This window comes from Dipodomys spectabilis, unplaced genomic scaffold (assembly GCF_019054845.1).
Source record: "Dipodomys spectabilis isolate Male_0828 unplaced genomic scaffold, ASM1905484v1 ptg000378l, whole genome shotgun sequence".
NCBI lineage: Eukaryota > Metazoa > Chordata > Mammalia > Rodentia > Heteromyidae > Dipodomys > Dipodomys spectabilis.
The window spans coordinates 1,750,075-1,822,163 of NW_024871055.1; the positions used below are offsets into that span (position 1 = coordinate 1,750,075).

The 72,089-nt window shown below is 37.8% G+C and overlaps 1 pseudogene; it reads right to left on the bottom strand.

The window, feature by feature from the left end:
• Positions 1–24,806: 24,806 nt before the first annotated feature.
• On the bottom strand, positions 24,807–24,903 carry LOC122096578 (annotated as a pseudogene).
• Positions 24,904–72,089: the final 47,186 nt, after the last annotated feature.

The following is a 72,089-nucleotide window of genomic DNA, read 5'->3' on the forward strand; positions in this document are numbered from 1 at the left end:
CAAGTTGATGACACTCTGATAAAGAAAGGGGGAATAGAATGGTATTTACTGTACCAATACAGTGAAATTATATTTTATGTAAGTTATTTTTTAATTTAATTTTATTGTCATGGTGATATATAGAAGAGGTTGCCAAAATTGTAAGATGGTGAATACATAACATGTAGGACTTTTTATCCACTACCTCACTTTTCTAACAGTTTTCCTTCACCCCAATACCCTTCACAAGTTGTAATGTAAATTTCCATTATGTTGTCTTGTGAGCATTGCTATTACATTGGTTTATACTTTGTCCTTTGTCACGCCATGTTGTTGTTCCTCTTCCCTTCCCTAATTAAGATAAATATATATACAATAACACATGATACTGAAATCAAATACAGCAGGGGACAAACCATAGGGGAAAACACAAAAGAAAAAAGAATCACAGAGTACATTAAAAACAACAACCACGAAGAAAACCTTTGTTTCCATATGTAGGAGTTCATTTTGTTCATCATCATCTTATACATAACTACTGAGCCATTCTCCTCATCTGCTAGGATTATCCTAGATATTTCCTACTTGGTGTAAATTAGGGAAACCATGGAATCTCTTTCTTTGTGTCTTGTTTATTTTACTTAGTAGGATTTTTCCATTTCCATATGATATATTTACCACATTTTGTCAATTCGTTCATCTCCTGAGAGGCATATTGATTTAAAACATGATTGCATGTAAGTATCACTTAGGGTCATTCAAAAATGACTGATGCCACCTCCCCAGATATTCTAAAATCATGATTTTTATGAAGATAGGATTTCATGGTGGTACAAGTGTTGAGATATCTGGATGAGTCTAATGTATATCTTGCACTGAATTAGGCAGGAAGATATCCAATATCATATGGGTTAAAATGGTAGTGACAAAATATTCCCTTGAGAAAGATAGAGGAGGCTTCCAGAAGTATGAACTAGTTCAGATAATTTTGAAGGATTTAGAAATGCAAGCTCAAGTATGTCTCTTTAAATAAAAATTATGTAATTGTTAGGGCAAAAGATGGGGAGGGGAAAGAAAACGACTGCGAGTAGATCATTTTCCCAAGTTAGAGTATAAAAAGACGTAATCTACAACTTCCCATTTAAAAAGAGAGTAATATACTAAGTCCCACTTAATTTAGGTACATGCAAAAAATTTACTTGGGTTTTTCCTACTTTAACCCACCAAAATAAGTGAAGTCTTATAAGAAAAATTGTTATTTCCATTACTTCAACCTGAACACTAACTGTGATGAGCCCTCTTTTTCTCACTTTGCACTTGGAAAATAGTCCCTAAGTTGATGATGATGTGGCTGATTAGAGTCAGAGTTAGGGGCTTCTACTTGTACAATTATCCCCGAAGATTTTAAAGCAGTTTTTCCCCAAGATACCCAACTACATTTTCTTAAGCTGTACTTTGAACACACCCTCACACCTGATCACATAATTTGAAATTATAATTCAGCATTTCCTTGGCACATTCTACTTTGTGCCTTTCGCTTTTTTGTACATTCCTTTTGAGTTCATAGTTGCTCTCTTTCCATTTCATCTATACAAACTGCTAAGAACATTGTTCAACTACCACTTCTTGTTTGCACAAGACCAGTCTATGTATGAAAGTACTTTGTCCATATTAAGCAATAGGGTAGTACTCACTCTTTGAGGAGAAAAGTTCCACAGTGTAACCCTATGCCCACATTAGAGAATGTAGAATTTAAAGCATTTTGAGAAAAACTGATATTAGAATTGGAAATCTCCTTAGGTCAATTTCCATGGGGCTCATTATGTTTCCCATGAGAAATATAAATAGCCACAAAATCTAAAGCTAATTAGTAAGTATCCGAATTAACACTAGATCCAAGATGTTGTGTTAGTACAAGTCAGCATTGTAGGTGAATCCTTCCCTACTTGCCAATGGGTATGAGAAAATGAAAGGAAGGCATTTCTTCTTACCCTTCTACTCCCTCCCATTAGATAAGATGAATGATACAGATTTTCTAAGTTTCTGTCACTGAAATGATTTCTATTTTTTCGGTGGGTGCATTCGTGGGGCCTGACCTCTGGGCCTGGGCGCTGTCCCTAAGTTCTTCAGCTCAAGACTAGCACTCTTACCACTTGAGCCACAGCACCACTTCTGGCTTTTTTCTCTGCTTATGTGGTGCTGAGAAATCGAATCCAGGGCCTCATGCATGCAAGGCAAGCGCTTTACTACTGAGCCACCTTCCCAGCCCCCACTCAAATGATTTCTATATACTACTTTTTATGCCCCTGACACCAGCCTGTTTCATTTACTCAACACTGTCACCTAGTCCTAAAACAACCATATCCAAAGTATGCTTTTTCCCCATAGTCTTTTCATATTGGTCCCCTCCATCACCAAATTACTCTCTCTGTAAGCACACAGAGTGAAGAACTCAGACACAAATTCTAGTATCATTATTTACTCACTACATTGACTGTTGGCTTTACATTTCTCATCTATAAATGGATGTAATCTACCAGAAATAATGAAGAATATATGGGTTGACTTCTAGAGCAGGAAAAAAGAAAAGTGAAGAGTCCTTACATTTTCCACCTTACCTTACAAATAAGGAAAGACTCAAATTCAGTTTGTTGGTATAAAGTCACAAATTGTTTCCTGCAGAAATAAAAATAAATTTTACCTCCTGGCTCTAAGGTCTATGTCATTTTAAGGTAACTACAGATATGTAAGTGGTACTATGTAAAAATAAATAGTGTCATGTTTTTTCAGATGTATTGAAGAACATACCCTTAATATATCATTGGAAACATTGGTTATTGAATAGTATCTATAGAAGAATGTTTTTGAACTAATCACACTAAGCAGAAAACTATACCTTAGTCCATCAAAATGTGGAAATAAATAATTTTATTTATAAGAAAATAATACCACCAAGAAAAGCGTGTATACATTAGAGAGACTTCAGGAATAACATTAGGGTTTTTACTGTCTCTACCCATTTATGTGATAGTATTTCTTGATATTGAAACTCTCTTCTTGTTATTCTTATTGTATGTAATCCAACGCTATTTTTTACTGTATATTTAATATGGGAAATATAGCTTCAAAAATGTGTAAAGTTTTTTCCTTTTCAATCACAATATTGTCATTATCAGGGTACTCTGTAATCATCATTATCCTCATCAAAATTATTATTAGAATCATAAGTGGTAACTATTGAAACTCTGATATGCATCTATGATTTTGCGATTATTCATTTTGTCTTTTGATTAATAATTTTAATGTTACCACTGTGCATGCATCCATATTAAAATTTTGAACAAAGAAACAAAAAAACTAAACTATAACAGGTAGCTTGGCTATGTGCTTATAACATATTATAGAATAGATTTTTGAGGTATTGCAATTTCCTAACAAGTATGAATTAACTTCCTCTCTCCTCCCCACTACACACAAATATTTAAGAGTTTGAACAGAATTATTTCAAGTAATATACTACAATATCATGTGTATATCTAAAATTCCCTTAAAAGTAATAAACGCTACATTCTATTGAAATATTAGATATTTTATTCTAGGAAACTTTTGGAAAAACATACTGTATATCTTTGAAATAAAAAGGTAAAAAAATAGTAACATAAGAAGTTTTAGAAAGAGTCTGTCTTCAGAAATGTATTTGTATATATATATATATTATGTGTAGAAAGACATACATTTTTAGAGATTGTCATCAGAAATATATACATATATCTAAATTTATGTGTAGAACGATATACATTATAATGAAACAAAAATCTTGAAACATAATTAAAATTAAAAAATACATTAAACCAAGTGCCAGTGACTCACACCTATAATTCGAGCTATTCTGGGTAATGAGGTCTTAGAATTGTTTTTGAAACTAGCCCAGACAGAAAAGTACTTGTTAGATTCTCCAATTAACCACTAAAACCAGGAATTAGCTCTATATCTCAAGTTGTAGAGTGCTGGCTTTGAACACAAAATGGCTTAGGGACAATGCATAACCTTGCAAACAACATCTAGAAAAACAACAAAATATATCACATTAATTTCACAGAAGCATATTTTACCTGCTGTAAACATTTCTTAGAAACATGAATACATGTCCATGGAAAATGTTAGGTAAAAAGTATAGAATATTTACGTCTATGTTAAAGACATGACTATTTAGATTGTTTAAGATATTTAGGAAATGATTTAAAATTAAGAATAATGATAATATATTGGGACTGTCTTTTATTCTATTTTACAATAGTAATAAAATATTTGTAATTATTCTGTAAAATTACTCTTGCGTGGTATTTGAATTATAATAAGTGATAAACATTTTTAAATGATTTCCATAGGGAAGGATAATTTTAATGGTATTAATTCTTTTGTAATTTCAAAACAATTAAGAAAATTATTCCAAGGCTGGTTTTCTCTAAAACTATATTTGTTTTCTTATTCTAATTTTCATATGTTCGTAGAAATTAAAATTTCAAAAATTCAATGGATGTTGGCATTCAGGATCATCTTCATAGATACTAATAATGGAGTCGCTTAAGTGGAATTGTTTTATCTCATTTGTTTTTGTCACAAATAAATCAAGATGATTGCATGTTTTATTTCTTTTCACGTTATTGGCTCTTATCCTGAGAATACTTGTTTTCTAGCAAAGTAGAGAAAAGCAATTGGATTGAGCAAGTAACTTATGGCTATCAAAAAATGCAGATGCATAGATTTGTGTTTTCTATCATTTGCTAAAAGTTTCTTCCAGAAAAGGTTATCAATTACGTATAAGTGATGTATAATTCCTAGATATTCCAGTTATCACATACATTTTTTGATTGGGTTATCTCTGCATAAAGTATAAAAACAGACAAAAAACTCAAAATAAACAGAAATCACATCTTTGTTTTAGAAACTGCAGTTTACAAAGAATTTTTAGCCAACACCAAAAACATTAGGTATTTTGCATTTTGTAGGAAGAAATTTTAACTATAGTTTTATTTTTTTGCTGACATGAAATTCACATACAATATATTATCTCCTTTCATTGTATACATTTTAGTGCTTTGGAAGTGAATTGTACACTCATAGGTTTTCCAAGCCTAATTTTCACAAACTTGGATTTCTTCAAATAGAAATGCTATAAATTTTAGAACAGATATTAAAATAGATATAAAATTGAGTTACAAGAATTTGTCCTGCATACATCTTCTATAGGGTGTCTTTTCAAAATTTGTTTTGAGGAATTATTTCAGGTTCTCACTCATACTGTCCAAGTGCACAGTCAATGAACTACATTCCCGATCCATACAAGTTTTTTACTTCTCTTTAATACATACATAGAAGTGTAATAGCTAGAACATATACAATTCTCTTTGACCTTTTGAAGACTTGAAAAATTGCTTAATAAAATGACTGCAGTATTACACAAATCATTCTACTATGCGAAGTATATCAATTTCTCCACAAATGCATTACTATATTTTGTGTCATCTTTTTATATTATGGTCATACTACTGAATTTTCTTTTTCTTATTTCTTAGATACTAAAGAGGAGCTTAATTCATATGCTCCTCCTATTGACTATTAATTTACATATGTTCTTTATAGAAATACCCTGATCGGGAAAAATTTATACAGAATTAGAAGATATAATAGTACTAAAGATTCAGGATCACTGTAGCATTAACATTGTAGCATTAACAAATATGTGCCCTCTATCTGTTGGATATGTTTTCACTACTTTCATAGAATTAAGAAAGATCATCAGTTGATATTAGTTTATTCTTGCTTTTCTTTAGCCACTAATGCTTTCCATGTCAAATTTTTGGAAACCGTTACTGATCCATTGTCATGAATTTTTACATGTATGTTTTGTAGGATTTTACAACTCACATTTAGTTGGATAATCATTTTTCATTTAAAAATTTTTGTATAAGGTTTGAGGTAGTAGTCTAAGATCATTCTTTAAAACTAGAGAGGCAGTAGTGCCAATATACCCATTTAATATTCTATTTTTATTTCATTAAGTCATGGCATCCTTTTCAAATCTATTGACAATAAAACTAAGAATTTATTTTTGATAAATCTGTTACATTCTTCTATGTGTCGGTTCTTTCACTAATAAACATGGTAATAAGATTCAAATCTAGTTAGAGTGCTCAAGCTACACCATTTTACAAGATTGTTCTGATTGACCTGTATTCCTTGAATTTACATACAAGTTTATTGAGCAGGTGGACCAATATTCTATAGAAATCTAGATTTTTGATAGTCACTCATATTTGCACCTTGTGAAAACACAAGACCCCAGATATTATATAGTGAAAAACGTCTTTAGAGAATGCTTCAAACAACTAAAATTAATTTAGGAATGAGTTAAGATTTAGATAACACTATAAAATAATAAAGTTGAATGATAATGACTACAGAGAAGAGTGAAAGGGGATAGAATGATGGACCACCTAGGAGCTGTATGTCATTGTTATTGTGTTTCAAAAACAGAAAGACTTCAGAGAAGAGAAGGAGGAAAATAATCAAAGGGTCCTTAATCAAGTTCTTTTTAATCCACCTAATAGTGTGGACTGAGAGTCAGAGAAGATAGGAAAAATAAAATAGAAAATAAAGCATTATATAGACCTCTTACAGTGTAAATAAATTGTAATAGCAATATGATAATTAATTTCCAAAGAAATAAAGGAAACAATAGCTAAACTCTAAAGGCAAAAAGAATGAAGAGAGAAAAGAAGCAAAGTAAAACCTTTATCAATAACAAACACAAGAATTTGGAAGTGAAAAAGCAGTGGATATACTCTAAATAACAATACAAATTGCTAACGTGGACAGAAAATGTATCACATTTAATCATATATAATTTTGAAAAAACATACTAGGAATGAAAATTTTAAAGTCATAATTTAAAACATTACTTACATTATAACTACACAGTATAGTTCAGTGGTAAAATCTTGACCTAACATATGTGAAATAATGGTGTGATCTCCCAAGCATTACAAAGGTACACACAAAGCACACAAACACAAAAACCATATAAACGCACACACACACACACACACATACACACACATACCACATACACACATTTGGAATATTGATATTATAATATTAAATAGAGGAAATTATCACAAATATTAAAAATTGATTAATATATGAAATCATAATATTGCTCATACTATTTAAACATTTAGTAGAAATCAAATAATCAGAATATACTTGGATTCTTATAGATTAAGTAAATGGAAAATTAAGAAATAGAAGACATGAAAACCTTTGTAAATAAGTTTTAAATAATAAACATTTTGAAACATGTATCCTTTAATTTTGACAAAAGATTAATGTTACTGGTGTTTAAGTCTCAAGATTTAGAATATGATAACCAGGTGCTCTATATCTCGCTATGGGTGGCTATATCTCAAATCATTTCACTCTGGATATTTTTATGATAAAGTCTCATAGTTTCTCAGGCTCTCCCGAATTACAAACCCTATTCACAGTTCCTACCATAGGTAGAAAATGGAAGACCCAAATCACCATGCCCAGCTCAAACATTTTTTTTAATTCAAGTACAAATATTTACAAAAAAGTGACCAGGAAATGAAGCCTTTCTTAATATAGTATGTGATTCTTGGAAATACAGTAATTATTTGTTACCTGGAAAAATATGTTTAGAACTATAAGAAAACCAATTTATGTAAATTCACCAACCATATAATAATTAAGAAAATAATATTAAATATTCACATGTTAAATGTTTTAAAAGTAACATATATGTGAATAATTTACATGTGTAAAAATCATGCAAAATTAAATGAACTAATCCTACAACTCTGAAAAAAGAATTATCTTAAAAAACAAGAAAATAATTAATTAAGACCAAAATTTGAAATATAGAAAATAAAATGAAGTGTACCTTTTAGTTGACTTAAGTAACTGTAAGCCCTTTTTATATCAACTTTATAATAAATAAGTATGAACAAAGAAAGCAAAAGTACATTTGAACAATACCAACAGCAAAAGCATCAGTAATTGAGTGTCCAAAAAAATCGATGGAGGAGATAACAATATTCCTTCCAAAAGAAATGTACTCATTACCTTAATTATGTACCTGTAACCCCTCTGTACATTACCTTTAAATAAAATTATATTGAAATTAAAAATAAAACAGATAATATAGCAATTAAGAATTCTTAGAAGCCATTAGTTAAAAACTTTATAAAAAACTGCCCCAAGTACCCAAGGAATATATTTTGATGATACTATTTAAATAGTTAAACGTCAGCAGAAAAGCAAAATGTTTAAAATCTTTTACAAATAAAGTAATAAATCAGAATATATTACTATAATAATCATTGAATGGATTTTTAGTGGCAGTCAAATATGTAAGAATGAGGCAATATGCCATTCGTTTGCACTTAATAAGTGAGAAAGAATTTTTTAGGTCTTTTAAAATATATCATATGTTTAATGAAGAAGCTATTCTGTCACATCATATGATAATTAGATAAAGATGATATTGGAGCAAAGAACAGATTGTACTAAGTTTTGGGATGTTAATGTATGTACTTATTTTGGTTTTGGAAAATTGTGAGGATTTCAACTTGCTCTTGTGGAAAGGGAACCCCTATCCTAAAATTAACCACTGATATAATTCCAGCCTAACAAGAACAATAATGCTAGGCTGGCATTATATCAGTGGTTAATTTTAGGATAGGGGTTCCCTTTCCACAAGGACATGCACCTGATGCATCAATGGCATCCGAGTTGCACACCAACTTGTCTAGTTTCCTGGATCCTGCAGTCCTTCCAATTTTAGTCTCTAGATAGTGCAGGATGGTGGAAATGATCCAATGCACCCAGGTATAGATTGGGAAGGAACTCCCCTAAAATTTGTCCTGCTTTTTGTTCTCAAGCCTCCTAAGTAGTTAAGGGTATAGATTGGAGCCCCTGGTGCCAAGCAGTAACAGTATATTTAAAGCAATTAGACACATAGATGACAGGCTTGTGATTACCTCAGGAAAAGGATAAAAAAGCAGTGAAGCATAGAGGACAGACAGAATTTTAACTAGCTACTCAGAGGGTGAATTAGCTTAGCTAGCTACTCGGGAGGCCGAGATCTGAAGACCACTGTTCAAAGCCAGTCCAATCATGAAAAATCATGTGATTATCTCCAAAAAAACCAGAAGTGCAGCAGTGGCTCAAGTGGTAGACCACTATCCTGGGGCACAGATGCTTAGAGCAGGAATGATGAATGCATGCATGAGCACATGAACATGCACGTGTGTGTACACACACAAATGAGTATTTCAATGTAGAGTTCTTTATTTTTTTTTTACCTTGCTGTACTTTATTTCCCTGTATTAGTTCACAAATTAAGAAAATTAGCAAAGCAACTATTTACATACAACTCATCATGTTTCTCTAAAGTCTACTCTCTTCATGGCAGCCTGCTTTTATTTGACCCAAAAGTAAATTATTCAGGAGATCAATTCATCTCCCTCAACTCTGTAATGTTGGATGATTGTTTAAGTTCTTCCTAGTAATGTAGTTTTGTGAATTTCTGCATCAAGTATTTCTTTCATGAACAGGGAAGCCTCTGGGAAAAAAAATAACTATAGGTTTTACTCCTTCTGGCAAGCATCTGGAAATTTATTATCTTCATATAACCCATGATCTGTCTGTGTATGCCAAAGACGGCTGTGAATGTAAAAAGACCCTTCTAAGCACATAGAATTCATATACCATTAATAGGTATGAAGGGTTTTTTTTATTATTCTGAAAATACCATACAGAGGAGTTACAATTACATGGGCAAGATAATGAGTACATTTCTTATCTAGCATTGTTGCCTCCTCCTTTGTTTCCCCTTTCTATCCCTTTCCATCTCACCCCTTCTGCCCCTCCCCGTTATTCCCCGCCTTGTAAAAGTTTTAAAGTTCGACATAACATCTTGTAAATCTCATTGTTACAATGGGTCCAACTCCATTCCTTCTTAAACGATTTTTTTCCCCTTCCCCTCCACAAATTATACCAACATAAAATACAGTGAAAACAGGAGTTATATCGTGGGGGGGGGACATACAAAGCAACAAAAATTCATCTTATAAATATATTACAAACAATCGCATGAAAGAAAAAAAATTTGAATAATTATGTTGGGGTACATTTCACATAACATCAACGAATCTTAACTTTTCTGCTTGTCTCAGACATATACTATTTATTACCAATAAGGGAAAGTATGGCGCCTATGTGCATTTGGGCCTGGCTTACTTCACTTAATATAATTTTTTCGTAGACTTTCATTTTCCTGACAATGGGGAAATGTCATTCTTTCTGATGGAGGCAGAGTTCCATTGTGTATATATACCACAATTACTTGATCCATTCATCTACTGAGGGGCATTTGGGTTGGTTCTAAGCTTAACTATGGTAAATAATGTTGCCATAAACATAGTTGTGCTGGGAGCTTTAGTGTGGTCTTCTTTGTGATCATTTGGGTAAATGCCCAAAAGTAGGATTGCTCGGTCATAGGGGAGCTCTATGTAGAGTCTTTTGAGGAACCTGGATACCACTTGCCAAAGTTGTTGACCAAGTTTACACTACCACCAACAATGCAGTAGGGTTCCCCTATCCACATCTCCTCCTGAATCTGTTGTTATTACAGTTCTTGATTTTAGCCATTCTAACTGGGGTGAGGTGGTATCTCAATGTTGTTTTGATTTGCATTTTTCTATGGCTAGGGAGGTTGAGCATTTCTTCATGTGTCTATTGGCCATCCTTCTTTCTTCTTCAGAGAAGTTTCTCTTTAGCCCACTTATTTATTGGGCAGTTGTTTCTTTTAGGATTTGTTGTTGGGGGATTTAATTTTTTGGAGTTCCAAGTATATTTTAGATATGAGACCCTTGTCCGTTGTATGGATAGTGAAGATCTTCTCCCAATCCGTAGGCTTTCTATTGATCTTGCTAGCTTTGTCTTTGCCATGCATAAGCTCTGCAACTTCATGCAATCCCATTTGTCCAACCTTTCTATGATTTGTTGTTTCCGGGTCTCTATTAAGAAAATTTCGTCCTTTGCCAAGGAGAGCTAGGGTTTCTCCTATTCCATCCTGTAAAGTTTTCAGAGTGTCTGTTTTGACTCCAAGGACTTTGATCCATGTGGAGTTGATTCTGGTGCAGGGTGATATATAAGGATCTAGCTTTAGTTTTCTACAAGTAGTTAACCAATTTTTCCAGCACCATTTACTGAAGAGGCTGTCTTCCTTCCATTCTAATTTTTTTAGCTGCCTTATCAAGATAAGATGGCTGTAGTTCTTTAGGTTCATTTCTGGGTTTTCAATTCTATTCCATTGGTCCTGAGGTCTGTTCTTGTGCACTGGCACAAGTACCAAGCTGTTTTGATTACTATGGCTTTCTAGAAGAGTTTGAAATTTGTTATTGATTTTCTTCTAGCACTGTTCTTTCTGTTAAGGATCGTTTTTGCTATACGTGGTCTTTTATTGTTCCATATATATTTTTGGATTGCCTTTTCTATTTCCTTGAAGAATGAGGTTGGAATATTGATAGGTATCACATTCAATTTATAGATAGCATTGGGAAGTATTGCCATTTTTATGGTGTTGATCTTTCCAATCTAAGAACATGGGGTTTTTTGCCACTTTCTAAGTCTGTTTTGATTTCCTTTTTTAGGTATTTAAAGTTTTCATCATAGAGGTCCTTCACTCATTTGGTTAAGTTAATTCCTAGGTATTTCATTTTTTGTGGGGCTATTAGGAATAGAGTTGCTTTCCTAATTTCATCCACAATTTTCTCATTGTTGGCATACAGAAAAGCCATTAATTTTTGAGGATTAATTTCATACACTGCTACTTTGCCAAAGATTTGTATCACCTTGAGTAACTTGGGAGTGGATTCTTTAAATACAAGATCATGTCATCTGCAAAGAGGGGGAGTTTTACTTCTTCTTACCCTATTGGGATCCCCTTTATGTTCGCATCTTGTCTTATTGGTGTAGATAGGCATTCTAATACTAGATTGAAGAGCAGAAGAGAGAGTGGGCATCCTTGTCTCATTCCTGAGTTTAGAGGAAATAGCTTTGTTTTTCACCATTGAGTACAATGCTTTCTGTAGTCTTGTCATACACAGCCTTTATTGTATTGAGGAATGTTCCATGGTTTCCTAATTTTTCCAGGACCTTCACCATAAAGGGGTGTTGGATCTTGTCAAAAGCTTTTTCTGCATCTATTGAGATAACCCTGTGGTTCTTATCCTTGCTCTTTTTGATGTGATGATTTATGTTAATTGATTTGCGTATATTGAAGCAGCTTTGTATCGCTGAAATGAATCCTGTTTGCTCGTGGTGTATGATTTTTTGGATGAATTGTTGAAATCGATTAGCCAAAATTTTGTTGAGAGGCTTTGCATCTATGCTCATGAAAGAAATGGGTCTATAGTGCTCTTTCTTTGATGAAGGTTTTGGTATGAGGGTAATGATGGCTTCATAGAAAGCGTTCGCTTTATTGGGGAGTTACATCCGTTAATATTGAGAGATAAGACTGAGAGGTATTTGGATGTTCCTGCCATTTTATCCTCCTTCTTGGGAGCTACGCCTACTGCATTCTTCCTATGGTTCTTGGATTCTGTTTGGGTGTGGTTTCTTGGCCTTTATTGTGGTCTTGTGGTTTTCTATGTGTAGGACATTAAGTATCTTTTGTAGAGCTGATTTGATGGACATATATTGTTTGTTTTTCTTTGCTATGGAAGATTTTTATTTTACCTTCAGTTATGAAGGAGAGTTTAGCTGGGTACACTATTCTTGGTTGATAGTTGTTTGTATTTAGGGCATGGCATACATCATTCCAGGCTCTTCTTGCTTTAATTGTCTCTGTTGAGAAATCTGAGGTGATTTTAATTGGTTTTCCTTTATAGGTGACTGATCTTTTCTCCTTGGCAGCTTTAAGGATCTTTTCCTTGATCTGAATTGATCCCGTGTGGATTATAATGTGATGATGGGATGTCCTGTCCTTGTCTGGTCTATTTGGAGTTCTAAAAGCTTCTTGAATATGAATATGCCTATCTTTTTGCGTGTTGGGAAGTTTTCTGCTAGGATCCTGTTAAACAAATTTTCTAGACCATTAACTTCTGTCTCTATGTGCTCCTCTACACCCATTTCCCTCAGATAAGACCTTCTGATGTTGTCTTCCAAGTGTTGAATAGATTTATCATATTTCTTGAATTTGTCTTGGATAGTTGTATGTTCTTTCTCTATAATACCTAGGCTGTCTTCAATGCCGGAGATTCAATCTTCTGCATGGTCTAACCTACTGTCAAGACTTTCTACTACATTTTTTCATTTCTTTTGCTTCTGATTGGTCGGTTTTTATGGCTTCAAAATCTTTGTTGGAGCTTTGTTTTAGATCTTGTATGAAATTCTTTACTTCCTTAATTTGTGTTCAGTGTTTATTCTCAAACCACTTAGTTGAATGGTTATGGTTTCCTTGGACTCCCATTGCTTCTGTTGGGCTCCATTCAGCATTCTCTTTGTGGTCTCCCTGACTCCTTTCAGGTGCCTGTTTATGGATTCCATGAATGCCTTTATTGATCTTTGTCTATGCTCATCCCGCTCTTGCAATTCTTGTATTATTTTTTGATTAGATTTCTCACGTTCATGCAATTCCTGTAGTTCTCTTTGTCTGATCTCAGCCTGCTCATGCAATTCCTTTATTTCTCTTTGAGTGTTCTCAACCTGCTCAGACAATTCCAGTATCAACCTTTTAGTATCTTCCTCAAGCCCATGAGCTTCCTGTTTTGATCTTTGGTTTGTCTCCTCTCTCTCCCTATCACGCTCACACTGAGTCCTTTGCAGGGTTTCAATCATTTCATTCACCATGTTTACCAGTAATGTTTGTAGAGCTTTTTGGGAACTCTCCTCTGGATTATTCATTATCTGTTCTATCACCTGATTATCTTGAGTGTGAATTGAGATACCCGGACTTGCCATTTTTCCTTGTGTTTTTCTTGTTTGTTCTGCCCATTTGGGATGAAAGTAATGCTAGTTTTGTGCTAGAACACCATTTTAAGGCAAGCATCAACCAAAGTCCTGTAATTGCATAGTCAAAAGTCTGCAGATACAATCTATTTCAAGAGATACAGTCTATTCAACATTAAACAACTATGTATTAATGGGGTAAGAATAGCAAAGAAGAATTTGACAAACCAGAAATTATTATGTTTAGGGAGAAAGTTGTGGAAAAATAGGGATAGAGGGATGTGGATAGGTAAAAGGAGAGTGAAATTAACCAAGTCCTACTCTCAAGAGGGAAATGGATTGGAAAGAATGAAAGGAGAGAGAGAAAAAAATTAAAAGAAGAGACAAGAAAAAATGGAAAGACAAATATTTAAATTTAAAAAGTGAAACTCTTAAAAGTAATGAAAATTTAAAGAAGTGACATTGAGAGATGAACGGGGATAGGATGAGAGGAGGGGAGGGATAGAAAGGAGACCTGAAAAACTAAAAAAATAATTATTTGTGGAGGGGAAGAGGAAAAACAAGTCGTTTAAATAAGATACAGGTGGACCCGTTGCAACAATGAGAAGTACAAGTTGTCATGTCGAAAACGAACTTTACAACTTTGGTGGGGGGGAGGATTAAATGGGGGGTAGTGGGAGGCTGGGAAGGAATGGGAAGGGGAAACAAAGGAGGAGGCTACAATGCTTGATAAGAAATGTTCTCATTATCTTGCCCATGTAATTTTAACCCATATGTACAGTATTTTCACAATAAAAAAATAAATTAAAAAATACTTCAAATATTGTATAGGTATAAATAGATAATACTGCTATTAAGGAATTTAATCCTAAGAAGTTTTGAATTGAGGAATACATTTATGAATTAAGTATGTACACAATGGTGGATAAGGTCTTATAATCAATGACAGGTATATATGAGGATAAGCAGAACAACAAATAATTCATGCAAAAAGAACAAAAGATGAAAAAGTAAAATCAATGAGAAAGAAAGAACAAAAAATACCTAAAGGTCAGTAGAGATTTTTTTTTAAAAAGCACATATACACCTAAAATAGGAGTTATAAGAGGAAGAAAAAAAGATTAATAAAAACAATTTTTTATAATTAAAAAGTAAATATTTTAAAAGATATAAAAAAAGACTTCTTTGATTTTGTTTTTGGGGTGTTGATGGGAAGATCCTGTATCTCCCTTGTGTCAGTAACCAGTCTCTTGGTGGAGTCTCTGCTTTGCTTATGGTGTTTCATTTTCTGTGGCTTGATTGGTTTTTTTAAGTCAGTTTGTTTGGGCAGGCAGAAAAAATTCTGTTGGTTTACCCAGAAGTTTGTGATCTTCCTCTGAGGCTAGTTCAGTGGGAGGGAGATCTGCTTTGAGTATCACAAAAGAGGGAGATGGCTGTTTCCTCTAGTTTGGAGTTGCTGTGAAAAGGCTGGGTTCTGGGAAAAGTTGAGGCCTTTCAGAAAACAGTAGCTTTTCCCTGAGGGGCTAGCTTCTGAGACATTCACAGAGCCCAGCCTGGAGCCATTCTCAGGGTTTATGTTTACTGAGTTTCAATTGATTGTCAGGGCTGCTGTAGAGAGGAGCAGCCTCTGGCTCTTTTTACCCAGTGAAGAAAGCCACTCCTTCCTTCATGGGTGTAGCTTTCTCTGCCTGGTTGTGGAGTTCAGAATGGCAGGTCAGGGTAGGTACTTGTGACTCGCTAAATGACTCTTTTGTTTTCATCAAAGGACTGAGTTGGAGCTAGCTGCTTAGCCAGGCCTTTGTCTGTATCAAAGATGGATATCTCCGCTGTTGGGGGGAGGAGTGGCCTTCCCTCCTCTGCTTCCTTTGAGAAGCAGTGAGAATGTCAGTTTTGTACTCACGCTGGAGTGTTGGTTCCTGGGTAGCCTATGTTCTGCTATCTGCAGGATGAAGATATCTGCTATTTGTCAGTTCTTGTTGGTGTTGAGTAAAATCTGCTCACCTGCTGCATCTGGCACATTTGTCCCAAACTCTCTGGGTTGTAGGTATGGTGGCTATGGACGCCACCACAGCCACCACAGCCGCTGCAGCCATGGCTGCAGGAAAATGCTCACATCTGTCTCCTTACCTGGATTTTCCCTCTCTGGCCAAACTCTCTGTACTGTGATGCACACTTGGTGTGCCTAGGACTGTTCACTGGAACATTAGAACTGCTTTCTCTGCGAGAACTTGTTTAGCCACCAGATTCTCCTCTGCCATCTTCTCGAAATTCCTGAAGGTGTTTAAATGTTACTGGAATTGTTTTGGAATAAATATTTTTTACCTTGTCTATCTTGAGAAAGAAGATTTGGTTTCTCAGCACTATTGGTAAGAACTTGAGTGAAAGAAACAAAAGGAAAAATGAGGAACAACTCAACGCATACATTCAAAAGAAACAAAACAACCCAAGCAAACCCAAATTAAGTCAGTACTCAAGAACCTGCAGGAAATTCAAAGGTTTTTAAAAAATAGCTATGATAGGGGCTGGGAAGATGGCTCAGTGGTAGAGCGCTTGCCTTGCATGCATGAGGTCCTGGGTTCGATTCCTCAGCACTACATAAGCAAAAAGAAAAAAGCCGGAAGCGGCGCTATGGCTCAAGTGGTAGAGTGGTAGCCTTGAGCTGAAGAGCTGAGGGACAGCGCCCAGGCCCAGAGTTCAGGCCCCACGACTGGACTCAAAAAAAAATAGCTATGATAAGCTTATGAAAATCCTGACTACATGGGAGCCTACTGTGGTGAGGATAGTGGTTAAAGCTCAGACTGGACCGAAAGATCTGTACACAATGCCAGGAACCTGTTATTCTAAATTCCAGGAAGAATAACACGAAGTAGACTGAGCCCACGATCAAACACAAGTAGGAATCGAGATTCAATCTGAAAGTTAATCAGGATAATTTAGGGCTGGGGGCATGCCAAAGTGGTAAGAACATCCATTTAGAAGACACAAGACACTCAATTGAAATTCTAATATTATGGGTATTAAAGAACAAAAGCTATGACTTTAAATAATTGGAATAATTGCAAAATTTGAATATTGAGTGGAGAAAAATCCATGAGAGAGATAGAGTTTACCCATGTTGCAATGCTTTCTACTTATATGATAATATTATGTGGTACTCCAGGTACAACAGAGTTACCTTGCAATGAGCATGGATGTGCATTTGGGTGAAAGAAATACTCTACTTACACAGGTGTAAATTAAATACTTTTTGGGGGTAGATTTTAGTTCTTGAACTAAGAGCCTGGGTGATATCTCTGAGTCTTTTCTCTCAAGGCTATCACTCTACTACTTTGAACCACAGTTCCAATTCTGATTTTCTGTTGGTTGTTTGGAGATAAGAGGCTCATGGACTTTCCTGCCCAGGATGGCTTCAAACCAAGATCGTCAGATCTCAGCCTCCTGAGTAACCAGGATTCCAGGCCTGAGCCGTCCATGTTTTTAATAATTTAGTAAATTGTACAGTTACAGAAGTTAAGATTTATCATTATAACTTTTATAATATATGTGTGTATATTTATATCAATGCATACATATAGAAATATTTTAATGTGTTTTTGTATCTACAGTAGATTTATGAAATCATCCTTCATTACAAAATAACATGGAAACAAGTTTAATGAGGAGCAAAGCATAGGGAATAGTCACGTTTCTTGTTGAATGAAATATGAATTGTGAGAATCAATTTGAGAAAACCATTTAACAAAATGGATAATGGCTATTAATTCCAATCCCTTTATTTGCCCATATTTTGCATCCTCACACATGAGTGTCAAAGTCAAACCACACATTTTTGCCTTTGTAGTTAAATCATGCTATAATTTAGGGGATAGGTGAAGTAATCAAATAAAAGATTAAAATAATAGCAAGTGATGCTATGAGAGCTGAAAATTATTTTAAATATGATAGTAGCTAATTAAATTCCATATCTCTTACTTTTACTCTATTGTCATATCCCTCATTACCACATTAGGAAAGTACATATAAGATTCTCACTAAATTATGTGTAAAATTATGAAAAATGTATTAAAAGAATATGGGCACATCGGGGCTAGGAAAGTGGCTCAGTGGTAGAGCTCTTGCCTTGCATGCATGAGGCCCTGGGTTTGATTCCTCAGCACCACATAAGCAAAAAGAAGAAAGCTGGAAGTGGCGCTGTGGCTCCATTGGTAGATTGCAAGCCTTGAGCAGAAAAGCTGAGGGCCAGCGCCCAGGCCCAGAGTTCAGGCCCCTCGTCTGGACAGAAAACAACAACAACAACAACAAGAATATGGGCACAGTGTGGTTTTAGCTGATTCAGACCTGTAGGGGGTAGTGTGTTTTTGAGAACTTGAAAAACCTTGTGATGGAGATGAAGGAAGGGATGTGCTTATTCTGGAAAATTGGCTAGAGGGTTCCTCCGAGAAAAACAGTGGTGAATTCTTCCCAAAGGTTACAGTAAAATCAATCTCACAATTATGTTCTCTACTGCACTATTCACCATAGAGAACTTATGAAATCAGCCCAGATGCCCTTTAGCGGAGGGATGGTTGGAGAAAGTGTTGCACATATACACAATTGGATTGCACCTATCCATTATAAAGACCGTTACAGCATTTGCAAACAAATGGATAGATCTAAAATTATGTTAAGTAAACGACGTCAGAGCCAGGCACACAAAGGACGCGTATTTGGAAGCCAGAATTTTATGCAAGTTAAACAACAGTATTAATCAAAGCATGCTATTTGCAGAGGAGTATTTAAAAGGTGTAATTTCTTATAAAATTGAACTTTTAATCCAACAAAATGAATACCAGGAAACTATCACTTGGAAAATGTGAGGGGAAGTCAAAAGGAAGGATTAAAGAGACTTACGGAAGTAGAGAGTGAAGCCATAATATTCAATGCAGATAGTATGAAACTAGGAAAAAATGAAAGTGGGGTGAGGTTTGGAAGGATGTGAGAAATTTATGTAAAGATCCATCATACTTAAAAACTGATTCATTGAATGGAAAACCCTTCGTACAACTATTTACTAAAAATATAATGAAAAACAATGGAGACATCTGATCTTAACCCATGAGTCAATATGATAATTTCCTTCCCAGAAATTTTCTTTGCAGGTATTATCCTCATAATAACAGAAAAGTGAACAACGCAATGAATATCAATACATCACTTTGCCTATCCTAAATAGACACAATATAAAAATCACAGTACAAATATTTGAATATATCACATGATAAAATAACAAGTAGAAAATATCAAACTATGATTGTTTTTCCAAGTACTTTACCTTTGGTATCTAATTTAATCCTCACAATAATCCCATAAAGTAGAACTACTTCTATTTTTAATTCTAAGATGGTGATATGTAAGTCTTCTGAGTTGGAATTACTAGTACAACATTGTACACACGGTAAGTGTTAGGCTGCGGTCCATTCCCACCATATCAAATAACCTCATTCTATTTTATAACTAAATACCAGCACTCAGTCTACTAATTCTAGGAAAATTTCCCAAAATTATTGTGCACACTCTAATAATATTTCACTTTATCTTTGTTAGAAAATAGGTAACTAAGCCGGACAGCGGTGGATCACCCCTGTAATACTAGCTACTCAGGAGGCTGAGATCTGCGGATTGTTGTTCAGAGCCAGCTCGGGCAGGACAGACTGTGAGACTCTTATCTCTCATAAACCACTAGTAAACTGGAAGTGGCACTGTGATCCAAGTGGTAGAGACCAGGGACAACACCCAAGCCCAGAGGTCAAGCCCCATGACCAACAACAACAAAAAAAGAAAATAAGTAACTGTAATATGAAAACTCCAAGTTCATAAACAATTTATACCTCCCTGGTGAAAGGAACTGCTAAACTATAACATTCTTGATTTCTAGCTCAAAATACTATAAATCATATTTTATCCCTTCACTCAACACTGCACTGCCTAGGGACCCCATCTCTGGTTAACACAGTCATACTGAAAGAATGACCTGCCCAATTCCTGATGGAAACAGACTGCAGGTCTTTTGGAGCAATTGTTTCCATATTGTAGCTCACCTAAATTGTTTACCATTAGAAGTATTTTGATTGCTTTTTATACCCAACATTTTGAGAGAAATGTACTACTTTATAATGTTATTAAAGAAAGACTGATATAAAAATCACTTTTCACCCCAGATAAATATTTTACCTTTCGTATACACAAAAATGCAGTCTGACATATTAATGTTAGGAATGAGAGGTTAAAAATCATAGGCACCAAGACCTAAGTATGAATTAAAGACTCTCCAACTTGTGAATACAATTGGTTTAAAAAGACATCAATACTACTGCATTTTTAATTCCCTATGATAATGATAATGAAAATGATAAACTCTTAACACTTAAAAATAACTCATTTTCTTGGGAGTAGGACACATAACACAAGGTTAATTCTAATCATTTGAAAAGACCTTTATTTATACTAAACATTCACTCATAACTATAAAGATTCTAAAACTAACTGAAGTACAGAGACACAAAGGAAATAATTTAACTGCATCATGTACATTCAATGGACTGTTAATAGAAAACAAAGTTATACTAATATTAGCTTACCCAATTCACTTACATTCTTTTATTCTATTCCATTTACTTTCATAAAAACTGGGTTTTCATAAAATGATGCATGAAAAAGCCTATATGCCCACTTACATTTTCAGATCTTAACAATATTTATTTCAGAAATTTTAGCTCTATAGTCAATGAACTGAAATAATACTAAAATATTCAAAGGACTTTTAGAAATTGCAAGACTTCCTCTGGGATGTTATGTATATTGGAAAAGATATTCAAAAAGCCTTATTTGTTAAAGTTGCCATAGTTACTCCCAAAAAAAAGAGCCATTGGTAAAGATACCTGTGCATGTACAAAACACCTTCAAATGCATACACAATCTGGACATGACACATCCTTTTTGTTTGTTCGTTTTTGGAAGGAATATCTAACAAGCATATCGACAATACTTATTTTGTCAATAAGATGGGATATTCAAACGTAATATGGGTTTGATTAACTCTTAGTGCGAATAGATATGGTCTTGCAAAGAAAGTGATTTTCTACAGAAAACCGGAAAGAGTTTATCCAACTTGTGTTTCACAGGAATAACCAGAGAGTAACACCTGTTTGGTCACGTCGGTCCAAATCACTCCATGAGTGTATATTAAAGGTATAACCAATTTAAGAGGTCAAATATGAATTTTGTACTGACAATCATCTTACAGCAATAACTTACTACCTAATTATGTCTGTATCTTCTTACCTCACATAAAATAAGAGCTGAAAGCGGTCTCTTTATCTAACTTAATGCTGTAAATGCTTTGATTATGATGACTTTTTTAGTAGACAAATAATATGTACAGAAGGGTGGTTCCACTGAAATGACATGACAGAACACTGATAAATAAAACATTGCAACACAGTTAGCTCTTTTCAGCCTCACCCTGTCCAGATTGGCAAGCAACATTGCAACAGCACACGCACACATATACATGTATACACATGTTCGCACATGCACACACACATGTACATGCATGCTAAATTCAGGGTTTATTGTACAAAAAAGTTCAAATAAAATATTAGTGATTAGGACAAATGATAATATGCCTTATTACAAAATAATACATGAACCATCACCACCCATGTTACATTTTACCTGCCTCTCCAAATGTGACCACTTAATTTAATTTTAATTAATTGATTACCTTATTTATTCGTTTGGTGCTAATACTAGGGCTTGAACTCAGGGCCTGGCTTTGTCCCAGAATTTATTTTTTGTTTCAGTTTTCTCAAGGCTAGCATTTTACTGCTTGTACCATAGCTCCATTTCTAGCTTTTTCTGGTTACTTTCAAGTCAGAATCTAATGGACTTTTTTTTTCTTGGCCTGCTTTCAAACCACAATCCTCAGATTTCATCTTTCTGATTAACTACTACTAAAGACAGAAGACATCAGTGTGGCTTCTAATTTTTCCTCTGTAGTTATCAAATGCACATACTTAAATAGTAATTTAAAACTGAGAGTATAGAAGCAAGATGTACAGTGATGATACTGTCCTGTCAGAAATTCAAGTTAGTAATGTAAATTATTCTTAAGACCATACACAAAAAATATCATATTATAGTGTAAGAGAACTCACTATTGAACATATGAGCCTTAAGAGCTTTCTAATAGATCCATTATTTATTGTTATCCAACATTAGAAAAATGTATGAGGCATTGGTAAAATAGAAGTCCTTTGCATGACTACATATATTCCTTGTTGTTTTTTTTTTTAAGACACTTGCTTTCATTTAAAAAGTAGGCCTGTCTATTGTCTTCATGTGATTTCAATAATTGAAAGTGCTTAGTGAGAAGGTCAAAATGTATTAGTAGTCCTTAACTATCAATTCTCATTTTTCTTCTTGGAGAATATAATGATCAAATCAATAATTCAGAATCAGAAATCAATATTTCAGAATCATGCTTCCACTGCAAGTGGATCACCAGTAAGAAATCCTCAATACCAATTTCCACAAAGTTTTGTCACAGATACAATCTCCCTGCCTTCTCTAGCTGCTTTACTACCTTACTATTTCTTCATTATACAGGAAAAGTGTGATTCACCTTGTTTCAGTCAGATCTGTTGCTAGAATTATCAAGGAATTAGTTCATTGTCTGTAATTTGGTCAAAGTTATGTCTCTTTATGTAGGCTACTATAAATGTACTTACTAATTTCAAGTAAATAAATAAATTCTATTCCCATCTTTTTTATAAAATAAAATTTTGTTTGCTCTATAAATTGATCAGAGGCATGGTTTTTGTGGCTAGCTAGGACATTGCACATCATCTGTCTCTCTCTCCCTTTCTTGGTTCTCATAGATAATATGATTGTTCCATAATTATCCTAATTTATTTTGCTTTCATATTTTTGGTTGCATCATTTCAGTTTTTGCTCTGCCATTTCCCAAATCATTTATGTAGAAGGCGTTATTTCCTAATTTCTCATTCCTAGAATAAGCTGCACATGAAGACATCACTGGTCCTCATTTTCAGTGTGTACATTTGAATACGGAGGAACATCTTTCCTCTGCTCTCCATCAATTCCCTACTCTCCAGTGAGAACAATTTCGAATAGTAAAATTGGAAAAAGAGAAAATAAATCATGGTGAATAAACAGTTGCGGAAAATTCACTGGATATTTCTGACCAGTTCAACCAATGTGAACTATTAGGAAAATACATGGACACCTCATTCCCACTGGCACTCAAAGTTTTTGGTTAGGCAATTCTTAGGAATATGAAGAACAAGATGAAAAAATAAGGAATGATAACAATTGCCAGAAAAAAAATGAAGAAGGATCCAAGCAAATTTCTTCATTGGGCTGCCAAAAATATTTGACTTACTACAGTGCGGAGACTTCTTTCCCAAAAGGCCACTCATGTGAATAGTAGGGATGACGATGAGTATACCCATCTTCGTCGAGAAGCGTACAGTGGACAATTAGACATTGTCAGTGAGTTGGTGTCTCAAGCGGCACATGCAATAACTGTAGATGAATGGACACCCCTGCACAGTGCATATACGTGGAATAATACCAGAGTGACTTCTTTATAACTTCATCATGATGCAGATACCAATGCCCAACTAAAGGCCTCTTGTCCCCCTTACATCTTGCTGCTGAGAATTGAGCTAGCAAATATATGCTTGATTTCCTTCTGTTGAACCATTATATAAAACCAGGCCTGGAGAACAACATAGAAAAAATTGCATTTGATATTGCCAAAAGGATAAGTATGTATCACTACCTCTATGAAGTTGTGGAAGGCTGTACAAATTGTTCACCTATGTCCTAATGGTCGGGTTAAGTTTCTTAAATTTCAAAAATGCAAGTCGATCTTTTGTGTCCCTACAAAATATTTTCACAATCCAAATAAGAGCAATATATTTTATTTTGGTCTGTCATAGGGCTTGAACTCTGGGCCTGGGAGCTATTTCTGTGCTCTTCAGCTCAAAGTGAGTGCTCTACTACTTGAGTCTCAGCTCCACTTCCAGTTTTCTAGTGGTTTATTGGAGATAAGAGTACCACAGACTTTCCTTCCCAGGCTGCCTTGGAACCATGATCCTCAGATCTCAGCCTCTTGTGTAGCTAGCATTATAGGCATAAGCCACATGTGCCCAGCAACACCAATATTTTACTGTAAAAATTCATGGATTCCGCAGAATTCTTCCAAGTGAATTGCCTGCATTGGATGTCAAAATGTATTCAATAGTTTTTGTATACATGTATAATGATTTCTTCAGAGTTTGTGATTTTTTAATCAGAAACAATTTTAACTTAACTGTTGAAATGAGTAGTACAGAAACTAAAATATTTCTGGTGCTTGTCTGAAAAAGTATATTTTAAAATATTCTATATTCTATGTTTGCATAATGTTCATAATTTATTTTATTTTGAATTCTACATTATTTTATAATATTGAGGTTCATTAATGTGTTCTTTCTGATTGTATTCCATATAGAAACAGTTTGATTCCTTTTTTTCTAGGTCTTAATATTATTTTTCTTTGGGATAAAATGACAATGTTGTCTAATTTGAAAAGTTTTGTAAAGTTTATGCTATGTAAACGCCTTTCTGAGGTGAATATTTAATACACTGATGTCAAACTGAATTTAATTATATGAATTACGTGTATTGTTACAGTTGTAATTTTGTTTTAATAACTGTTTTTCATTTCTTGCATCTGAAGAATGAAACATATGGAATACTTCTCAAATTTTCATGTTATCCTTGTGCAAGTGCCATGTTAATCTCTGCATTGTAATTTGAGTATTAGTGCTGCTGAAGCATGTAGTATCCTCTAAATTTAAGTAGTTAATGATGCAATCTTTATACAAGCCTATATCTATGGGTGCCTACTTGTAACAAGGAAACCGTATTGTTCCTCACAATGCTATCGATCTTATTTCCCTAAAATTCTGTGAATAGTAGAAAAAATTATATTGATCAATCAATTGCTCACATTTGCAAATTTTTTTGTCAATGACTATCTTAAGTCTTTTTATTTGGAATTTGATCATACTCTCAATTATTTATAGATAGGTCCAAAGGTGATGGCTTTTTCAAGTACTTATTTATCCAACTGTGTTAGCTATGTGGACCTAATGGATTCAAAGTAAGCATTGCTTAAGAGCTACTTCTAAACTTCTTCAGCTGATATTTTCCCAAATGAGGTGTTACTGGCACAAATGTCTACCTGAGCCTTTACCCTTCTTCCATGTGGGAACAGACCAACCAGAATATCTTACCCTGACAGCACAGATTGTCTTACTAGAACAAAACTAATCTTGGTTACAAGGGATCATAGAGAGATGAACAGTTCAAACAGAACTGTTCAGACTAGAAGGTATTTTATCAAAATATAATTGTTTATTATACCTTCCATTTCAAAAGTAGCTAAAGCCAAGAAGGTGAAAAAATTGTTCATATGCATGATTACTTAATGTCCTGGCCTGTCTACCATCCAACCAGGCAGGAACATAAACTACTGCCTTTTTATCACCAAATATTTTCATAGTTGCGGGAGAAGTCCATATGTTTCTCCTAGTTATTAGGCATTAAATTGATACTGTTTTAATCACAGTGTTTCCTCTTGCCTCCATGCTGTAAATCTACAAATGGTAAATCTTTAGGTCTAACTCTATCAAACACTAAGGTAGAGATAATGGAATAATACTTTAAAACAGAGTTGCCTTTGATACAGTAACTACAACAGAACAATGCAAACCTGTGCCTTTTAATTATATTATATATAATTATATATTTTATATTTATATGTGCTGATTTTATATTTCACACAGTAAAACTTACTAGAATTAGTTGATAATTTGACAAATAAATTGATATTTATTTATTCCAATAAATAGAATTGGAATATAAATAATTAGGTTTAAAATATATATTAGATATAAAAAGTATCAATGCAATGTCTTTAGTATAAACTTTTGATACATTCTAGCTGTTCTTGGTCTTCTGAATCCACATGGTAAAAAACAATGTTTTCCTCTAATCTATAATGCATTTTACTCTGCTGCTCTGTTTATTGTTTTAACTGTCTTGTCCCAAACTGTTTTTCTCCATATTTCGGAAGCATTCCTATTGATTATACCCAAATTTTGCTAAGATGTCTAAAAACACATTATCCTTCTGCAGTCCCCATGGGTCCTAGGATCCCAGGTCCCAGTTACCTGCATCATCAGATAACAGGGGCAAGATTTCTCACCAAGGCCCATGCAACATGTCAGCACATAGTAATTGAAGACCAACCTCAATTTCTCATTTCCTATATTTCAGGGCCCCAATTCCTTGAGATGCAGGAATTAGCAGTAAGCAATTGTGGAATGCAAGGCAACTTAAAATGAAGAATGAAATAACAAAATTTGAGAGAAAGTACTGTAATTAAAACATTCAACTTATAGATGACCAGCCCATATGAGTGAACAAGTTCACAAAGTGTCATAAGATTATTTTTAATACCCCTCCCCTATGATTAATGAAAGATTTTATTCCAACATAAGTGGGTCAAAAAATAGTTCCTTGAAGGATAGATCCATAATTGGTCTACCAAAGCCCGGAAAACTTGACTTAGAGATCAAATGTAATTCAGAAAAATATTTGAAGCACTAAGGAGTGCTTCAAAACACTGGGACTTCAGTACAACATGGTTCTGTGGTATAAAAATGTCACTCTCAAACCAATGATAATCTACAATTAATCTTCTGAAAGTGTATTCCTTTTCAAATAAACTTTTTAAAATCACATTCGTCAAAATGACATTTTACAAGTTGATGATACTTAGTGACATTACAAGATTTTTAAGTGTAGGGAGCAAGTTACAATAGAGTCGAATTATTTACACAGCACTAATGCCAAACACGTTCAACCATTCATTAAAGTTTAGAAATAGTACAACCCACAATTTGTGTTTTTCAGTAAGGGCCTTCCAGAAATGTGTTAAATAGGTTAGCCTCCTAAATTCCAAACCCAAACGTGAGCTAATAAATTTCATCATTTAATAAGGTACACTTTAAAAAGTCACAAATAGTTGCCTTATCATATGTTATTTTATGTTTTCCCTCTATCTAACATAGTAAGAAATATGACTTTAAGTCTTGAATATGGGTATTCATCAGAGATATGACAAACATAATATCTGTCTTCTATTTTTATAATATTCCTCTTTTGGAATAAATTTTAATTTTCTTCTTTTTCCAAAACTTATAGGCAGTAGAAAATATTATTCCATGTAAAATAAAAGAATCACACCATTGTACAAAGCCATTTATAAAAATTCGTAGTTAGGAATACATTCTAAGCCATTTTTTTAACTTTCTTTTTGACTAAAGATTAATCTTCCAAATGGATGAGAATAAAATCTTGTTTAGGTGATTCACCTCTCCAGTCTCCAGCAAATTGTTGCTGCAGATGAATCAATTATGGAAATATAAGCTGACATCAGTTCAAGAATATGCAGGATTGAAAATCCATGGAATGCATATAAACCATTCAAATTATTAATAGACAGTTTAACACAATGACTATCAGGAAGTTGAAACCAGAGAGGAATTATAGTAAAGATATAGAATGAATGAAAAATGAACAAGGGGCAAGTACAGCTAGAATATTCAATGTACACATATGATAAAGGAAGTGGTAAATTGGAAATAAATCTTGGAGAAAGGGTTGGTTGAGAATGATGGAAGGAGTGACTCCGATCTAGGAGCATTGGACAATTAGATGGATATATTTAATTGTAAAACAATTGCACAACCTTTTAAAATTCAGTTAAAAAACACAAGAAACAAAAAACAGAAAAATCACAACCAAACAGCAATCTCCAGAGAGTATTAATATGACCTCTCAAAATTTTAATCAATTAATGAAGGGCAGTCTTGGGAAAAGCAAACAAAACTGTTCAAAGAGAGAAGTTTGGGATAGGGGAGAATTTTGAACAGAATTAAATAGATTGTCTAAGGTTATAATTCACCTCCATCTGCTGCAAATAGTATCTTTCTTCTACGAGTTTTCTGTCTGAACTGGATAATCCAGTCCTGAGACACACTTGGTAGCTTGTGAGGTTAGAGTGGAAGAAACAAGATCATGAACCCATTACTCCACTGGAGAGAAAACAATACTCTATATTTTCTCTAATATCTCTTCACTACTCTTTCTTCATACTTTTAAGTCAATTGATTTTGAATTATATTTTTCCTTCTTTCTTCTGGCAAAGTAATTCATTAAATATTATTTGCCATTTTCTTCTTTCATGCTGTTTAATTGGCCATTGATATTTAATGAGTCCATTAAATATCCCTCTTGCATTTGGTTGCCATGAAACAACATTTATGTTAATGAGGAGAAATCTAATGTAAAACTTTGTCTCCAGAATACAGCCCTAGAAGCTGTGATCACAAATATTCGGCTATTTTTTTTTCTTTTACCTTAAAAGACTTCTTGTGTATAAAGCGACCACAAAAATAAGTACTCGATCACTTGTTGGTTCAATCAGAATTGTCTAAGCTCAAAAATATATTTTCCTAGCAAGATGCTGATAGGAAACAAAAAATACTGCACTTTTATCTTCTCTTTTAAGGTTCTCCTTAGATACTATATCAGGAACAGTGAAGTTATTCTAGGCAAAATTATTTCAATAGATTATTTTCTCTTGGTCTTGCATTTGTTCACCAAGATGTATGGAGGAGAATAGAGTTAAATGACCTATACCTTGGAAGACAGTGTCTGTTACAAAAGGACAATGCTTCTATGTCCTACTTCTATGTCCTCCTCTTAGCTCTTGCCGGAGTTCCAATTAATCACAGCTTCTTGGCTTCATGTCTAGTGAAGCTGAAGGACTAGATGGGCTCCACCACTGTTAAATCTTCATTATTTCTCTTTTAAAACTCTTTAAGTTGCCTCATTTGGACGTTGAATTCATTTTCATGTCTTCATTCAATCAGTTCTGCATTGTAGTGAGCCAAATAGGCTCTGTAAACTCACTTTAGGGAGTAAAAATACTAACACAATTTATATCAAAAAGTTTTGGCTTTCCTTCACTGCTGAATACAATATGCTTAGCTAAGTCTTCTAAGAAAACTTTTTTTTTTTTATTAACTTTTCCATTTGCTCAATTCTTTTCTGAACTTTTTGGCATATGTAATAACAGAAGTCTTCACTATCTCATATTAATAAGGATATCACTTTTGTGAGCCACATAGAAATGTGAAATTATTGGTTTGAAGTATCCAATCAGATTTTTTTCTGTGTTTCACTGCTTCACATCCAAAGACATTGTGGAAAGTGTTACAAACAAAAATGTGTAATCCCAACACCTTCTTTCATTGTGAAGGGCACTTTCTCCCTAAATATTTTGACTCAACTTATCTTTTTCAGAGAATTACTCTTTGGTAATTAAAGGTAAATTCACAAATTTTGATGCCCTATTTTTTTAAGTACTTTGAATTTAAATTCCAATACAACCTTGTTTCAAACAGTGAAAATATATTTCCTGGGTAAGGAAAATTCCAAGGGACCCTACAGGATTTACAAGTTTGTTTGTTTAGTGTGAAAAAGAGACATCTTCATCCACATTGCTCCCTCTCTACTAAGTCTCCTTGGATTTCTTTGCATGAAAACTATTCTTCCAGGCAATTTAAATTTTCGTAATAGGCTATGTTGTTAAAATTTTGAACAATTAAAATTTACCTGTCATAACTTTAAAACTCTTGAAAATCCTTTATCAGAACCGCGAATTCACCAATCTTAATTCCACCATTACCATCAAAAAGTTAACATGCTATTTTCATGATATAGTATCCATGCAGCTATTATATTCCAGTGGCTTTGTTATGCGTATATATAACCATATTAGCTGATGCTAAGCAAAATTAATACCAAGATATGTAACCAGATTTTTTCATTTGTGGTTGTTGTTTTTGATGAACTATGTGATTTCTGTTTTCTTTGGGTTTTCCTCCTATGGTTTATCCTTCTGGTATATCATTTTGTATTGTATACACATTTACCTTAATTAGTGAAGGGAAGAGGAAAAGCATAATGGTGAGACAAAGGACAAAAGGCAAACCAATGCAATAGCAATACTCACAAGACAATATATTGGAAATGTACATTACAACTTGTGAGGGATGAAGGGGTGAAGGAAAACTGTGAGAAAATGAGAGAAGGTTAACAAATTTGAAAAGTTATGATTTAATACCTTACAATTACTGTAACCCCACTGTACATCACTTTGATAATAAAATTGAAAAATAAGCTGCGTAAAATATAATTTCACTGTACTGGCACAGGAAATAATATTCTTTATGTAATAATATTTTAAAAATCAATACTATTTGGCATCTAATTTGAATTAATTACCCCTTATTTATCAGAGGTTCATCAACTTGAATGTTATCCAACCAGACAATATTTTCACAATATACTTGCCAAATTTTTCAGAAAAGAATAACTTTAGTATTTTCTCATTCTAAAACAGAAAACCGTTTAATGCTATGGAAACCCATAACTTTTAAAAGTAAGTAAGTTGTTAAGAGGACAGAATATATGTGTTCTTCAAAATTCCTATGACTAATAACTACTCATTTTTAAATTCTCAACATTTCTGGGAGATTCCAAACAGTACCTGTTTGCATGTTATATAATTTTGCAATAGATGTTGTTTCCAATGGGGTGTTACAGACTGAGAAGTCAACAGAAAAATAGCCACATTCTGGTAGAGGATAAAACTATGAAGCATGTGTAATAATTAATTCTTCAAGAGTAAGCTATTGTGTATCAGAGTAAGCTATTATTTCTATGACCATCAATCCCAAGATTTATGCCATAAAGTCATCCTAGCCCATCACTTTCCAACTTTTAAGGGGCACCTTAAAATTCCTTAATTCACATCATGAATACCTTATCTCTATTTTGAAAAAATACTACACCTCTGCTAATGTGACGCCCTCCTTGTTCTGAAAAGAACACCACAATACATTGAGCTGCATCATTTTTCCTCCACTAGTATTCTTGAGATCAGAACACTTGCAAATATTATTTATATTTATACTTTTTTAACTATCATAGATATTCAGGATGCTAAGATTAAAAAATTATGGTTCAAAGCCCACCCAGGCAGGAAGGTTTCTTAGAATCTTATCTCCAAAAAAATTCTCCACAAAAGCAAGACTCAAGTGGCACTGAGGTTGAAGTGGTAGGGCACGAGACTTGAGCATCAACAGGCTCAGAGACACCGTCCAGGCCAAGAGTTCAAGCTCTAGGATGAACCAATAAAACAAAAACAAAATTGAAAACAAACCCCAAACCTAGCATTTTTCTCCATGTATACAGAGGCACGTAAATAAGGAAATGACTTCCTGTGTTACATATAGGTAGAAGAAAGAAGATGTCACACAATTACTCTCTTCATACCATATTAAACCAAACCCTTAAAAAATTGGTTTTTCTAAATGTATAAATTAATGTCATCCATTTTTTGGCAACTCTGTCTAGATTATTCACATTAACATAGTATACATGAACTGTGGGAAATATCTATTAACTATGTTCTAATTATAACTATCTTGAAAGAATATCTAGACAAATAGAATGCCAGAATCATTTGTGAATTTTTTCAATTAATCCCTCTACTTAAAAAGAATTTTGTAGTATACTATAGAATATGAAATTAAAACAAAACCAAAAAATATATTTTAAAACTAAATTCTAATTTAACAAGGTCTACAAAGTCCTACATTAGACGAACTTTGCTATTTCTCCAGGTTTAAGCTTTTGTAATCCTTCAACCTTAATTTGGAATCCAACAGAATGAGGCTTACTTACTTTTGCAAATTTTTGGATGGGAATCATGAGCTATTTTTCATCTAGGAATGTTCTGTAATGAAGAGAGCATTTAAAACACGAGTGAGGATATATATGAGTTGCATTCAATAGGAAACTTGACTTCTCAAAACATAATGACAAAATTAGCCCAAACTTCCAACTGTGTATTCCTTTTTTGTTGTTTGATTTGTTCTACTGAGACAAAATTATTCTACCTGGTCCAGGGAAGGTATCATTATGTAATTCCACTCTCTAATCTCCTGTTTGAGGGCTAGAATTCCAAGCTTGTAGCACTTTGCCCTGCCATAGTTTGTTTATTTAATCTAGAAACAGACTAGCAATTCTGAACTTCTCCTATGATCTTATCCACTAGACTGAATGCTCAGACTGTTTATGTACTATTTTCAAAGATGTTTTAACATTTGACACAGGATATGAACATTTTCAGATGCACCTGCTGGGTTCCCTGATTCATTCTACCATGGATCCTATAATAATAATGATTACTTGACTCTCTTACTATCTCTGGTCCCTACCTATGTAATATTCTCAACTTCTGGGGGAAAGTTCACTTGAAGGCTTTCTAATATTTAAAATTATCATTTGATTCTAATCTTACACAGGACTTATTTTCTATTGTTTTCTAACTTTTCTACATATTCTGAGAGTTGTTTCATTTGTGTCTTTTTGTGTGCACCTATAAGTGCCTTTGTGTGTATGTGTATGTTCATATGTATGTATGCAAAAACCTAAAGCTGTTATTCAGCAATGTTGCTCTTGACTGGTATTCCAGCTTTTGGCTGATTAATTATAGGTAGTGTCTCAAAGCCTATACTGTCCAAGCTGGATGCAAATTGAACTTCCCAGACTCCTTTACATTTTTAGGTTTTATTTTTCCAGGAGTATCAACTTTTAAACTTCAAACACTTTTGTGAGTGTAAAGTCTAACCTATAGCCCAGATTTTTAACTCAAGAATTCATATAAAGATAGATGAACATATACATTACATATCCTGAGTGTACACTGTTAGAAATGTGATCATAAACCAAGTTGTTGTGAAATCTGAGGATTGGGGTTTAAAGCCAGCACGGGTAGGAACGTCCTGGAGACTCTTTTCTCCAATAATTACTAGAAAATTGGAAGTGGCATGGTGGCTCAAGTGGAAGAGCCCTAGCCTTGAGCTGTGTTTCAGAGGGACAGCAACCTGTCCTATATTTCAAGTGCCACAAACAACAACAACAACAACAACAACAAAAAGAATATAAGAAAAGGAAAGAAAAAGAAATGTGATCTTAGCCACCAGGTTCATTGCTAGTATAATTCCTGTTCTCTCAAGATGGATTCTTTTTTTCCAGTTACGTCTACTCTCCTATATCTGACTTGCATTGGAAACAGAATCATTCTTCCATTCTCCTTTTTGCACATTTACTTGATTAGCAAGCGTTATTTAGAAAGACAGTGGCCTCATGCTTCATGTTCCACTTAGGAGTAATGTTTTCTCTATATCACTCCCATAAATCTACATATTGGATTTGGCTTTATTTTTTCAATGTTTTCTTATTTGTTGAGTCTTCTATATTTTATTGAACACTTATACATAAACACAGAACTTCTTTTTCTCCTATAATTGCTATTGTTTCTCTTACTCTTAACTCATGTACACTTGGGAAATTAATGTACAGCACATAGACTCACAAAAATGATCTGAGAACCTTCTTCCCATTTAAAATTCACCTTAATTTACAGAGCACATAGGAAGTTTGAACAAAATGTTCTCGTGGATAATGTATTTGTAAGCAATTTAAATTTCATTTCTCTTTACTAAGTTGTCTCTGAAACACGTGTTACCTCATGGCCAAAAGTATCCTTGTGCTATTTCAATGAAGCCAGAAAACATTCATTTTTTTCTGGAGCAGCACTATAGATTGTTACTGGAAGTAATTGGAAGTAACTGTTACTGGATGTGGAAACTGATCCTAGGAGAGGAATTGAACATGGAGAAATGACAAAGTTCAAGTTAACTATTGCTTTCCTTTTTACTGTATAAGAAAAGGATCCTAGGCTGGAAGGAAACTCTGTCCTTGACTTTTGTGAGTGTGTCTTTTACTCATATAAAACTTGTCTGTGAACTTCTGGTTGAGAGTATTACAAAAGGAAACATGTCATTTGAAGGCCAGTATAGAACAAAAGGAAGTCACTTTATTTTAAAAATGTTCTACTGCAAAGAAGCAAAGATATGGAGGTTTTAAAGTGTCTTATGGATGGATGTTTCACTCCTGAGATGATTCTCTTGTTGCAGGAATCAGTTATCAATTCCTTTAGTCAAGTCCTGAGTTTTCCATAGCAATAAGGATTCCAAAAAAGCAGGATCCAGTGTGTATGATCAGCAAAAGCAGCCTATTTTCGGACCACCACTATTTTAAGGACAGTCCCAAAGAAATACCAGGGTTTGTTTTGTTTCCTTGTTTATTTAGTTTGTGCTGGTTCTGGGGCTTGAACTTAGAGACTGGACCCTGTCCCTGAACAGTTGTCTTTCTTTCCCACCTGGCCCAAAGCTAGTACTCCGCTGCTTTAGCCAAACCTCCACTTCTGGCTTTTTTGGTGTTTAATTACAGATAAGGGTTGACAGACTCTCTTGCCTGGGTTGGCTTTGAACTAAGACAGTAAGAAAGCTAAGTGACATCAACTGTATGTACTTCTCTTTTGAACCAAGAAATATTAGATGAAGTTTATTATAAAGTTACTATTTGACAATTTTTAAAGAAGAAAATATGTTTAGCAAAGAAGCTATAACAAATAACTCAGCAAAAGTAGGTGCACTACTAAATCATTTGGGAAGATTACTATTGACTTCATCATTCCTTTGAGGGAAACTTAAAGCCATATTTGTAATTTTTTGTTGGTTGTGATTATTGAATATTGATCGTGGGCATTGTCTCTCAGCTCTTCAGCACAAATTGAGCATTCTACCACTTTAGCTACAGCACCACTTCCAAGTTTCTGGAGTTAATTGAAGGTAAGTGTTTCATGGACTTTCCTGACCAGGCTGGCTTTGAACCACAATCCTCTGGTCTCAACCTCCTGAGTAGCTAGGATTACAGGCATGAGCCACCAACACCCGGCTCATATTTGCATTTATGTGCACTTAATGTCACTATGTAGACAGAGAATGGAAATCTGAACCAAATGATGTGACATTGAAGCTTGTCAGAATGATTGAGTTAGCAATAAATATGTCCTCCTTTCCCATTCTGTTACATTAATGACCCATGAGCTATGGGACTCTTACATTAGCATCCTCTTTCATCTTTGTAGGTGTATTTAGTATCAGAAAATGTTCACAGAGAAATATAGAAAGACAGATTTTTAGAAAGCAAAGGAGATCAGGTATGAAAGAACAGCATAGAAGGAGATACATTTATCACACAGAGATTAAGAACTAGCCTAGGAGATTTTGAATGCTAAAGGCAATGAGGAATAAGCCTAGTTGATAACTAGTTCTTCAATATCCAAAAATGGTTTCCTAGAACGGTTTCTGCTATACCTTAGTTACTATCATTTTTTCTTTCCATCTGGAGTTATTCCTTCTCTTCTGTCACAACTATTAATTAGCCTCTGCCCTTTTGGTGCGATGACTTGCCAAAAGAGTTTCCAAATCTCACTTAGACTGTTGTTGTTGTTGTTGCTGTTGTTGTTTTGGCAGTCCTGGAGCTAAAACTCAGCGCTTGGGAATTATTCCTGAGCTTTTTTTTTCCCTCAAGGCTAACCATCCACCATTTGAGGCACAGGACCACTTCCAGTGTTTCCTTTTCAATTTATGTGGTACTGAAGAATTGAACCCAGGGTTTCATGCATGCTAGGCAATCACCATACCATGAAGCCACATTCCCAGAACCCTAAATGACTTTCTTAAGATGGCATTACATTTTCATTCTGTAACTATGTATCATAATTTTAACCAGAAATTTTTGCTAGAAAAGAGCATTGAACACAGTACTGAGTCCAGTAAGGCTAGTTGGACAATAGATTACTGTCACAGTGTAGCCAGGGCACAGAGGGAATTACCTCATGGAGCTGGTACAACAGAGTGAGCAAGACAGAGCCTGACCCACAGTCTACCTCCAGAATGAGAGGGCCACCTTGGTACCAACCATATGGGGATGCTGGGCCACCTCCTCCAGCACCCATTGAATCAGTTCCTGAGAGAGAAAGAGAAAGAAAGAAGGTCAGAATTACACTTAAGCCAGGTGCCGGTGGCTCAAGCCTATAATCCTAAGTACAATGGAGGCTGAGATATGAAGATCGTGGTTTATAGCCAGCCGGCAGGAACACCTGTGAAACTCTTATCTCCAAAAACCACCAGAAAACTGGAAGTGGTGCTGTGACGCAAGTGGTAGCGTGCTAGCTTTGAGCTGAGGAGCTCGGGGAGCTGCCCCAGGCCCAAAGTTCAAGCCCCATGATTGAAAAGAAGTGGACTTCCCACCACAAGAAGTGGACTGAATAGCACCCATTGTCCTAAGGAGCATGGCAGAGAAGTCAGGCCGAGCTTCCTGTCAGCTAGGAGTCATTAGTAGGTCACCTGGCTTCTCTGTGCCTCAGTTTCCCCAGCTTCAAAGTGAACAAAATGAAGGATCCCGTTACTCATGGGGATAGGGTAATAAAGAAAGAGAGCCATGTTTTGTTTCATAATCCTACACCTGTTTCACCATTAATAACACACACCATCTGAGATCTTTCTGGGAATCTTCCTATCATATGGTCACAGAATTGCCAAGAACAGGATCAGATGGCCCCTCCCTCTGTGCCTGTCCCTGCTCCAGAGAACCCTCTGTATTAATCCCTTGTTTCCTCAACTGTACCATGAGGAGATTGAAGTCCAATGGTTGAGGCCCAACCCAGAGCTTCACCTCTGGTCAAGAATCGGCTGCCGTGGACTGAGTTTGGGACAATCCATCTAAACTAATGACTGAGCGTGGTGCTACATGTCTACCATCCCAACTACAGAAGACCGGGCCTGGTGGCTCATGCCTGTCACAGATAGGAGGATCATGATCCAGCCCAGCCTGAACATATATTAATTCTCCATCTCAGAAATGCCCAAGACAGAAATGCTTGACTTGTATGGTAGAAGTCCTGACTGGCAAGCCTAAGGTCTTTAGGTCTAACCCTAATATACCAAAAAGAACCAGAGTCCCAGGGCTCATGCCTATAATCCTAGGTACTCAGGAGGCTGAGATCTGAAGATCACAGCTCAAGATTTAAGATAGGGTTGGTCTCGCCCATCAGATGTCATGATGAGAAGACCCAGAGTCTGACCTATGCTGTTGCGCTCCATACTAGCAGAACTCGTATCCTTACTAAGTGTTGGTCATGCTCTCTGTCACCCTGGGAAGCCATCCCCTGCAGGCCACACTCCCAGGTCCTCCAAATCTCCCACTGCCACCAATCAGGCTCAAGGGAGTACCCAGCTCCATTGCACACAGATCCCTTGTTCTTGTAATTTAACAGTGCTGTGTCCCCTTCAAGCCTCTCACCTTTCCAGGCCCCCAGACCTCAGCTGTGAAGCCCACACATGCCTCAAAGATAGCAGGTAGAAGTTACCAAAGCATTCTGCCTCCTTGTTACAACCCAATTCTACACACACACACACACACAAACACACACACACACACACACACACACACACACACACACACACACACACACATCCAGACCGGTGACAGAAGACTCATCCATGCAGCACCTGCAATTTGCCAACTGATCACTCACCTGAGCACAGTCAGGCTGTACAAGGAAAAAGATTATCTCTCTCTCTCTGTCTCTCTGTCTATGTCTCTTTCTATGTGTCTCTCTGTCTCTCTGTCTTCAGGTGAAAGGTTGACCGAACACAGAACACAAGGGCTCACACAGCAAGGGTGTCTATCTTCTGCATCCAACACCTCCCATCCCCAGAAAAAAAGAAAAAGACCCCAGAAGGCAGGTGTAGACATGCTCCTCCCCACCTCTGACTAAAGCCACCGGGTTTTCACCAGGGAGAGGAAGGGTGCAGATTTGCGGCACTGTGGCTCCCACTACTCCACGCCAGGGGATCTGTGGCACCCACTCCTCACCCAGCCATATATCTCCCCATTTCCTGGGACACTAGGCGCTAGAGATGGGGGTGAGATCCTCGGGTCAACACCCACCCCCACCCCTGGGGCACATTTGTGGCAGGGCGTGGGCCAGACTGTGGGGCACAGGGGAGGCGTGGGTCTGGGTCAGAGAGGAGGGGATATGTGGTGCAGGGTGCAGGGATTTGTGGCAGCCACTCACATTTGTTGCTGGCAGAAGCTGTTGGCAGCTGCTACAGGTGGGGCAAGCAGCAATGGCAGAGGCATGACAAACACTCAGGCCCTGAGCAGAGGACAGGGGAGCCAGGACCAGGTCAGGGCCGCAAGCTGGCTCATGGCACACCATTGCACCATTGCCTGAGGAAACCATGGGTCTGAGCCCACAGCACCAGGTTAGAAATGCTGCTCCATGGGGAAGGGGGGGAGGGGGCCATGGCTCAGGCAGGCACATGATGGGCCTGAGGAAGGCCTTTCCTCCTAGGCCTCGAGTATCTTGCTCACCATTCAGCCACCTCTACCTTCCTCAACTGCTGGTAGTGGTGTCAACAAACAGAGGGAATCATGGTGCTACTGGTCGGCATGGAATGTGGGCGTGGCCACCATTCTTGTATCCTATTGGTCAGAAAGAACCATGAAACAATGGGGGTGTGGCTGGAATCGTGTGATGCAGGCAGAATGGGCGGAGTCAAAATGACGCAGCCCATTTCCCAGGTAACTCTGTCCATGCCAGTTGGGGACAAGAGGGTGACCTGCTTTAGCCGGATGGCTGCACAGATTATTGTCTATGTATGTTTGTTCCCAGACCTTGAACTCAGGATCTGGGCACAATCTGTGAGTTGCTTTTGATCAAAGTTAGCTCTCTACCACTGGAGCCACATGGCTTTACTTCTGGCTTTGTTGGCACTAGTTCGACAGGAGTCTCAAGGGCTTTCCTGTCTAGGGTGTCTTTGACCATGATCCTCCTTTCACAACCTTGTAAGTTTTAAGGAGGACTGCTGAGAGCCACTGATGCCTGGCTAATCATTGGTTTTGCTGATGTTCTTGGACAGACCTGTGAGTTCCCTATCCTCAGGTTGAAGTGGTAGGAGCTGGAGCCCACCGTTTGAATCCTGGTCCAACCACCAACAAATGGCAGGAGATCCTATGAAACTCATTACTATTCATATGACTACCAAAGGAATGTGATGTATATCATGATTAAATGGGCAGTACTTGAATGATTTGAGGATAAAACTATACACAATTACATTATAGGACTCTGGTCAATATTAATTAATACTTTATGAAGCATTTAAACAATCACATTCATTAAATGGAGGCCAAATGAAATACCTACGAATTGGGCATCACATAGCATGGAGATGCTATTTTTTTTTCTGCCAGGACTGGAATTTGAACTGATGGCCTAGATATCCCTGCTGTTGCACTGTGTAGAAAGGGGAAGCTTGCCTCCTTGAATTCAAGAAATTCAAAGTTTGTTCCTTAGGCCTGAAATCGATGCCCACCACTAGAAAACATCCTATTTGTGTACATTTTAAATATATGATTTATATTTATATACATATGTTGATTCTATATTGCATTCAGTGTAGTTATGTATTTTATTTTTTGTTTTATTCATGTATTGACTTCTCATTTTATTGACTATTATGACTCATAGAACAGTGATTACATTGATTACATAGGATATAGGTTTGCATATGTATTGCACGTCCTTCCTGACACCCAGGACTTTCACAGAAAAGGAAAACGTGTCAGCATCAACTTCTTACTACATGATTCATTTTTTGGGAGTGCTGGCATCTGAACTCACAGCCTACAAGGCCCAATTCATGAATGGGTGAGTGTCAGCCTGGCATCCTGTGGCAAATTGAGCTGACAGGCAGTTCTGAGTACCTGAGATCGAGCCCCAGTGGTTGACATGCAGATGGTAGTACATTAATAAATATATATCTTTATAGAGTGCCAGAGATGTCTATACATTATTCGTTTATATAGACTACATTCCTACCAATTCTTGGGTATTTATAATGCCTCCATATAATTAATGTTATTGTTTTCATTCTTAACAAACTATTAAGTAAATCAATCAATATCCTGAAATTTTTACATTCTGTAAGTAATAGTATTATCTTAATGCTTCATGAATATTAAATAAAATCAGTCTTCTGAAATGATGCTGTCTAATTTTATAGGAGCATCATTCACCATCAACTCATTCAACTGTGACATTGATAATATTACCTTGTTATTCCCATGGATGGGAACGAGTCTCTTAGTATCTCCTGCCATTGATTGGTGTCAGGACTAGGATTTGAAATCAAGGCCTACATTGCCACGTGGACCTATGACTTCCTCGATAGTCTGACAACCTTCAGCAATGCAAGGTGAAGTACCCTTTGCAACAGTGTCATTCAGACCCAGGAGTGTCACCGTGCAAAGGAAGAAAACATAAAAAGGCCATCTAGCTGCATTTTTTCCATACATTTTTGCCACACAAGGCTTTGGGGTCTAGGATCTCAGGATCTACTGTATGTCCAGTGACTGCACCCCAGATAGGGTGTCGAAGCTGAGGCAGAGTTACCACAACCTGAGTTCAAACCCCCTACTGAGCAAAAAATAATTAAAAGAAATTAGCTCCCTGGCTTGCAATTCACCCCGTTTATTCTGCCAGGCTTTGGATTTGAACTCAAGTTCTGGGTAAATCTGCAGCACTGTGTTAGAAGGGCAAGCTCACCGAACTTGAAGATAAGAAAGTCAGGCCTGTACTCTAAGCCAAAATTCAAGCCCCAGCCTTGGAAAACATACTATTTATATACATTGAAAATGCAGGATTTGTACTTACCTATGGATGTTCAGTCCATACACGTTTGGTGTGGTTGTTCCTTGTACTTTTTGTTTTATTCATTTATTTACCATTGATTTTACTATGATGACACCCATTCCCTTTATTTATATTGATGACATCCTATCACATGGAATCTAAATTTGTAGACGTGCTCTCCATCATGCCTAACACCCAGGACTCTCAAAGAAAAGGAAAAATGTTTCACACTTGGTTTCTTACTGCATGATCCAATTGTTGGTAGTGCTGGGATCTGAACTCAGGGCCTAGCAGGAACAATTGGTGAATAGTTCAAAGTGACCACACCAGCCTGTGAGCAAGAAAGGAGTTAGGCCATTCCCAGGATCTGACATTGATCCCCAGTGTGGGTCACGATAGTCATAAATTAATAATTAAAACATATGATCAATATTTACATATATGTTTGGACAGCATCTTGCCTTTGGAGTACTTTTTCTCCTTATTTTCTGTCTTATGTAAGTATTGTGTATTTTACTGAGTAAGGTAATAAATATAACAGTGCTTACATGGAAGACAACCTATTGCCCTGGCTATAGGGTTTCCTATGTATTCTCCATCCAAGCTGAGACTCAGGACTCTCACAGGACAGGAAAATAGGTGAATCGATGGGCTTCTCATACCAGGATTCATGTTTTGGCAGTGTTGGGATTTGAACTCAGAGCCTATCAGGCCCAACTGGGGAAAGGGTCAAGGTAAGGACACCAGCTTGTGAGCAACGAAGCAGATACGCCATTCCCAGGACCTGACGTCAAGTCCCAGGGAGGTCCAGATAGTCATGAATTCATAATTTAAACATAGGGTCTATATTTACATACATGTGTGGACAGCATCTTGCATTTGGTGCACTTCTTAATTTGTGTCGAATTCATGGAGTTATTTTGTATTTTACTGAGTATGGTGACAGGTATAACTATGCGGACATGAATGACAACCTGTTCCCATAATTATAGGGTTGCCTATGCATTCTACATCCTAATGGAAGCTCAGGACTTTCACAGGAGAGGAAAACATGTTCAACGACTGGCTTCTGACAACAGAATGAATCTTTTGTCAGTGTTGGGATTTGAACTGACGTCTGGGTAGCTCTGTTGCACTTTGGGGGAAGGGAAATCTCACCATCCTTGAATACTACAATGTCAGGCCTGGTCCAGGGCCTGATTTGAAGCCCCAGCACTGGACAAAATAACAAGCCCGCCTTTTTAAAACATAGGATCTCTCTTTACCTACAAGTGTGGTATGCATCTTGCATTCAGTGTAGTTATTCTTTTTATTTTGTGTCTTATTCATGGATGTATTGTGTATTTTATTGAGTATGGTGATAGATGTAACTATGCTGACATGGATAACAACCCATTCGAATGGTTATAGAGTTATCTATATAGAATTGTCCATCCTCATTGAGACCCAGTACTTTCATTGGACAGGAAAACAGGGGGATCGATTGGCTTCTCAAATCAAGGTAAATCTTTTGGCAGTGTTGGCATTTGAACTCAAGGCCTAGCAGACTCAATTGGTGAATGGGTCACGGTGAACACACCAGCCTGTGAGGCACTAAGGAGGTAGGCCATTCCTAGGACCTGAGATGAAGCCCTGATTGGGGCCAATATAGTCATAAATTCATCATTTAAACAGAGGATCTATATTTCCATACATGGATGGGCAGCATCTTGCATTCGGTGTAGTCATTCTTTTATTTTGTGTCTTATTCATTGATGTATTGTGTATTTTCTTGAGTATAGGATAACAGATATAACTGTGGTGACCTGGATGACAAACTATTCCCATGAGTACAGAGTTCTGTATACATTCTCCATCCTAGCTGAGACCCAGGACTTGCACAGCACAGGAAAACTGGTGCAATGACTGGCTTCTCACATCAGGGTGAATTTTGACAGTGCTGGGATTTGAACTTTGGGCCTAGGAGGCCCAACTGCCCAATGGGTCCATATGACCGCACCAGACTGTGAGCCACTAAGGAGCTGGTCGGTTCCCAGGAACAGAGATCGAGCCCCAGGGGGGGCCACAATTGTCCTGAATGCATCATTTAAACATGGGATGTATACTCAAATCTATGTGTGGACTGCATTGTGCATTTAGTGTAGTTATTCTATTTTGTATGCTATTCATGGATGTATTGTGTATTTTCTTCAGTAAAAGATGACAGGTATAACTGGGCTCACATGAAAACAACCTATTTCCGTGGCCACAGGGTGACCAATGCATTCTCCATCCTAGCTGAGACCCAGGACTTGCACTGGAAAGGAACACAGGTGCAACAATTGGCTTCTGACATCAGGATGAATCTTTTGGCACTGCTGGGATCTCAACTCGGGGACCAGCGGACCCAATTGACGAATGGGTCCATGTGAGCACACCAGTCTGTGAGCCACTAAGGAGTAAGGCCATTCCCAGGACCTGAGATGGACCCCAGGTGAGGGTGTGGGGGGAGGGCACACAGCAGTCATCCATTCATAAGTTGAAGGTAGTATGCAAATAAGTACACAATTGTATAGAGTAGGAGAGATGATAACCTGTGATGGAATCCAATCTACCATGTGTCTACTGATTTTTGTATCTTTCCAGATGCCTTCATTTCATGACTGTGATGATTATTGTCATGCTTAATCAACACTGCTTTACAAATAAGTGATACCCCATGAGTCTTGCCTATCATTTCCTAGTCACATCATGCATTAACAACTTATTCGATTATATCAATCGTATTCCATGACTTTTCCTGTATCTCAGGATTTCCCGCCATTGCTTTCTCATGGGGGTGGGCTGAATTCAAGCCTCAGGCATGGAAAACATACTCCGTATATACATTTTAAAGATAGGATTTATACTTCCATACAGATGGTCAGTAGATACCGTGTTTGGTGTGGTAGGATTTATACTTCCATACAGATGTTCAGTCCATATCACGTTTAGTGTGGTCATTCATTTTATTTCTTTTTTATTCATTTATTTACGATTTATTTCATTGACTTTCATGACACCTATACCATTTATTACATTGTTAACATCATATCACATACCATCCATCATGCCTGACACCCTGGACACTCCCAGAAAAGGAAAACATATATCACACTCAGCTTCTTACTCAAAGATTAAATTTTTGGCAGTGCTGGGATCTGAACTCAGGGCCTAGCAAGCCCAATTCATGATTGGATGAGTGTGAGCACAGAAGCCTCTAGCCTATGAAGCTATCAGGTGGTTCCCATGCACTGAGATCAAGCCCCAAGTTTAACCAAAACAGCAATACATGGATAGGCAGAAGGTGGTATACAAATAAATATATATTGTTGAAGAGTTCCAGAGCTGTCTATCTGTGACTGAATAACATCTACTACGTTCCTACCAACTTTTAGGTATTTATTATATCTCCATTGAAAAAATATTATTCTTTTCATGCTTAATAAACTATTAATTAAGATCAATCAACATCCTAGGATTATTGCATCCAATTTTAGACTAGACAAATGCATGAACTACTCTTTCAATCTGTATTCTTATGCATATGAATGAATCTCTTGTGATCTCCTGCCATTAGTGTGTAAGGATTAGGATTTGAACCCAGAGCCTATGTTGACATATTGGCTTATGGCTTCCCTGATAGCCTGCCAGCCATCAGCAATGGCAGGGCAGGTCCACTTTGAAACCATGTCATTCAGACCCAGGATGGTCACTATGCAAGGAAAAACTTGTAAAACCCTGAGCCCTCTACAGCTCCCCACTTTTTGTGCTTTTTTTTTTCTTCCTGCAAACCCTCTGGGCTGAGGGTCCCAGGATCAGCTTTGGGTCCCGAGGCTGCACCCCATCCTAGGGCGAGTGAAGCTGAGTCAGAGTTGTCATGACCTGAGTTCAAGCCCCGTAGTTGGCAAAATTAATTAGCTAATTAATTCATTAATTAACCAACTAACTAACTAAATTGAAATAATAAAGCTCCTTGGTTTGGAATTTCTTCCAGTTTTCTTTCCTAGCCTGGGATTTGAACTCAGAGTCTTGATGAATCCGTAGCAATGTGATGGAAGGCTCAGAGTTGCCATTACTTGAGTTCAAACCCCATGCCAAGCCAAAAATAAATAATTAAGTCACTGACCTCAGCAGGGAAGTTAGTTGTGAAGATAGGAGGGAAGGGATGGTAGGGGAAAAACAAATGAGGAGGCAACAATGCTCAATAGGAAATGTACTCATTACTTTGCTCATGTAACTGTGACCCTTCTGTACAACATTTTTAAATGAAAAACGTACAAAAAATGATGTAGTGCTCAAGAAGCACTTTGGGGGTAAGGGATGGATGTCTGAATAGCTGTACAAAATTCTACACTGATTTTTTTCAGTGTTCAGTTTGGAACTGAATAAACGTAACTGTTTCTGTTACAAATATTAAGTCACTGTCTTGGAACTGGGGGCAGTATTTCTGCCATTGCTGGGATTTGAGCTCACTGTCTAAGTAACTCTTTTGCATCTTGGGTGAAGGCTAATCTCCTTGTCCTTGAGGGAAAGATTTTCAAGCTACTGTTCCCAGGGCCTGAGTTAAGGCCCTGCAATTGAAAAAAATATTTGTATACATGTGTAATATAAGATATATAGGTACATATGTATGTTTATTTCATACTATGATTATTATTGATTTTGTATTTAATTTTTTATTCATTTAATTGTTTATTTATTTAGTATTATTATACACATAATATTTATTATGTTGTGTACATATATTATAAAATTATACACAATAATTCAGTGCATTGACTCATTTTCATTAATACTTTATTAAGTGTTGAAACATGATACATAATTAAATGGAGGCATTTGTCAAGTCATCACATGGTTAGAGTATGTCCCTAGTATGAGCTTTGTCTTATTTATCTTGGACAGCTTCCTATAGGGATTTGTTTAGATGATTTATACTCAGAAGCCTTTTCTTGTGGACAGGCATGTTGAGGGATAAAATCGTAAGGTTGGGGCTGGGAATGTAGCTTAGTGGTAGAGAGCTTGCTCAGCATGCTTGAATGCCAGGGTTTGAATACTCAGTGCCACATACTCAGAAAAAGCCAGAAGCTGTGGTGTGGTTCAAGTGGTAGAGTGCTAGCATTGAGAAAAAGAAGCTCAAAGACAGTACCCAGGCCCTAATTTGAAGCCCCAGGTCTGGCAAAACAATACGCCAGATTCCAGTGGCTCTGGAAACCTACTTTCTCAGGAGGCTGAGATCTTAAGATCACAGTTTGAAGACAGCCTAGGGAAGGAAAGCCTGTTAGACTCTTACCTCCAATGAACCATCAAAAAACCCCATGTGGCACTGTGGGTCAAGTGGTAGAGTGTTTGCCTTGAGCTGAATGGCTCAGCGACAGCGCCCAGGCTTCAGTTTGAGACACACACTGGAAAAAGAGTGAGGGATAATCAAAGTAATTTACCTATTTGCTATTTATGAGAATATGGTTTGGAAAATGAATGCTGATGTACACCAGAATTGGAGTCAGCCCTCAAGGTTCAAGTGTAGCAATCCATAATCCCAGCTTCTCAGATTCTAGCATTATAAACTTGTGTCCTACAAGGTTCTGAAAGGCACATTGTTGAAAGGCTTAATATGCTCCCCAAGCCCTTTGTGATAAGCAGTTGACTTGTATTGTCAAGATCATTACAATTCTGACCCTAGCAGCGAACCAATAGCTTACACCCATCACCCTAACTCAGGAGGCTGAGGTCTCTATCACAGGGGGAAACCAGCCAAGGCAGGGAAGTCTAGGACATTCTGGCTTCCTGTTCTGAAAGGTCAGATGCTCAAGAAATTCCTGTGTTTCGATTGGTGATGAGAAGTTACTTGCACTCTAAATGTTCTTGGAGTTCTTGAGCTACAGAAGAAGGAAAGAAATATTATTGACCCAATCGGGGTTCAAATGAAATTCTCAGGATCCAAGCCCTAGCTCTGTTAGCAGCAAGAACTCGAGAGTAACACTGTATTTGAAGCACAGCAAACAGTTTCAAAAGCCAGGCCAGGTGCAGAGAACTAGGCCTGCAGGATTAGGAGGCAGAATGTACACACTCAACAGGGAAGTGAGCTTCAAAACCACTTAATTCATTCCAGGCACAGCCAGCAATGGGAGAAACCTGAAACATTTGTTAGAGTTACAGCAGGGTCAGGCTTCTCTCAGTCTCTTCAAACGATGACTAATTAAATTTCCTCCCTCAGGTGAAGGGAGCCTCAGGCTATCTTTAGGTTACCTATAGAGAGCCAGTTTAGTGGGGAAGAGGAGAGGAACAGAATTGAAAACCCTGCTCTCTGGTCTTAAGGTGTGGGTTTTTGACTCTCCATTTTTCAGGTTTGAAGGCCCTTCTATCTCTGCCAGTCCATTCACCTTACTACATTCTCCACATCATTAATGCAAACCCACAGTCCAAGGAGGAGCAGGGCCATTTCTCTTCTGTCTCCAAGCATCTGAGTTAGAACCTGACTGTGCCCTCTTGACTCTGGGGCTCTTGGCTGCCTGAGAAGTGGGACAGAGACAGTCATCCTGATCTGCGTTTGTGTGAAGGTGATTCTGGAGTCCTGGAACACTGCAGAAAGACTCGTGACTGGGAAGTGGTCCCTTCTTTCCTTCTGATGTCAAAAACAGATTCATCTATCAGCTTTCTTCCTTCTTTCTTTCCTTCCTTCCTTCCTTCCTTCCTTCCTTCCTTCCTTCCTTCCTTCCTTCCTTCCTTCCTTCCTTCCTTCCTTCTTTCTTTCTTTCTTTCTTTTTTCTTTCTTTCTTTTTTCTTTCTTTCTTTCTTTCTTTCTTCCTTCCTTCCTTCCTTCCTTCCTTCCTTCCTTCCTTCCTTCCTTCCTTCCTTCCTTCTTTCTTTCTTTCTTTCTTTTTTCTTTCTTTCTTTTTTCTTTCTTTCTTTCTTTCTTTCTTTCTTTCTTTCTTTCTTTCTTTCTTTCTTTCTTCTCTTCCTTCCTTCCTTCCTTCCTTCCTTCCTTCCTTCCTTCCTTCCTTCCTTCCTTTCTTTCTTTCTTTCTTTCTTTCTTTCTTTCTTTCTTTCTTTCTTTCTTTCTTTCTTTCTTTCTTTCTTCTTCTTTCCTTCTTTCCTTCTTTCTCTCTCTCTCTCCCTCTCTCTCTCATTCTCTTTTTTTCTTTCTATCTATCTACCTACCTTCCTGACTAGGTACCTATCTCTTTGCCAGTTGTTGGGTTGAACTCAAGGCCTGGGCACTGTCTCTAGCACTCTGCTACTTGAGCCACAGCACATATTCTGGCTTTGTCTGTGTATGGGTGCCTGAAGAATCGAACCCAGGCCTTCTTGCATGCTAGGCAAGCACTCTCTCGTTAATCCATATTCCTAGCCCCTTCATTTTTTCCAAATGGTAGTTTTTGCATATGTATGCTACCATTTTATGTTCTCAAGTTTAATTTTCTGAATACCGGTTACTTCCAAGAGACCTGATCTTCTCTTCCCCTGCCTGATTTGTGATTGTTCCTGCATTGCCCTCATGATAAAATGTAAATAAAGGCTGCTGAAAGCTTCAGTGTGCATCATATAAAGACACAGGCCTGGAACCCTGGAAGAGAAAAGCAATGGGCCTGAAATGAAGAGAATGATGCAGTATGCACAATTAGCATATCTGAAAAATAAACCAGTAAATAAAAGCAGAGTTTGCACTATGGGGGAGGTAATTTACATACACACATAAGTAGGTAGGGCACTGATACATAAACTTGGCCTTCTCTTTTTGAATTTTTTTGTGGCCATCCCAGGGCTTAAACTCAGGGGCCGATGTGTTCCTGAGCTGCTTTGCTCAAGGCTGAGGCTCTACCACCACCACAGCTCCATTCCCGCCAGCTGGTAGTTAATTGGACATAAGCAATTCCCAGGCTTTCCTGACTGTCTGGATTGTATCTCCTGCTCAGTTTTCTCTCTCAAAGCTGGAGCTCTACCCTCTGGGCCACTGCTCTACTTCTGGTTCTCTGGTGGTTTATTGGAGAAAATAGTCTCAGAGACTCTCCTGCTCAGCTGACTTGAATGGCTTTCTCCTGAGGAGACTTCAAGTGGTTTCCTCAGGGATTCACCAAGGAGCCTCTCCACACAAACCCTTAGTCTAAATTTCGAGGAGTACTAGAGAAAAATGGAAATATTGTTATACCGCAGTCGCAGGACCCCCACCAAAAAGACCACCGAGAGTCAGACTTTACAGCTGTTGTAAGGTTTTATTTAAACGTGCTGCATCTCAGGCCTTGTCCTACACTCCTACACAGTAGCACCTAGGAGGAGCGCCCCAAGGTAAAGATTTACAGGGTATATAAAGTCACACAACCAACCAGGTGTTTGTAGTACCACCATGTGTTGCTCTGCTAGAAATAAGCAACAAGTGGTCAATGCCTCAAAACTTTAACCCTTCATTCCCCCCCTTGACTTATGGTCCTGGAACATAATCTTGTGGCTCCAGCCTTAAACTGAACTCCAACAGCTCTTGATCTTGAACGGGTTAGCCATATTATTAAACAACTATACCAATAACAATCAGTTCATTTTTCTTTTCTTGAGGTGTATGCAGACTGGTTGGGTAAGATGCTTGGAGACTTCCCCTGTTTCCCTATGCTTGTCCAGGGCAAAGGGGTCAGCCAGTCTGGCGTGGGAGCAGTGGATCCAAGCAGCAATGCCACAGTAGCAGCAAGGCTACACACCAGTAGCACCATGTAAGGGTGGAACCATGTAAGGTCCCTTCCACAGTGGTTCCAGAGATCTCAGGTTTTGCCTTCGAACAAACACCCAGTGCCCTGGTGTAAGCAAATGGGGGTAGGAATAGAAGCAGAATCATATAGTGCTCTAAGCTGGGGCCACATCCTCTTATGCCCCAGCTGTAAATAGACAAGCTTACACAGAAATTCAATATCATCCAAATCAGCAAGCAATTCAGTCTGAAGGATAGGGATAATGGGTTGAAGGTGTCCATACATTATTTCAAAAGGAGTAAAGCCAAGCTGATAGGGTGAATTTCCTACTCTAAACAGGGTAAAAGGAAGCAGCGATACCCAGTCTGCGCCAGTCTCAAAGGCCAATTTAGTTAAGGTCACTTTTAGAGTCTGATTCATTCTTTCTACCTGCCTTGAACTCTGGGGTCTATAAGCACAGTGCAATTTCCAATCCATCCCCAGTGCCGCGGCTATTCCCTGACTTACTTTTGGGATGAAGGCTGGTTCATTGTCTTACCAGATGGTGGATGGGAAGCCATACCTTGGTAGGATTTCTTCCAGGATCTTCTTAGATATGACGTGCCCAGTCTCATGCTTTGTTGGGTAGGCTTTAACCCATCCTGAAAAGGTGTCTACAAAAACTAGCAAATATTTATATCCAAATTTTCCAGTTTTAATTTCTGTGAAGTCTACTTCCCAATACACACCTGGCCTATCTTCATGGAGGCGAGCTCCTTTTGTAACCAGTTGATTAGGGGCATTGGTAAGCTGACAGGCTTTAAAATTTTTAACAATGTCCTCAATGAGTTGATTTCCTTGCCTGATTTTTACTTCTGAGTGTAGGAACAAGTCCTCCATTCTTTGGGTTCCCATGTGAGAGACCCGATGGATTCTCATAAGAATCCTCTTGCCCAATCTTTGTGGCAAGATAAGTTTTCTCTCACCAGTTTTCCACCAGTCTTTATTTCTTTCTCTGTTTGGGGGTTTATAGGCCATTGAATTTTTCTTTATCCACTCCAAGTCTTCTAGGGAGTACTGAGGCTCAGGAGGCAAAGCTTGGGGCCCTGGGTCTACTTCTGCTTTGGGCTGGAGATCCACCTCCTTAGCTGCCTGATCGGCCAAGTTATTTCCTTTGGTTATTGAATCAGTTACCTTTCGATGGCCAGGACAGTAGATAATGGCAATATTTGCTGGTTCCCATAAGGCACGGATAAGCCTTAAAATTTCTTGTTCGTTTTTAATAGCCTTTCCCTCGGCTGTCAACACCCCCTCTCTTGGTAAATGGCTCCATGGACATATACAGTCTCAAATGCATACCGACTGTCCATGTAAATGTTTAGTCTCTTCCCTTTTCCCATCTGTAGGGCTTTTGTTAGTGCCACTAGTTCTTCTCTTTGTGCAGACATTCCCTGGAGGAGTTCTTCTGCCCACACTATCTCAGTGTCTGTGGTAACTGGTCCACCAGCGTACCTTTTTCCATCTCAAATGAAACTGCTGCCGTCTGTGAACCAGGTATGCTCGGTGTGCGATAGTGGTGAGTCCAACAAGTCTGGCCTCTTTTCTTTGGCCTGGTCACTCTTTTCACACTCAATTTCACATTCTCTGTCCTTCCTTTCCTGTCTTTGGTACTCTCTCTCTCTTATTGTAAACCTTTTCCGCTGTTGCTACTAGATCCCTAATAGACTTTTCACCAAGTCTGTCTAGAGCCTGCAACTTCTGCTTTATGTCTGGTGCAGCTTGATTTATATAGGCAAACATAATCATCTGAGCCGACTCCTGGGTCTCAAGATCATATGGGTATATTGACTAAAAGCTTCCCTGAGCTGCTCAAGATATGCTGCGGGACTTTCACTTCCTCCCTGTATAACATCATAAACTTTGGCCATATTAGTAGGTTGGCAAGTCTCTTCCTTGAGACCTGCCAACAGAGCCTGATGATAGACGAAGTGTCGCTCCCTACTTTCAACTGTATTGTAGTCCCATGTTGGTCAGATCTCAGGAAAATAGACAGTGATCAGGGCAGGATCCGTAATAGGTGCTCTTTTGGGGCCAGGGATATGTTTCCGGGCTGCTTCTTGTATACAGTCTCTCTCTTCGGTGGTAAAAATGACCTGTAAAAGCAGACTAAAATCATCCCAAGTGGGCTGATGAGTAAAGAGAACAAATTCAAGCAAACGAATTAAATCCTGGGGTTTCTCGGAAAAGGGGGCATTTTGGGTGTGCCAATTGTATAGATCATTGGTAGAAAATGGCCAATATTAGAGTTGCTGTTGACCATCCACATCCACAGGACCTATGGAGCATAAGGGAAAAACAGCTGCATTAGAAGGGGGATTGATCCCACGGCATCTTCGAGTGACTGGCTCCTCAGAAACGTTAAGGGCAGGTGCCGAGTGTTCTATAGCTCCCTCCTCCTCTTGATCATTCTCAGGTTCTGCAAAAGGAACCTGGAAAGGAGAGTATGGGGGAGGAAACATTTCTTCTTTCAAGTTATCTCCCTGAAAACCCAGGGGGTACCTTTTCTTTCCCTGTGTCTCAGTTTCTTTTTGTAAGTCTAGGGGGCTAAATGGAGTGGTGCCTATGGTTTCCAGTCCTGTCAGACGTACAGTCCAAAAAACAATAAACAGTACAAACAAAACACATGCAGGCCTGACAGTTACAAAAAAAAGCTTACAAAGTGGAGATCTCCCAAATTGGTCCACTGTCTACTGTCATGGTGGTTCCACACCCACACCACACAGCAGAAGGAGCAGAGCCACAGTGGGCGAGTTGGGCCTCTCTTAGGAGGCCCTCTTGGTCAGTTCTGGCCCAACACTGAACCAACCTCCGCTGCCCCACAATTCACACGGTCGTGTTCCAAGGGCCACCCCCCCCTGCCCCACACAGCGGGGTTCCAAGGACCCCTGACCCACATGGCAGGGTTCCAAGGACCCCTGCCCCACAAGAGGATCTTGGACATCTCTTAGTTCCTCCAGGGTTGTGGTGAAAGGGCACCTGCTTCAACAACCCTTTACAAATCAGAGTGGCCATCCTCACAAAGGAAAATGAAAGTAAAACTGACAAATGACAGGACAAGACAAATTAATAAAGACAGCGCTGTTTTACCTTTGGAGTCTGAGATCTCGGAGGTCTTTGGGGGGATCCCGGACAAGCCCCCACTATTATGTTATACCCAGGTGGCAGGATCCCCACCAAGAAGACCATCGAGAGTCAGACTTTACAGCTGTTTTAAGGTTTTATTTAAATGGGCAGCAGCTCGGGTCTCATCCTACACTCCAACACAGTGGAGCCTAGGAGGAGAACCCCGAGCTAAAGATTTGCAGGGTTTATAAAGGCACACAACCAACCAAGTGTTTGGATTACCACCATATGTTGCTCTGCTAGAAACAAGGAACAAGCGGTCACTGCCTCAAAACTTTAACCCTTCACATGAAGAGGCTACTAGTGTGTTCTAGACACTTAAGGTTGGAGACACAAAGCACTCATAATTATTAGATTACTTTATAGGCTAAAGGAGCAATGCAGACTGTATGAGGGTTGCTCCAGCTTTCAGTCCTCATATCCTGAGACAGTAAATTCACAGCAGCTCAATGCTAAGTAACAGAACTGGCATGTACTGTGGATATTTGCTCCCAAATCCTGTGACACTCATTTCTCACTTTTGGCCTCGAACCTGTGACCAGAGGGGAAGATGAGGAGGGAAAATCCTTCTCAGGGAAAGCAGCTGTAAAGAACATTGGGTAGTTTACTTATAAATTAAAATCTTGGGAATGACCATTAAGAAGTCAGATTGTCCAGATTAAAAAATGAAGAAGAGAAGAAAAAAGGTTCCAGTGGCTGCTGTCTGTAATCCTAGGTCCTCAGGAGGCTGAGATGTAGAGAAACTTAGTTTGAATCCAACCAGTGTAGGAAAATCCATAACACAGTTATTTCTAAGAGATCACAGAAATACCCAGAAGTGGGGCTGTGACTCAAGCTTATTGCATTACCCTTGAGCAAGAGGAGCTCAGGGACCGTGTATAGGCTCATACTTCTACCCTAGGACCTGTCCCCTCAAAAAGAGCCTGTCTTTATCTCTGTATTGTATTCTTATAGGTGAAAATCCAGAGTAGCTAAGATGAATCGCACCAACCTAGGAAATTTGTATTCAGTACAATGAGTTCATAACAGACTTCTTTCAAGATAGTGCATGTTCCAGGGCTCCCTTCACTGTTCACATTGTAACTTAAGGGTTTCTCTGCATCACAGGCCTGCTGGAGGAAGACTATCTCATTTTCTGGACAGGCACAAAAAAGCCCTCACTCCTGTACAGCTGGGTAACAAACAACTCCATCAGGGCCAGTTAGTGAGTCTGAGTGTGGGCGGGCTCTGAAGGTCACAAAAAATAATTCCTCTTTATACCCTTAGCTATCTCTCTCCCCAGTGCTCTGTTTTAACAGGAGACTTCCATTTGTGCCCCCTCCCATGGCAGGCCAAGTTCTGTGCACTTATCCTGCCTTTGTGAGACTATAGTATGGTGATCAGTTACAGTGCTCAATATAATTCAGTTGTCTGCTGAAGGGCAGACAACTAGGGCACTGAACATAATGACACGATTCATTGCAGGCAATGTTGGGCCTATGATGCCTCTCCTATGTTTCCAGAAGCTTGGGAAATCCAAGCACATGTTGGATATCACAAATCTTCCTGTCATGTAGGACTGGTGAAGCTCATCATGTTTTGAAACCTTTGACTTCTCCTAGTTGGCCCCTGGGTGGCTAGGTTTTGGGATTGAACACAGGGCTGGGTGCTGACCATGAGCTCAGTGCAGAAGCCCAGTACTTTACCATTTTGTGTAACAACATCACATCTGGTCTGTGATGTATGTGTGTGTGTATGTGTGCACACCACGTTGTGTGTGTGCACGGGTGTGAGTGTGCATGCACACATATACATGAATCTTGAAGCTTGACCTCCTGATCTGAGCACTATACCTCTTGTATAATGATATCCCTCTCCCACTCGAGCCACAGAGCCACTTCAGGCTTTGTCCTAGTAATGTGGTCCTGAGAAATGAAGCCCACGATTTCATATATGAAAAGCATTCTACCACTAAGGCACACTCCCAGCCCTCTACTTCAGCTTTGTTAGTTTATTTCTGTCTTTTTTTTATTGTTGTTGTTGTCGATTAAAGGAGTTGAAGTCTTGGCCTTGGTGCTGTCCCTGACCTCTTCAGCTCAATTCTTGTGTTCTACCCCTTGAGTCATAGAGTTTCTTCCAGTTTTCTGGTGGTTCATTGGAGCTAAGTTTCTCAAGGACTTTCCTGCTTAGGCTAGCTTTGAACTATGATCCTCAGATCTCATCCTCCTGAGTAGGTAGGATAACCGACATGACCTCAAGCACCCAGCTTCCCCTTCAGGTTCTTAGTAGTGAATTGGAGATAATAGTCTCATGGTACCTTTTGTGTGTGAGATAGTTTGGAACCCAGACCTTTAGAACTCAGCTTCCCAAGAAGGCAGGATGACAGACTTCAGCTACTGACCCCTTGGCCATGGCCTCTGCTGCAAGGGGGTCCATGGATCCACGTGGTGGAGTGCTAGCCATGAGCCCAAGAGGTAAGGGTCAGTGCCTCAGCCCCAAGTTCAAGGTTCATGACCAAGAAAAAACCAAACCAAGCCATTGTCTGCTGTAGACAACTCACGAGTCTTCAGTAATACATAATTTTGTCCCTGACATGGGGACCTATTTGAGCCTCAATATTCTTGTCTGTATAATTATCTGTTATGGGGCTCTTACATAGAAAAGATGTAAGAATGCACCCGGTTAAGGACATAGCACATGGCACTCTTTGTACCACTCAGCACACAACATCCTGTGAAAGACTCAGCACCCAGCACCCAATGCAGGACTCAGCACACTGCATCCTGTGAAAGACTCAGCACATAGCACCCTGTGCAGGACTCAGAACAGGGCAACCTATGGAGGACTCAGCACATAGCTCCATTCCACAAGCTGTCATTAGAATTATGGTGCTTTCATCAGTATCACCATTCTTTGAGGAAAATTTACAAACCATACAAGTTCACATCTAATGGTTTAGAGGGGTGTTTTTCTGGGGTGTTAGCCATGGGGCTTGAACTCAAAGCTCTACCACTTGGAGCCACATTTTGAGGTGTCTCTCAGACTTCCTGCCAGGACTGGGTTTTGAAGTCCCTGAGCAGCTAGGGTGACAGGCATAAGCCAGGACGACCTGGGTAACTCGTGGAGCTGGGTTGAAGCGGTTTACATGTGGCTAAGTCAGGTTAGGTGGCAGCTGTCAGCACCAGACTCCTAGATTGCTCTGTAATGAGCAATAAGTGTAGGATGTGCACTAAGTTTAATTAATATTTTATTAAGCAGTTAGAATATCCTACCTTTTTTTGGCATCAGACCTGTGGCTTGAGTAAGAGCTTAGACACTGTCCCTAAACGTTTGTGCTCAAGGCTAGCACTCAATTGATTGAAAGACAGCAGAACTTCTGAATTTTCTGTTTTGTGGCACTGAGGAATCAAACCCAGGGCTTTGTGCTTACTATGAGAGCACTCAACCCTCGAGCCTCTGGAGGGAACGAGGTGTAAATAGAGATTGCTATATATAAATATTATATACAGAAAAAGAGAATTCTGCATATTATTAAATTATAGATAATATTGCTACCAATTCTTAGGTATTAAATTATGTCTCCATTTAATGATGTGTCCCAGTTAACAATTAATAAAGCATTAATTAATAATTACTCAATATCCTATAATTGTTTATCATATATGTACATATATCCATACATATAATTAGATATTTCATAGAATGAGACCAATGTCTATATATTATTTGTTATTTAATTATGACTCCATGTAATTTTTATTCTGTTCATGCTTAATAAAATACTAAACTTAGTGCACATCCTACACTTATTGCGTCTAATTTTATCCTATAATGATTCACTACTAATTCAATCTGTTTATCATTTACTGTAGTGGCAATTCTTCTACCGATGATGTTTTTTAACTTTATTACATCATATTACATAGCATATAGATTAATATCCAAATTATATATCCTACCTGACACCGAACACTTTCACAGAAAAGGAAAACATGTGTCATGTTCGGCTTCTCACTACAAGATTACATTTTTGGGAGTGCTTAGATCTACACTCAGGGCAAAGAAGTCTCAGTTCATGAATGGGTGACTGCCAGCACAGCAGCCACTAGCCAATTCAGCTGCCAGGTAGTGCCCAGGCCCTGAGATTGAGCCCCGTATGTTGACTCCAAATTGTGCTTAGTGTAGTTATTCATTTTATTTTTTTATTCATTTACCATTTATTTTATTGACTGCTATAACACATGGAATATTTACTACATTTATTACGTAGGATATAGAATTGCCTATGTATGAAACTTCACACCTGACACCCAGGACTTTCACAGAAAAAGAAAACATGTGTCACCCTGTGTCTTACTGCATGATTCAATTTTTGTTAGTTCTGGCATCTGAACTTACAGCCTACAAGGCCCAATTCATGAATGAGTGAGTGTCAGCACGCCAGCCTGGGGCATATGGAGCCAACAAGCAGTTCCCAGCACCTGAGATTGAGCCCCAGGGGTTTACAGAACAAGAACAGATGGACATGCAGATGGTAGTACTCAAATAAATATAGATCTTTATAGAGTGCCAGAGATGTCTATACATTATTTACTTATATAGGCTACATTCGTACCAATTCTTGGGTATTTATTATGCCTCCATGTAATTAATATTACTGTTTTCATCCTTAATGAATTATTAATTATATCGACCACTGTCCCGAAACTATTGTGTCCATGTAATTAATAGTATTTTTTAATGTGTCAAAAATATTCATTAAAATCCATCAGCCTCCTAAAATCCCTCTCTAATTTTATGCTAGTATCATTCAGGAACAAGTAATTCAACCTTGACATTCATATCTTTCCATCGGTATTCCTATGAATAGGAACGAGACTCTTAGGATCTCCCTCCATTGGTTGGGGTCAGGACCCGACTTCGAACACAATGCCTATGTTGTCGTGTTGGCCCATGGCTTCTCTGGAAGTCTGACAGCCTTCATCAATGCCAGGTTACCAACACTTTTTTCAGCCCTGTCTTTTAGACCCAGGATGGTCACCTTGAAAAAAAAACAAATGTAAACCGGCAGCCATTGCAAGTTACTGGTTTTTTTTCTGTGTCGTTTTATTTATTTATTTTTCCTGTCATCCTTTGAGGCCCACAACCGAGGTTCGGCTGTGAGTCCAGTGGCTGCAACCCAGCCTAGAGTGATCAAAACTTAGGCAGAGTTGCCATGCCCTGAGTTCAAGCCCTGTGCTTGACAAAATAAAAATATGTAATACATAAATGAATACGTACATATATACATTAAAAATATTTAAACAATTATTAGGCTACTTGGTGTTGTATACACGCCATTTTTTCTGCCGGGCCTGGGATTTGAACTCAGGGGCTGGGTAAATCTGCAGTACTGTGGGGGAAGGGAAAGCTCACAATGATGGAAGACAAGAAAGAAGGCCTGTTCCTAGCACTTGCTAAAATAATATTCATATACATATTAAATAAATGATTTATATTTACATATACATGTTTATTGTATATTGCAGTTAGTGTAGTTATTCATTTCATTTTGTTTTTTATTTAGTTATTATATATTTTAGAGGGTCAATTATATATTTTAGTGGGTCAATGTTAGCCCACCAGGCTGACGCAAGTGAAGTTGTCTGGCAAAATTGAGGACCTGAGATGAAGCCCTAGGAGTGGCCAATATATAAACAGATAGATGTGTAGATTGCAATGTGTGTGTGTATTTACATATGTATATGAATCTATAAATAAAGTTATAGAGAGAGAGACAGATAGACATTTATGTAGATTCTAGTGTGTAACTCTATATAAAGAATGATGACCTATATCTTATTTTTATATATTCTATTACTATGAATTATTTGGTCTAAAATTATGCCACCATAAATTAATCACAGTAGGAGACTTAATAAAGTGTTAATTAAGTTAATCAATGAACTATATTTATTGCGTACAATCTTATAATACAATGACTAGCTAATTAGTAGTTCAATTGGTACATTACAAAGATTCTATTATTGTTCCTATAGATAGGAACGAGTATTTGGAAGTCCCAGCATCAAACTCAGGGCCTAGGTGTCTTTGTTGGGCTCAGGCTTCACTGACAGCACGCCAGCCTTCGGCCATGCAAGGACATGTGCAATTTTCAAGCCGAGTCATTGAGAGCCAGGATGGTCACAGTGCAAAGGAAACAAGGGTAAAACTGTTGTCTAAAATTTCCTGGTTTTTCCTCCTCCATCTTGGTTGCTTTACTTTTTTTGCCAGAGCTGGGAGTTGAAAACAGGTCCTAGGATCCCTGGATCATCTGTGGGTGTAAAAACTGCACCCCAGCCTAGGGTAGTCAAGGCTAGTCAGAGTTGTGGCGACCTGAGTTCAAGCCCCGTGCCTGCCCCCACAAAAAAGTTAAGGTCCTGGCTAGGAGTTTGGGCCACTTTATCTGCCATACCTAGAATTTGAACTCAAAGACTAGGTAACACTATTGTGCTCTGGGTGAAGTGAAAGCTAACCTAGAAGAAAAAAAAAATCCGGAGCATTTCCCAGTGTGTGAATTCCAGCCCTAGAACTGGCAAAAATAATATTTATATACATGTATAATATATATCATACATATGTATTTGCATAGATATTACATATTGTACCTAGGGCACAATATTTCCACGGAAAGGAAATTAGGTCAACATTGGCTTCTTACTCCACCAATTGACTTCAGCACTCCTGGGATTTGAACTCAGGGCCTGGAATGTCCAATTCATCAAGGGGTCAGATTAAGCACAGCAGACTCAAACCAATTCAATGCCAGGCAGTTCCCAGGACCTGAGTTCTAGCTCCAGGAGTGGTCAATATATAAATAGATAGATGTGTAAATTGCTGCAAATAACTGTACATTTAAATATAAATATATTTATAGAAAATATAAATATATTTATAGAATGTGAGATGTCTATATATTATTAAATTACATGTAAAATATTAGTAATAATTATTAGGTATTAAATTATGCCTCCATTTAATGAAGTATCATGGATTAAGCCACAATAAAGTGCTTCCTTGTGTAAATGGAGCTCAGGGACAATTTCTAGGCTCAGTTCAAGCCTCAGGATCTGCACTAAAAAAAAAATAGAACCAGTAACTGCATGTGTCTGCGTATATATGCATATATTTCTTTCAGTGAACATCCATAGTCGTTGTGAAGAATAGCACCCAGCTAACAAATTTGCTTTGCATAGAATGATATCATAGCACAGAGAGTCATTTCAAGACAGTGCATATTCCTGGTCAAAAAAAATTTAAGACCCTGGCTTCAAATTCTCACCATTTTTCTGACAGGCCTGGGATTTCAACTCAAGGTCTGATTAACTTTCTGGCACTGTGGAGGAGGGGAAACCCACCATCGTTGAAGACAAGAATTTCAGACCAGTTTCCAGGGCCTGAATTCAAGCCCCAACACTGGAAAAAATATTATTCATACATGAGATCTATTTACATACACGTCTTTACTCCATATGACATTTATTACCTTTATTTTTTATTTATTTTATTTAGTATTATTACATATATAACATTTATTTCATTTATTACATCTTATGACATGGATTTATTTGCATATAGATTATACATAATACAGAGACCCGGGACTTTCACAGAGAAGGAATAAAATGAGTCAAAATTGGCTCCTGACTCCACATATAAACTTTTGGCCATGCTGCGATTTGAACTCACAGCCCACAGTGCACAAATCATGAATGGGTAAGTTGTAAAACAAAAGTCTTTGCAAAGTGAACTGCCAGCCATTTCTGAGAACCTGTGATCAAGCAATATTAGTGGTGGACAGATAGATAGATAGATAGATAGATAGATAGATAGATAGATAGATAGATAGATAGATAGATAGATAGATAGATAGATAGATAGATAGATAAATGTGTAGTTTGCTATGTATATGAGAGAGAGAATGTGAGGATATTAAATTACATATACTATGAATTATTAGTTATTAAATTATGCCTCCTTCTAATGAAATGAATATCATGGTTGAATACTTATTAAAGCGTTAATGTAAAAGTAGTCAGTATTCCTTAATTTTGAGAATCATACCATGGTGCTAGAATGGAAGACAGTATCCAATACTTTTTGTGTGGCATTCTATAAGGGAATCATGAACTAACTGCAAATTTAATTGTTACTTTTATAACATTCCATTAGGCATTCCCATGGATAGGAATGATTTTCTCAAGATCTCCTTCCATTTATAGGTGGCAGTCCAGGCACTTCAACTCCAGGCCTGGGTATTTTACTTCAAAATGCAAACCATTGGAATGACACTGTGAAGATTTCAGACTGTCAGGATGAAAGAAAAGAATGAGAAGAAAAGAAAGCCAAGTGTCAGTAGATCCTACCTGTAATCCTAGCTCTTCAGGAGGCTGAGAGGTAGAGAATACCAGTTTGAATTCAGCCAGGACAGGAAATTCCACCACACTTTTATTTCTGAGGGATTACAGGAATAAAAAATTCCCATGAATGGGGCTATGACTCAAGGGCAGAGTGCTACCCTTGAGCAAAAGGAGCTCAGGAACATTGCCTATGCTCTTAGTAAAACACCCAGACCTGGCAAAAAAAAAAAGCCAGTAACAACATGTCTCCCCATGTATGTATGAATGTATTTCTATTGGTGAAGGTCTAGAGTTCCTACGATGAAAGGTATCCAGCTAGGAAATTTGCTTTGAATAGAATGATTTCATAGAACAGAGAGAGTTTTCAAGACAGTGCATCTTCCGGGGCTCCTCTCGCTGTTCCCATTGTAGGCTGAGGTTTTCTCCACATTGGGGACTCCTGGAAGAAGTCTTCCTCATTGTTGGAACATGCTTCACTCCTGTACAGCTGAGTGATTAAAAAAACTCCTTCTAGGCCAATTAGTGAGTAGTGTGGGTGGGCTCTGAAGTCCAGGAGAAAAAGGCCTCTGTGTACCTCAAGCTATTTCTCTGCCGAGAGCTCTGTTGTGACAGGAAGATTTCATTTGTGAACCTCCCATGCCCAAGTTCCCTGTACTTATCCTGTCTTTGTTAGACTATGTTTCAGTGTTGAAATAACCTGCTACAATTAATTCAAGGGTCCTTCTGGCAGACAACTAGCAAGCTGAACCTAATGAAATGATTCATTATTGGCAATGATGCCTCCTTGGGTTTCCAGAAACTTGCTAAATCATACCATATGTGTATTATCACTATGCTTCCTGTCATCTAGGGCTTGTGAAACTCATCAGATTTTGAAACTTTGACCTATCTTAGTTGGGCCCTGGGTGGCTGTGTTTCAGAGTTGAACACAGGACGTGGGTACTGACCATGAGCTCAGAGCAGAAGCTCAGTTCTTTATCATTTGGTGTCAGCGCTTCACTTCTGGTATTGGTGTGTGTATGCGTGTTCATATTCATATACTTGTCCTGGAGCTTCAACTCAGGACCTGAACACTGCACCTGAGTTTCCCCTGTACAAGGATAGCACTCTACCACTTGAGGCACACAGCCACTTCAGGCTTTTTTCTAGAGATGTAGTACTAAGAAATCAAACCCAGGGATTCATACATGCAACGCACTCTACTACTAAGACACATTCCCAGCACTCTACTTCAGGTTTCTTTCTTTCTTTTGTTGGAAGTTGGAGGAATTTAAGTCTAGGCCTGGGTGCTGTCCTTGAGCTCTTTAGCTGAAGCCAATCACTCTACCACTTGAAAAACAGCACCCCTTGAGGTTTTGGGTGGGTCACTGGAGAGAAGCGTCTCAAGGAATTTCTTGCCCAGGCTGGCTTTGGACCATGATCCTCAGCTCTCAGCGTCCTGAATACCTAGAATGACAGACACGAGTCAGCAGCGACTAATTTCCACTTCAAGTTTCTAAATGGTGAATAGGAGATAATAGTCTCATGGGACCTTTTTTCTGGGATAGTTTTGAAGCCAGATCGTCAGATCTCAGCTTCCTGAGTAGGCAGGATGACAGACCTCAGCTACTACACGTCTAAGCTGTAACACTCTGTTGCAAGGGGGTCCTTGGCTCCACGTGGTAGGGCGCTACCCATGATCCCCACTGATAAGTGTCACTGGCTAGGCCCTGAATTCAAGGTTCATGATCAAGAAACATAAACCAAAACAATTGTCTGCAGGAGACAACTCACTATAGTGAGGTACATACATAATTTTGGCCCTGACATGAAGACATATCTGAGCCACAAATTTCTCATCTGCACAATCATCTTACTTGTGGAGCTCTTACAAGAACCAGATGAAAAAAATGAAAAAATGTACCCCATGAAGGACTCAGCACACAACAATTCATGCAAGACTTATCACATAGCTGTAACACACATAATATCATTAGAATTAGGGTGCTTTCATCAGTATCACCATTCTTTCAGAAACAAACCACAAACAGTCCAAATTTAGATTTTAGAGGAGTGAGGTTTTTTTTGGGGGGAAGGAAGTCAGCCACGGGGATTGCACTGAAATGTTGGGGGTACTGTCCTAAGGTCTTTTGATCAGGCTAGAACTCTACCACTTTAAGCCACAGCTCAGAGTTTCACAGACTTCCTGCCAGGGCTGGGTTTTAAACCCACCAGTGTCAGATCTCAGCCCCCGAGTATATTGGATGACAGGATGAGCAAGCCAGCAGCATCTAGTCCATGGAACTGGGTTGCAGCGATTTGCCTCTGGCTAATTCAGGTTAGATGGCAAATGTCAGCACTAGACTCCCAGCTTGCTCTGTGGTGAGGTATTTGCAGCCCTATCTTTATATGGTTGCAGTCAGAAAATTCTATCTTTTCTTTTTTTTTTGTTTTGTTTTGTTTTGGTGCCAGTCCTGGGTCTTGAGTAAGGGTGTAGACACAGTCTCTCAGCCTTTATGCTCAAAGCTAGTGCTCGAGTATTTGAACTACAGCACAACTTCTGGATTTTTCTATGCACATAGTAGTGAGGAATCGAACCAAGGGCGTCGTATTTACTAGGCGAGCACTCTTACCACTGAGCCCCAGTAGTGACAAGTGTATAGTCTCATGTAAAGCCCAGCAAGACAAAGGAGGCTGAAATCTGAGGATTGTAGTTGAAGCCATCCTTGGCAGGAAAGTCCATGAGACTATTTTCATCAACTAAATACCAAGACGTTGGGAGTGGTAGTGCTCCTACATGAATTCAAGCACAAGGTTGGCACACACAGATAAAAAGCCCCATAGACTTTCCTGTTTAGACTGGCTTTTAACTGGTATCTTCAGACTTCAGCCTCCTGAATAGCTAAAATAATAAGCAAGAATCACCAGTCTCAGGCTTAAATCTCAAATGGTAATTTCTTCTCTTCTTTCAGTTTTGTTTTTGGTCGACTTAGGGCTGAATTGGGAATTGTTTCCCAGGTTTTTCATGGAATTTAGGTTTTTCATGGAATTTCAGTACTTTACAACTAATATCACACCTTCATTTCCAGCTTTTACTGGGTACTTAGAGATAAAAATTTCAGTCACTGCCCTGCCCAGGCTGGCTTTGAGCTATGATCCTCAATTTCAACATTCTTAGTAGCTAGAAATACACACATAAACCAAAAACCCATGGCTAATTTTGAAATTATAATTTTCACTTTCTCCCATATTTTATAATTTGTGGTCTTTTTTCTTTCTTTTTGTAAGTGTCTTTTTGAAAGTGAATAACTAGGAATAATCATGCACCAAAACCCATGATCATTTTGAAACTTTATGTTTCTCTTTACCCATCATTTTTAGTTTCTGCTTTTTTGTTTCTGTTTTTGTTTTTTTTGAAATGTGTGTCTAGGATTTCAACTTAGGGCTTAGGTGCTGTTCCAAGCTTTCTGTTTAAGACTACCACTCAACCGAATGAACCAAAGCACAGCTTGTAACTTATTTTTGGTGCAAATTAGATATATGAGTCTCATGGACTTTCCTGCCAGGGCTGGTCATGAACCGTGATCCTTAGATTTCATCCTCTTGACTACCTCATATAACATGTGTGAACAACAAATGTTTGACTCATTACAACTACTCTCACTGACTCTTCCTTCTGTACTTCTGTTCTCCTTTTATTTCTTCTGTGTTTGTCCTGTGGCTTGAACTCAGGGTCTGGGTGCTGTCCCAGAAACATTTTCCCAATTTTGCCAGGAGAACTACAGCTCAATTCCTGTTTTTTTTTTCTGTTTTAATGGTTAATTAGAAATGATTATCATGTAGAGCCAGACCTGATTCATGAGGATGCAATCTGAGGATCAAATTTTGTACCAGCATGGGTAGGAAAGTCCATGATATCTCCAATTATAACCACTAAAAAGCTGAGATTAGTAGAGCCTTAAGCAAAACAGTACAAGTTCAAGCAACAGGTCTCACACACAGACATACACACACACACACACACACACACACACACACACACACACACATGTCTTATGAACTTTCCTACTTGGTCTGGCCTTTAAATATTATCCTCAGATTTTAGCTTCCTTTGTAACTAGAATTAGAGTTATTATGAGCCATCAATGATTGGCTGATTGGCTCATTGAAGCCTCGGTTATTGGTTCTTTTCTTCTTCTACCCTTCTTTACATTTATTAATTTCATTGTTTTGGGTGTGCTGCTCATGGAGCAGGAATTCATGCAATTCCTGGACTGTTTCAGGAGGCTGTGGTCTGACCTTCATGGTTCAAAGCCATGTTGAGCAGGAAAGTCTAAAATCCTTACCTCCAATTAACTTCCAAAAACCTCGGAGTAGTACAGTACTAGCCCCAGGATGGCCCACAAACAACTGTCTTCTGGACTATCCTGCTTGGATTGGCCTTTATATTGGATTCCCATATTTCTGCCTCCTGAGGTTTTAGAATTACAGGCATGAGTCACCAGCACCAGGTTCTCTTCTTATGACTATTTTTGTGATCTTGAGGCTGGATCTCTGCGCCAGGGCACTGTTTCATAGCTTTCTCACTCAAGACTGGTGCTTTACAACTCCAATCACAGCTTCACTTCTGTTTTCTTGTTTGATTGTTTTGCTGGTGATTTGATGATGAGACCCCATAACCCTTAGATTTTATCTATCTTTGTATTTAGGATTACACACATGAAACAAAAACTCATGCTCATTTTGAAAATTTAGTTGGATTTTCCAACACATATTTTAATTTCTATCTTTTTTATTTCCACATGTATGCTGGGCTTGGGGCTATAAATCAGAGCCTATGTATTGTCCCAGTAATTTTTTTCTCATCTATTTTTTCATTTATTTATTTTTCTTTTTATTGTGGAAATGCCATACAGAGGGTTTACAATTACATGAGCAAGGTAATGAGTACATTTCTTATCAAGCATTGTTGCCTCCCCCTTTGTTTCCCCTTTCCCATCCCTAGCCATCTTCCTACCACACCCCCATCGCCCTGACAACCACCCTCCTGAGCCAATGTTGTAAATTTGTTTTTAAACATAACATCTTGTACATCTCATTGTTGCAATGGGTCCACCTATTTTTTTTGCCCATGATGGGGCCTGAACTCTGGTCCTGGGCACTGTCCTTCAGCTCTTCAACTTGAGGCTAGAGCCCTACCATTTGTGCTACAGTGGCACTTCTGGATTTTTCTGCTTATGTGTTGCTGAGGAATTGAACCCAGGGCATCATGCATGCAAGGCAAGCACTCGACCACTGAGTCAGCTTCCCAGTTCAGTCCCACTATATTTTTAATGCTAGACCTCTAATATGTGAGCCACAGCTCAATTCGGGGCTTTGTTTTTGAACCATATTTGCCTAATTAGAGTTGAGTCCCCTGCCTTGGCTGGCCTTGAACACTGATCCTCAGATGTGAGACCCTTGAGTAACTACAAGAACAAGTGTAACCTATTTCAGTTTTGCTCATTTTAACCTCTGAAATTGGTTCTCTCTTTTCTTCTTCCACCTTTCTTTTCATTTATTTATTTTATTCTTGTGTATACTGTTCCTGGAGATTGATCTAAAGGTGTTGGTAATGTCCCCGAAATCATTGTCTCATTTCTGCCATTGGAGCCACACGTCAAGCTCCAGCTGTTTTCTTTCTTCTTTTGGGGGGATCATTGGACATAGCAGTCTAATGGAAATTACAGAATGATTTAAGGAGCTGAAATCTGAGGATCAAAGTCTGAAGCCAGACTGCATAGGAAATTCCATGATACTCTTTATCTCCAATTAGCTGGTAGTGATTCCACTAATGAGACTGATAAAACTCCAGCCTAGAGTAAAGTAGAACAAGTTCAACCCCCATGACTAGCACACACAGAAAAATGGCCAATGGAATTTCCTGTTTGGGCTTACCTTTAATTGTTATTTTCTGACTTTATCCTCCTATGTAGTTAATACAACATGTGTAAGCCACCAATGATTGATTAATTTATTTTTTTAATTTTAATTTTAATTTTTGTGAACATACTGTACAGAGGGGTTACAATTACATTGGCAAGATGTCAAGCATTGCAGCCCCCTCCTTTGTTTACCCTTCACATACATTCCTGGCCTCCCCCAGCCACCGCAACCAATCCCCCCTACTCCCTGTACTGAAGTTGTAAAGTTCGTTTTCGACATGACAATTTGTACTTCTCATAGTTGCAACGGGTCCACCTGTATCCTTAAACGACTTGTTTTTCCCCATCTCCTCCACAAATTATACCGAAATCAAATATAGTGAAGAAAGGGGTTATACTGTGGGGGAGGGACATACAAAGCAACGAAGAAATAATCTTATAAATGCGTTAGAAACAAATGCATGAAAGAAAAAACATTAAAATACATATCTAAGGGTTCATTTTCATAACATCACATTATCTGACCTTTTCTGCTTGACTCATACATATAGTAGATATTGCAAATAAGGGAAATCATGGGACCTATGTTGCTTTGGGCTTGGCTTACTTCACTTAATAAAATTTTTTCCAAGTTTTTCCATTTCCTAACAACTGGAGCAATGTCATTCTTTCTGATGGAGACATAGAATTCCATTGTGTATATATACCACATTTTCTTGATCCATTCATCCACTGAGGGGCATCTGGGTTGGTTCCATATCTTAGCTATGATAAATAACCCTGGAATAAACATAGTTGTGCTGGTAGCTTTAGTGTGGTCTTGTTTGTAAACATTTGGGTAAATGCCCAAAAGTGGGATTGCTAGGTCATAGGGGAGCTCTATGTGAAGTCTTTTGAGGAACATCCATACTGCTATCCAAAGTGATTGAACAAGTTTACACTCCCACCAACAATGAAGTAAGTTTCCCTTCTGTCCACATCCCCTCCAGCATCTGTTGTAGTTAGAGTTCTTGATTATAGCCATTCTAACTGGGGTGAGGTGGTTTCTCAATGTTGTTTTGATTTGCATTTCTTTTATGGTTAGGGAGGTTGAGCATTTCTTCATGTGTCTATTGGCCATCCTTCTTTCTTCTTCAGAGAAGTTTCTCTTTAAATCTTTAGCCCACTTATTTATTGGGCAGTTGTTTCTTTGAGGATTTGTTGTTGGGGGATTTAATTTTTTGAGTTCCAAGTATATTTTAGATATGAGACCCTTGTCCGTTCTATGGCTAGTGAAGAACTTCTCCCAATCCGTAAGCTTTCTATAATTCTTGCTAGCTATGTCCTTTGCCATGCAGAAGCTCTGCAACTCCTTGCAATCCCATTTGTCCAACCTTTCTTTGATTTGTTGTGTTTCTGGCTCTCTATTCAGAAAATTTCGGCCTGAGCCAAGGAGATCTAGGGTTTCATCTATTCCATCCTGTAATGTTTTCAGAGTGTCTCTTTGACTCCGAAGTCTTTGATCCATTTGGAGTTGATTCTGGTGCAGGATGATATATAAGGATCTAGCTTTAGTTTTCTACAAGCAGTTAACCTATTTTGCCAGCATCAATTACTGAAGATGCTGTCTTTCTTCCATTCTATTATTTTAGCTCCCTTATCGAAGATTAGTTGGCTATAGGTCTGTAGGTTCATTTCTGGGTTTTCAAATCTATTCCATTGGTCCTGAGGTCTGTTCTTTTGCCAGTACCAAGCTGTTTTGAATACTATGCCTTTATAGTAGAGTTTGAAATTTGGTATTGATATTCCTCCAGCAGTGTTCTTTCAGTTGAGGAGCATTTTTGATATTGGGGGTCTTTTATTGTTCCATATGAATTTTTGGATTTCCTCTTATATTTCCTTGAAGAATGACGTTGGAATTTTGATAGGTATCGCATTGAATTTGTAGATAGCCCTGGGAAGTATTGCCATTTTCAGGATTTTAATCTTTCCAGTCCAGGATCATGGGAGGTTTTGCAATTTTCTAAGTTATGTTTTGATTTCTTTTTTCAAGATTTTAAAGTTTTCATCATAGAGTTCCTTCACTTCTTTGGTTAAGTTAATTCCTAGGTATTCTATTTTTTGTGGGGCTATTACAAATGGAGTTGCTTTCCTAATTTCATCCACAGTTTTCTCATTATTGGCGTACAGAAAAGCCATTGATTTTTGAGGGTTAATTTTATACCCTGCTACTTTGCAAAATTTTGTGATTGATTAATTTAAAAGTCTGTCACTGACTATTTCTTCTCTTCTTCTACACTTCTTTATTTCTTTTGTGCTGTTCCTGAAGCTTGAAGTCGGGACCTTCGTGTTTGTCTTTTTATATCTTTTATATAACTTGTTTCAGTTTTGTTGTTCTAATGTTTTTTTTGTTTATGTTGCTTTATATATCTTATTTTTATATTTCACAAAAGTAACTTTTAGCTTGGTACTGGTGGCTCATGCCTGTAATCCTCCTCAGGAGGCTGACATCGAGGATCACAGTTTGAAGCCAGCACAGGCAGAAAAATGTGGGAAATACTTATTACCACTACACTACCAAATATACAAGAAGTGGAGCTATGACTCAAGTAGTAAATTGTTGACCTTGAGCAAGAGAACTCAGAGCTCTGAGTGCAAGTTCAAACCCCTGGACTGGCACAAAAATAAAACTTTCATTACCTTATATTATATTAGGATTACTGGTGTCAGAATCCAGTCCTAGTTTTAAGGACCAACTTTTGTAGCAGATGCAACTTTTGATTTTTTCCCTAGGAAATTTTATGCTTGTTTTATTCCTTGCCTTGTTTTTACATTCCACTAATGGCATTCTTATTTTTTTGTTTGGAGGGACATTTCCATAATTCAGTGACATAAAAAACATGTCTTGAATTTTTCTTTATTTTAAATAGGAGGCTGAGTCTGAATCCAGCAGAGAGCGAATGATGGTTTGATTGCAGAGCTGTTAAATCTACCCCTGGATGTGGAAGGCTACGATTTGCAGTGCTTTGGTAGATGAGTCTTCATGCAGCTTCACAATAAACTTCTATGATGTCACAGTCAACTTTGCCATTACAACAGATAGGTGTCATCCACTGATCTCACCCTTACATGGACTTTAGATACACAAAGAAGAAAAAAATAATTAGAAGAATTAACTATTAACCACAAGATCACAGCTTGATGAGCTTTCCTGACTGAATTCTGAGATTACATGAGCAGGGCAGTTTCATCTACACAAGGCTACTAAGCACTAAGGACCAAGCAATGTTGTAGGCAACTGGAGAAACAGATGTGAATACAGCTGCAAGTGGCCTGCTCCATGAACCTTTCATGCTGAAGGAGAAAACCAGAAATTACAATGATAATGTCAATATTTCAGGAGGATGGTAATGTGGGGAGACAGCTTCACATTGAGGATGGGAGGAAGGCACATATGATCTAACAGCAGGGGACATCATCCATGCAATTATTGCTTTTCCATGCTGGCTCCAATCTCAATCCCAGATCTCATCCTTCTGAGTAACAAATTATATATAACAAATTATATATAACAAATTATAGGTATTAGGCACCTGCAGTGAGCTCTTTGATATAAATACCTATAACCAATTTTTGCTAAGTTTATTGGAAGTTTCTTGAGAGGAAGGTTCAAAATTAAATATATTATTTGTCTTAAACATTCTTTTCATTATCTTCGAATTATTTGAATATGAGCTGTCTTCCTCACTTTTGGGAAAATTTTTTTCATTGTTCAAATCCTGGGGAGGGAAGGAAAACCACAGTTACTTTGCCAAACTTGGGAAAAAAATAGTCATTTTAACTTACCAGTTTTGCCAAATAGTATGTCATGTCCTTGATGGATTTTTCATCTTCAACAATGTTAGATGAATGAAATTATAAATGGGAGAAAATAAACCACATAGTAACAATTTTATCACAATTTCAGATATAAGCTGTCCACTTTCTACTGGATAAATCATTTGCCACAAGCATTAAAAAATCTTGAATAAAAACTTGGAGATTCTTCCTCTTCCTATAAAGTTGGATTTTTGTTTTGTATTGTTTTGTTTTTGGTTGGTCATGGGGCTTGATCTTGTGGCCTGGGGGAAGTCCCTCAGCTATTCAGCTCAAGGAAAGCACTCTACCACTTGAGCCACAGCACTACTTCTATTTTTCTGGTGGTTATTTAGAGATAAGCCTCACAGAGTTTGCTGCTCAGGCTGACTTTGAACTGCAATCCTCAGATGTCAGCCTCCTGAGTAGCTAGAAGTACAGACATGAGCCACCACCACCTGGCCAAAGCTGTATTTTATCAGTTTTGTTGGCTTGAATGATTACCAAGGAAAAAATAGAAACTAAAATTGTTAGCTTATGCTAAAATTTGCAATAGTTTTACCATGAATAATAATGAAATATTTAGAATTACATATTTTGAGAGTATATAACTGATTAAATTTTATTGTTTTAAAATAATAAAATATATCTCTTTTTTTATAGACCTTGAAGTCTGAGTTCAGAACTTGTAGTTGTTGGCAGGCACTCTCCTGTGCAAGCCACATCCTTCTGATCATTTTTAATCAATCATCTATTAAATAATATGAAGCTCACAAGTCATCTTTGCTAAGATTAAGTAAAATAAGCCTAAACTCCTGCCTTTTGAGTAACAGAAGAAATCCTAAAATCTAGATGTATAGACTCAAAAAAATGAAACAACCTAAGAACAATCTTATCAATAAATAGGCAAGTGAATTGATTAGATCATTCCCCAAAACAGATATAGGTGTCTAAGGAATACATGAAAATATTCAACATCTTTAATAATCAAGGAAATGCAAAGCAGAATGCCTATTAATCCTACATATACACCTGAAGAAACATAAGTCAGCCTTATAGTAGAGCTATATGCACACACATATTTTATAGCAGGATTCAAATAATCACATTCCAGAATCGGCCTCCACAGGCAGAAAAGTGTGTAAAACTGTTATCTCCAAATAAGAATTAAAAAGATCTGGGAGTAGAGCTGTGGACCATGTGGCAGAGTACCAGCCTTAATGGAAAA